Source organism: Oryza sativa, chromosome 2 (genome assembly GCF_034140825.1).
Source record: "Oryza sativa Japonica Group chromosome 2, ASM3414082v1".
Classification (NCBI taxonomy): Eukaryota; Viridiplantae; Streptophyta; class Magnoliopsida; order Poales; family Poaceae; genus Oryza; species Oryza sativa.
The window spans coordinates 31775345-31844098 of NC_089036.1; the positions used below are offsets into that span (position 1 = coordinate 31775345).

At 46.4% G+C, this 68754-nt stretch overlaps 7 protein-coding genes, 2 long non-coding RNA genes, 1 other non-coding gene and 1 pseudogene across 16 annotated transcripts in view; 6 read left to right on the plus strand and 5 right to left on the minus strand.

Annotated features, from left to right (window-relative positions):
- The window catches only part of LOC9268747 (uncharacterized), a 7126-nt gene extending 6890 nt beyond the window's left edge, over positions 1–236 (minus strand). The window contains exon 1 of one of the 2 annotated variants that reach the window (XR_003240530.2): positions 55–236. This is a non-coding gene — a long non-coding RNA (uncharacterized lncRNA). The remainder of the gene's footprint in view (positions 1–54) is intronic. The other variant, XR_003240531.2, reaches the window with a different exon arrangement.
- A 213-nt stretch (positions 237–449) lies between these two features.
- LOC4330715 (putative NAC domain-containing protein 94) lies at positions 450–3367 on the plus strand. The gene is made up of 3 exons (XM_026022900.2): positions 450–1041; positions 1767–2071; positions 2390–3367. The coding sequence occupies exons 1-3, from the start codon at positions 855–857 to the stop codon at positions 3056–3058; spliced, it is 1161 nt and encodes a 386-aa protein (XP_025878685.1). The 5' UTR covers positions 450–854; the 3' UTR covers positions 3059–3367.
- On the minus strand, positions 2753–3921 carry LOC136355431 (uncharacterized). Its single transcript, XR_010739683.1, has 3 exons — positions 3440–3921; positions 3244–3326; positions 2753–2950 (listed from the first exon to the last, which is right to left on the minus strand). It is a non-coding gene; the product is annotated as an uncharacterized lncRNA (long non-coding RNA).
- Positions 3922–4615: 694 nt separating this feature from the next.
- Positions 4616–6478, plus strand: LOC4330716 (probable galacturonosyltransferase 9). The gene is made up of 2 exons (XM_015767952.3): positions 4616–5889; positions 5987–6478. Exons 1-2 carry the CDS (start codon positions 4687–4689, stop codon positions 6263–6265), a joined length of 1482 nt encoding a protein of 493 aa, XP_015623438.1. The 5' UTR covers positions 4616–4686; the 3' UTR covers positions 6266–6478.
- Positions 6479–10556: 4078 nt separating this feature from the next.
- Positions 10557–18788, plus strand: LOC4330717 (uncharacterized). Its single transcript, XM_015770050.3, has 5 exons — positions 10557–10675; positions 11231–11832; positions 15536–15652; positions 15762–16204; positions 18229–18788. The coding sequence occupies exons 2-5, from the start codon at positions 11233–11235 to the stop codon at positions 18533–18535; spliced, it is 1467 nt and encodes a 488-aa protein (XP_015625536.1). The 5' UTR covers positions 10557–10675; positions 11231–11232; the 3' UTR covers positions 18536–18788.
- A 735-nt stretch (positions 18789–19523) lies between these two features.
- On the plus strand, positions 19524–21683 carry LOC4330718 (sphinganine C4-monooxygenase 1). The gene is made up of 2 exons (XM_015770052.2): positions 19524–20008; positions 20820–21683. Exons 1-2 carry the CDS (start codon positions 19778–19780, stop codon positions 21384–21386), a joined length of 798 nt encoding a protein of 265 aa, XP_015625538.1. The 5' UTR covers positions 19524–19777; the 3' UTR covers positions 21387–21683.
- A 1644-nt stretch (positions 21684–23327) lies between these two features.
- Positions 23328–27679, plus strand: LOC4330719 (probable hexosyltransferase MUCI70). Of its 3 annotated transcripts, none has more exons than XM_066307495.1 (9): positions 23328–23599; positions 24100–24193; positions 24300–24352; positions 24958–25313; positions 25581–25792; positions 26159–26415; positions 26500–26678; positions 26888–27146; positions 27255–27679. In XM_066307495.1, the coding sequence occupies exons 1-8, from the start codon at positions 23431–23433 to the stop codon at positions 26966–26968; spliced, it is 1401 nt and encodes a 466-aa protein (XP_066163592.1). In that variant the 5' UTR covers positions 23328–23430; the 3' UTR covers positions 26969–27146; positions 27255–27679. The 3 variants fall into 3 exon arrangements, with proteins under 3 accessions (XP_066163592.1, XP_025878687.1, XP_015623474.1); XM_026022902.2 differs by having other exon boundaries at positions 26994–27146; XM_015767988.3 differs by having other exon boundaries at positions 26994–27679.
- A 619-nt stretch (positions 27680–28298) lies between these two features.
- On the minus strand, positions 28299–29741 carry LOC107278672 (uncharacterized). Of its 4 annotated transcripts, none has more exons than XM_066307496.1 (4): positions 29526–29741; positions 29269–29371; positions 29103–29184; positions 28299–28981 (listed from the first exon to the last, which is right to left on the minus strand). In XM_066307496.1, exon 4 carries the CDS (start codon positions 28952–28954, stop codon positions 28388–28390), a length of 567 nt encoding a protein of 188 aa, XP_066163593.1. In that variant the 5' UTR covers positions 28955–28981; positions 29103–29184; positions 29269–29371; positions 29526–29741; the 3' UTR covers positions 28299–28387. The 4 variants fall into 4 exon arrangements, with proteins under 4 accessions (XP_066163593.1, XP_066163594.1, XP_015626688.1 ...); XM_066307497.1 differs by having other exon boundaries at positions 29596–29729; XM_015771202.3 differs by having other exon boundaries at positions 29269–29558.
- Positions 29742–29772: 31 nt separating this feature from the next.
- LOC4330720 (cullin-3A) lies at positions 29773–32772 on the minus strand. The gene is made up of 2 exons (XM_015771200.3): positions 32413–32772; positions 29773–31911 (listed from the first exon to the last, which is right to left on the minus strand). The coding sequence occupies exons 1-2, from the start codon at positions 32580–32582 to the stop codon at positions 29871–29873; spliced, it is 2211 nt and encodes a 736-aa protein (XP_015626686.1). The 5' UTR covers positions 32583–32772; the 3' UTR covers positions 29773–29870.
- A 3343-nt stretch (positions 32773–36115) lies between these two features.
- On the plus strand, positions 36116–36187 carry TRNAM-CAU (transfer RNA methionine (anticodon CAU)). The gene has a single exon. It is a non-coding gene; the product is annotated as a tRNA-Met (tRNA).
- Positions 36188–47872: 11685 nt separating this feature from the next.
- LOC136355291 (uncharacterized) lies at positions 47873–48451 on the minus strand (annotated as a pseudogene).
- Positions 48452–68754: the final 20303 nt, after the last annotated feature.

A 68754-nucleotide genomic window follows, 5' to 3' on the forward strand; every position in this document is an offset into this window, starting at 1 on the left:
TGTCAGAGAGAATTAGGCTCTTAGTGTTCCAATATAATACTGTACTGTACTTACTTGGAATTTGGAAGTCTCTGATGTCTTGGGAATTGTTCCACATAGTTCACTATGGACAACCCAAGGAAACAACTACAAAAAAATAATTATCCAAATATCTAAGGAGTCAGATTATTCTCTCAAAGGTCTAATTATAAGAAATGAGGCATATGTGAGAACTCTATTAGATTAGATGCTAAGCTATATAAGCAATGATGCATAAGTACAGTTCAGTTAACTTAGTGTAATAAGAGAGATTGCTAATCCCAAAATTACTGCTGAAGTTGTACAGCTCATCGAGATCCTCGTCATGGAGTAAAGACCAAAGAGACCCTGCATGAGTTCAACAACAGGTGAGGGTTTTAAAATTCTGCTATAAGAACTGTACCTGAGTGCAGGCAAAGGTGCGAACGACAAGCCAAATAAAAACCCTACAAAGGGAGCAACCAAGCGAGGAGGGTTAGCTGAAGTCTGAAACTTAAGGTCGAGCTTCTTCTTTCTAACAGCACGTGATAGCTGTCTCATAGTTTTCTTGCAAGTTTCAGTTCAGATTAAGAATATAGCTCGCTCTTTTGTTGATAAGAAAGCACGTACTGCTAAGAGCTAGCTTTGTTCAGGTCTGGAGGAAGCTACAGTTATATGTAATCTTATGTATAATTGTTCCTTTTCTATCTTCAGTAACCAGCAGAAACCAAAATCTTTTAGGTATAGCCATTAGGGTTTGTTAGCTCGTAAGGTCTTGATAACCAGAAGTAGGTGAGAGTGAGCACCGTTTGAGCTAGCTAGTTACCATCCACCAGTAGTTTCTGTACTGTGTTGATATGGACGAGATGAGGAGTAGTGACATAGAGAAGCAAGATGAAGTCATGCTACCTGGCTTCAGGTTTCATCCAACGGATGAAGAGCTCGTCAGATTCTACCTTAGAAGGAAAATCCAGCAGAAGTCTCTTCCCATTGAGCTCATCAGGCAGCTGGACATCTACAAGTATGATCCATGGGATCTCCCAAGTAAGATTTGTTACTTCCATTTTCATTCTTTTTTCCGTTCTCTGCACAGATAAATAAAGAACTATGAAGCCTTTCTCTTTCAAGATAACACTAATTATATGTTTCCTATTTTTACTTTATGACTTTCATGGTGCATGTTCCATCATGTTTCCTATTTTTACTTTATGACTTTCATGGTGCATGTTCCATCATGCTGAGACTTCGTATCTTAGTAGTAATAGTTTTTTCTTCTTTTTGCCACCATGTTGAAGTCGAACTCTAAACTTTTTGCATGCATCTTTATTTAGTTGTCTCTGAGGTTTTGATAAGGAAATAAGAAAAGTAACTACCTAAGAGTTTTCAACCTGCCTCTTAAGCGCTACTACTATAATGTCCATTCATCACGAAGCCCATGCAGTTTTAGGGTTAAGCCTCATAAAACATTTAGAGCAAGATTTGCAAGTCTACCAAGCTATTAATGTCATGATGTATTCTGAGATTTGGCTTTCAGTAGTGTTAATGTGGTATAATTGATTTACAAGTATCACAGTTGGGCTCTCAAGACTAAAAAGGCATGCGGATAGTAAATAGATTATTTTTCATGTGATGCATATGCCTTTTATCAGTCAGACCAGTTAGCCTAGCTGACTAGCTCACGTTTTGTTTTAAGTCAGTGTTACACAATAGACACCATTTAACTTATTTCTAGTCATATTTACTTAACAAATCCTTTTTTCACCGTGAAGAGTTAGCAAGTACTGGAGAGAAGGAATGGTATTTCTACTGCCCAAGGGATAGGAAGTACCGGAACAGCACAAGGCCAAACAGGGTGACTGGAGCAGGTTTCTGGAAGGCCACTGGAACCGATAGGCCAATCTACTCCTCCGATGGATCAAAGTGCATAGGCTTGAAGAAGTCCCTTGTCTTCTACAAGGGCAGAGCAGCTAAAGGCGTCAAAACTGACTGGATGATGCACGAGTTCCGGCTGCCATCGCTCACTGACCCTTCATTGCCACAGAAGAAGCCACTCGAGAAGATCATTCCACCAAATGTAAGCAACTGGCATGCTGCAACATTTGAAAACAAAAAACTTCAAACCTTAACACATATGCTACAAAAGTAGCTTAGGCATAGCTACCAAAACTGGCACTAAGGTAGATGATCTGAGCAATACATGTCTGCCCATAATTACAATGGGAAAACTTGCAATATAAACTGCAAAAGGCCTAGCATATGTAGTGCTTTCCGAGCTAATTCAGTATGACACCAACAATTTCATATACCATTTCCTTGTGAAGATAAGTTGAATGCACTTTTTACCTGAAAACACTGCCCTAATCTTATTCTTCTTTTTTCTTATCATGAGCAGGATTCCTGGGCAATCTGCAGGATTTTCAAGAAAACCAATTCCACGGCACAAAGAGCGCTCTCACACTCATGGGTATCTCCTCCCTTGTCCAGCACAAATGAAGCCTACACTGCCCCTGTCTCGCAGACCACACAGAGAAGTCAGCATACCTCAGATAACACATCATCAGTAATGACCGATGCCATCTCCTCCACCATCCAGTTCACCGGAAGTAGCTACTTGCCTTCAACAGTTCCTTCATGCCACAACCCACTCAGCATGATTGACAGCAACAGCAGGCCAGATGCATCTGTACCTCTACCCTCACCGGTTGCAGAGCATCAGACCATGGGTATCCTCTCAGCAATCCCACTTGATATTACAGCTGGGATTGACATTGCATCCATGGTTTTCAATGCATCATCCTTCACACTCCCAAACATGGATAGAATGACTGCAAACATAGAGTTTGGCCAACCACAGAAGTGCAACAGCAGCAGCAGCATGACCAACAGATGTGTGGTCGACATGCCTGATGTTGCTAACAATATCAACAGCGGTCCACGGTCCATCAACTTCAACCTGCAAGGAACACTTTCTGATGACTGGAGAATGACCTTGCCATGGGAATCACTCCCTTGCACGACAGAAGTCTCAACAAATTTCCAGTCAACCAAGTGCTATACTTAGGTTTCTAGTAATGTAGGTTTGGTTTTAGAATGCGGTAGTGAAGATTAGCATCTACCTCTGTCTGCTAGTATTACTGTTAGCATGAAGAGGTATTCGAATTTCGTTCTGTTAACAGTGAAGCTAACAGAATTAGGAAGCAATATGCTACTAGTCCACAATGTAGGATGCATCATGGAACTAATTACCTCCTTATGCAGTGCAAGAGTGGTTGTCGTCCGTCTCATGTGTAATCGTAGCTCGGTTCCAATTTTGTCCATAGTTGCATGTACTGCAAAATGCGTAGGGTATTAGCAAATACTCCCCTGATCAGCTGATTGTCTTCATTTCTTCGTTTTTCCTAGTTCTGAACATTGACAGTTGTTGCCTTTTTGGTTCACATACCTTGCGCACATAACACCTCATAAATCGAAGAATCGATAGCAGACGCAACAAGAGGGATCCTCGCTGCAGTGATGGTGAGGTCCCCGTGCACTCCGCCCCCGTCGGACTTGAATTCTGAATTAGTTGGAATCCCGTACAGATTGGGTCACTTACAAATCCTCGAGGTGTGGATCGTGCTCGCGATCGACTGAAGCGGCGTGCGGCGAGCCGCCCGTCCGTGGCGAAGTCCCGCTGGGCATTCCGCCGAACGGGTGGCGCGCACCGCCACCAAGCGGCACTCCCCCGGCGGCGGTCGCCGTCTTGTGGCCGGATATTAGCCCGCTACTGTTCCTTCACGCCCAACGGCTGGCCTGCCACCGCCGGCTGCGAGTTCACGGCGCCTCGCCGACATCGAAACCGCGATCTCCATGGAGCCCTCAGCCCTCTCGTTTCCGTTTTGGCGAGGCGGCAGGAGAGAGAGTAGAGAGAGACTCATCAGGACTGACGTTTCGTCGCTTCGACAGTTCGACCTATAATCGGCCCGGATAAAAATCTATTCCTGTCCAGTTATTAGTGGACCAAATGGGTTGACCTTTGTCTCAAACTAGGCCCAGTTTGGTTAGAATACTGGGCCTGTCGTGATGGTTGGGCCTAAATCCGAATAGGTTATCTGCATCCAGATTGACAGTCCGCTCGTTCACACTGTCAAGATATCGGCAACTCCAACAATATTGTTAGGCAAATCATCGACATGCCACCACTAGCCATGATAGTGCGACCAAACCAAAACCAATATTTTAACCTTTTTTTCCTTAGTTGCGACACACAAAAAAAAAAGTCAATGCACCCTCGCAACACCCACTGACATCGGGCTAGGATAACCCAACAATCACATTGTCAAAACAGAAGACGGTATTCTGCATTCTGCACTAACATGGTTGGCCGTCGTCATCCGGCGCCTTACTGGTCATCACCAACTCACTGCTCCTCTCAGTGTGCCACTACCGGACACACTGACCATTAACCCACTTCAAATCCGATCGCACAAGGAGGTTGGGAGAAAAGCCCCACATGTCAGTGACACGGCCAGCCTCTCACGTCAAACCGTTGAAACCCCAAATGTACAGTCTATGAGTCACTGGCAGAAGGGCCCACGAGAACCTAACTAAACCCACCTCGCCGGCGTTAGAAAGCGTTGCGCGCCCTTTTCCTCCGCATTTCGCCTCGGGATTGCTCGACGGCGAGCGATTCCGACTTCACGCGCTCCCATGGCAGGCGGCGGCGGCGGCGGCAGAGCTTCCGCGCAGCGGCGGGCGGCGCTCGCGGCGCTGATCACGCTCCTCTTGCTTGCGTCCCTCGCTTTCCTCCTGTCGGCGACGGGCACCGCCTCCGCCCCGAACTCCGCACCCTTCCGGCTGGCCGCCATTCGCCGCCACGCCGAGGACCACGCCGCCGTTCTCGCCGCCTACGCGGCCCAGGCGCGGAAACTCAGCGCGGCCTCCGCCTCCCAGACGGAGTCTTTCTTGTCTATCTCCGGGCATCTCAGCTCGCTCTCGTCCCGCATCTCCCTGTCCACCGTCGCGCTCTTGGAGAAGGAGACGCGCGGGCAAATCAAGCGCGCCCGCTCCCTGGCAGGCGCCGCCAAGGAGGCGTTCGACACGCAGTCCAAGATCCAGAAGCTCTCCGACACCGTCTTCGCCGTCGACCAGCAGCTCCTCCGCGCCCGCCGCGCGGGCCTCCTCAACTCCCGCATCGCCGCCGGCTCCACGCCCAAGTCGCTCCACTGCCTCGTCATGCGCCTCCTCGAGGCACGCCTCGCCAACGCCTCCGCCATCCCCGACGACCCGCCCGTCCCGCCCCCTCAGTTCACCGACCCGGCGCTGTACCACTACGCCATCTTCTCCGACAACGTGCTCGCCGTGTCCGTCGTGGTGGCCTCCGCGGCGCGCGCAGCCGCCGAGCCGGCGCGCCACGTCTTCCACGTGGTCACCGCGCCCATGTACCTCCCGGCCTTCCGCGTCTGGTTCGCGCGCCGGCCGCCGCCGCTCGGCACGCACGTGCAGCTCCTCGCCGTCTCGGACTTCCCGTTCCTGAACGCCTCCGCCTCCCCGGTCATCAGGCAGATCGAGGACGGCAACAGGGACGTGCCGCTGCTCGACTACCTCCGGTTCTACCTCCCGGAGATGTTCCCGGCGCTGCGGCGGGTGGTGCTCCTGGAGGACGACGTGGTGGTGCAGAGGGACCTGGCCGGGCTGTGGCGCGTCGACCTCGGCGGCAAGGTGAACGCCGCGCTGGAGACCTGCTTCGGAGGGTTCCGCCGATACGGCAAGCACATCAACTTCTCCGACCCCGCCGTGCAGGAGCGGTTCAACCCGCGCGCGTGCGCCTGGTCCTACGGCCTCAACGTGTTCGATCTCCAGGCTTGGCGCCGGGACCAATGCACCCAGCGATTCCACCAGCTCATGGAAATGGTAAGCTAGCTCACCGCGATCCCTCTCGATACGGCTGAAAATGCAATTCGCTTTCGGTTTTTTTGAGCTTGATGTTGCTCGTGTTCGTGCCATGCAGAACGAGAACGGCACGCTGTGGGATCCAGCGTCCGTTCTGCCGGCGGGGCTCATGACGTTCTACGGCAACACGAGGCCGCTGGACAAGTCGTGGCACGTGATGGGACTCGGGTACAACCCGCACATCAGGCCGGAGGACATCAAGGGAGCCGCGGTGATACACTTCAACGGGAACATGAAGCCGTGGCTCGACGTCGCCTTCAACCAGTACAAGCATCTCTGGACCAAGTACGTCGACACCGAGATGGAGTTCCTGACATTGTGCAACTTCGGACTCTGATCTTTGCTACGATTTCAATGGTAATGATCAGATGTAGGTTCAGTCGTTTCTGCCTGCCGCTGTTGTTGCAACTTGCAAAAGCAGACGAGTTAATGGCTCTGCTCCGCTAACTGTATTGTGTTTGTCCCCCTTGTCATTTAGGCTGTCTGAACTGAAGAAATCTCTCATGTATTATGGTACTAGTAGATGATATCCCGTTCATTACCGTGGGCATTTTGATTTTGTAGGTATTACCTAAAACTTTCTAACATTGCTCATATTCATACTTAGCAACCATATATGCAGAGAATAACGGAAATCAAATTAGAATAATGGTTGTGCTAAAAAAATAGAATAATGGCGTTATATTTTTACAAGACTGCACAAATTACTTCCACCCGGCGTCACCGTTCACCACCCTGCACAGTCTTGTTGTGCACCCACTTGGCAATATATTTTGGGGCATTTGCAAATTTGCCACCGGTTTTTTGAATATTGCAAGGATACCACTCGAATGACAGTTCTAGTGGCATTTTTGCAATTTTCTAGTGGCAGTTTTGCAATAACGATTCAAAGTAGTGGTAAATTTGCAATTGCCCCATATATTTTTGAAAAAATTACGAATTACCCCTCTGAAATAGGGCTGTCAAAAAAGCTCGAGGCTCGCCGAGTAGCTCGAGCTTGGCTCGTCCTAGGCTCGATTTGAGCTCGGCTCAAGCTCCAAACAAGCCGAACCCGAGCCTGAGCAAAAGCTCGCGAGCTTTACCCAGCCGAGCTCGAGCTTCTACCGAGTCTAGGTGAGCTTGACTGTATATAATTTATATTACATGTTTACCTTATTAATATAATAAACTAATAGATAAATATATATTAGTATCTATTTATACAGTAAATTAGCATGTGTTAGCACAATATATTTATTTTAATCATTTTCTACTCTTTTATTAGTGTGATTAGCTAGAAAATAATTATACTTATCAAGAGATTATCATTAAAATATATATTATACTACTTATAGCCGAGCTCGAGCTCGAACTGAGCTTGCCTAAAAGCTCGAAGTTGCAATAGGCTCGGCTTGAGCTCGAGCTTGGGCAGACGAGTTCACTCGAGTTTGGCTCGTTGACAGCTATACTCTGAACTATTGAGGTCGTTCGAATTACACCCCTAAACTGCAATATCGGATATTACAAACCCTAAACTCTTAAATCCGAACGAATCACCCCCCCTTAACTCAATTCGGAGTGGTTTTTGGTCTATATGGCATACATGGCAGCCTAGTCAGAAAAAAAAACGAAAAAAAACACAGTGGGGCCCAGTTGTTAGTGCATCTTCATTTCCTCTCCTTCCTGGCAGCTCAATCCCAACAGGCATGGCTCCGGTGATGTGGGCCATACGGTGGCAGGAAGAGGAGGCGATGCGGCGGGGCGCTTGCAGAGGCCAATGGCATGGAGGCGGAGGCGAGGAGGTTGGGATCCAAGACCAGCAGGCTACGTCGATTCGTGGTAGCGCAGAGGCGGCGATGGAGACGAGCTATGCGACGGGGCTCGACGTGCCGATTGCGTCAAATCCAGGCGTGTCGGAGCATGAAGCAGCACATCCTCCTTTGGCAAACGAGAAAGAGAGGAGGAAGAGTCAGAGCGGGAGGACTTTGGAGCTAGCGGTCGGGGGCGGAGCTCAAGCCTCAGGGAAACGGCCTCGAGATCGACGTTCCATAGCTTCGCCGACGTCGTCTAGGCTCGTCGGCGCCAGCCACCGCAGAGGAGCTTCGCCTCCAAGCCGCTGGCATCTACAGGCGCCCCGCCGCGTCGCCCTGTCTCCCCGCCACCGTATTTCCCCTACCATGGCCGTCTCCACCGCCGCACCTTCGCCTTCGACCGCGTCGCCCCCGCCGCCGGTCGTGCCGTCCTCGCCTCCGCCTCGATGCCGTCGGCATCTGTGCACGTTGCTGCTGCCCCTCTCGATCTTTCTCACGCTTTGTTAGCCGCGCCTAGAGGAACACAAGATTTTGGTGTCGCTGCTGCTACGTACTACCGCCGCTTGCCATCTTCGGCCTCCACCGACGGGCACCTCATCCTTGGGCTCCACCGCTGGCGCGCGGCTCGTCCTCGGCCTCCGCAACATGGCGCGCCGCTCATCCTCGGCCTCCCGCCGCTCGCCTCAGTGCGCCAGATACGGGGAGAGAGGGGAAGCGGCGAAGAGGAGGGGGGAAGAAGGGGAATTAGGCTGACAAGTGGGTCCCACCATGTTTATTTGTTTTGGCTAACAAATGGGTCCCATATATTTCTTATGTTTTGATTGACTAGACTGCCAGTCTACCATGTATCCGGTTTGTAAATTTTAGGGTTAAAAATAATCGGTATTAGAGTTCAGGGTTAAAAATCGGATGCGAGGGGTAATTTGTAATTTTTCCAAAAATTTTAGCAATAATATGGGCAAAAATTCCTGTTGGGCCTGGGCGTTGCGCGTTCACCACCGTCGGAAGCCCGAAAAACTCTTGCTAAGTGGTCCATGCAGCCCACCTGTGTCAGGTATAGAAGAAAGGAATAAGTTCATCTAAGGTCTCTTAAATTGTCAACGAATCCGATTTTCGCCCTTCAACCACAAAACCAGATACAATTGGTCCCTCAACTATCAAAACCGGTGCATATTAGGTCCCTCGGCGGTTTCGATGGCGGTTTTGGCTGACGTGGCGCCTACGTGGCTAATTTTGACTCGGTCTTGATCTGACGTGGCACTGATGTGGCGCTTACGTGGCAATTCGATCCGAAAAATAATAAACCCCGTGGGACCCACATGTCAGTTTCACACACAATAATAATAATAATGGTGGGACCCACGCGGACCCCACATGTCAGTCTAATTAACCCCTCCTCTTCTGCTTCCTCTCTCTCCTCCTCCCCCTCTTCGTCTCTCTCTTGCGCTGGGTCATTCTGATTCTCCTCTTCCCCATCTTCTCTGTCTTCATCTCTCTCCCCTCTCCTCTCTCTCTTCTCTTCGGTTCACGGGCGGTGGGGAGAGGACGGTGTCCGGCTAAGAGAAGGGGCGCGGCGCGGCGGCTGGTGGGAGGGAAACTAGTGGAGAGAAGGGAACCAGCCCGGCGGCGGAGGCAGTGCCGCCGCGGCCGTGGCTGCGGACGACGTCGACGTCGACCTCGGCATCTCGGCGGCGGGATGAACGTGTCCCGCCGACCGGCCGACACACGCGCGCATCCTCGGAGGCGGCCGTCCACGTGGGCGGGTGAGGGGGCCACCTCGCCGGCGGGAGAGGGGAGAGGCGGCCGGCTGCAAAGACGACCCCAGTGATGATGACGACCGTGCGGCGCGCGGCGGAGGCCGATCCCGTGAGCAGGAAGCTCTTCGTCCACGGCCTTGGCTGGGGCACCAGAGCCGACGACCTCCGCTCCGCGTTTATGTGCCTAATCATACAAAGGTAGAAGCAATAGCGACTAGTACTACCTGACTGGAGTATATTTTGCTTCGTCATCATCATTTGCTTGTGTTATGACGAGGTTGATGAATGAATGAATGATCATTGTTTTGGGCAAGAAAACACCGTTCCGGCCGGATTGACGAGGAACCCATATCGATCCGCTCGCCGTGGCCCATGGAAACCCAACAGGAGATGGCGGCGCTACCTTCCGCTGCCGGCGACTACTAATGGTGGGTGATGCTCGAGCACATTGACGAACTCGAGGTCGACGACGAGGACTCCAACTACAACTCCTGCTCCGCCGCTGCCGACGACACCGCCAATCCCGTGAGTCCATGATGACTTCGCTCACCTCCGACGGCCACGTCGTAAGAGTCTACTTCCACCTCGAAGCGCCCCCGGCGATGTCACACCTATGCCCCTAGCGGTCACTCTTATCCATTTCCGCCGCCGTCGTCGCCGGCCGCATCCCCTAGCGCAAGAGAGAGATGAAGAGAGGAGAGAGAGGAAGCAGAAAAGGAGGGGTGAGTTAGACTGACATGTGGGGCAGCGTGGGTTCCACCATTATTATTAATTTTTTTATGTGAAACTGATATGTGGGTCCCACGGGGTTTATTATTTTCCCGGGTCAAATTGCCACGTAAGCGCCACGTCATACCACGTCAGATCAAGACCGAGTCAAAATTAGCCACGCAGGCGCCACGTCAGCCAAAACCGCCATCGAAACCGCCGAGGGACCTAATATGCACCGGTTTTGATAGTTAAGGGACCCGTTGTATCTGGTTTTGCGGTTGAAGGACGAAAATCGGATTCGTTGATAAGTTAAGGGACCTTTGATGAATTTATTCCTAGAAGAAATCCGCCTCCTTGTAGCCACCGCTCCGTCGGTCAGTTGAACCGGTCTCCTCGAGCGCTCGGAGGAGCGGCAGGCGGGCGCCTCTCGATCTCCCCCCTCGCGAGTCCGGAGTCCGGACGGGGAGGCGCACAACTCCAGGAATCCAGGTGCTCCCTCCGTCCCTCCCCTTCTCCTCTGGTAGGCGCCGCGCAACTGCTCCACTCGTGTAGCGTAGTCGCCTCGCTGCTAGGACCGCCGCATCGGGGCCCGGGACGGCGGAAATCAGGCACCGACGACGTGGAAAACTTCGGTGACTGGTCTGTCACAGTCTCGGGGTCGTCCCTGTTGCCACTGAATCCGATCTTATTAGTCGTCCCCGTTGCCGCTGAATCCGATCTTATTAGTCGTCCCCGTCGCCGCTGAATCCGATTTATAATAAGAGTATAATAGATTGGGGACATCTCTCGTAAGTCCCAACGCTAATATCATCGCGACGCGCGGTCGTACGAGTGGTCGTCTCTTACTTTTTCAGGTAATAAAAAGCGCAGGCACCCCTCCCCTTATCCAGGTCCGGATTTGGGTTTCCCTCAAGTTTTTTCCGTTGTTCAATTGGATCGAATTAAACGATTTATGCCCGTACAGGGTTTGGTTTGAGTAGAATCATCTGTGGTGGTATATTGGTATTCTATATACTTTTTTTTTGATTTGGCTGTTTCGATCAGCCATGGTGAAGACGTCGGCCAACCCGAATGCCAAGGGCAAGGCCGCAGCTTCGTCCTCTGGTCTTCCGTCACCCAAGACCACGCCCAGAGGGGTGAGGCCTAAGGCGTTTAAGAAGAAGGCCAAGGCCGATCCAGAGATGCAGAAGGTGGCAGCTGCGGAAGCCGCCGCCACTGCTGAGACTGCATCGGCACCCCCTCTGAAGCCGGCTGAGGTCAGCCCAGCGGCAGCGGTGGCCAAGGAGAATGGAGGACAGAGGATGAGCAGAAAGGAAAAGACAAAGATGAAAGAGGGGGACCAGATGAAGGAGGATAAGAAGGGGAGAATAAAGGGGAAGGAAAAGAAGGACGATAAAGCGAGGGAGAGGAAGGGTGAAGCTGGGTTTATATTCATGTGCAGTGCTAAGACAAAGCCGGAGTGCTTCCAGAATGGTGTGTTTGGCTTGCCTAAGGGGAAGATCGATGTGGTGGAGAAGATCCAGCCAGGGGCAAAACTGTTCCTCTATGACTTCGACCTGAAGCTGCTCTATGGGATATACAAGGCCAAGACAAAGGGAGGGTTAGATCTTGTGCGAGGCGCGTTCCATGGAAAATTCCCTGCACAGGTAACTCTTTAGTCTGTGTGTTCCTTTCCTATGTTTTATGTTCCTTTCCTATGCTTTAGGTTCCCTGCACAGGTAACTCTTTAGACTTATTGTCAGTGCGTTCCTTTCCTATGCTTTAGGTTCCCTGCACAGGTAACTCTTTAGACTTATTGTCTGTGTGTTCCTTTCCTATGCTTTAGGGTATTGGGAGGACCTGGTCTGCTATTAGAGCAATACAACTGTCTTGATTATCCAGGCAATATAATTAAAATTTAAAACAACAAATCAGAACTAGAAACATTTCCTCAGGCTTAGGGGTGTGCAATGTCTAATAACGAATAATAATTTCAGGTCAGAACTGATTATTGATGTTTGACTCTTGTTTTGTTGTTCTGATTGGTGTTAATAATTGGAAATTTAACCCTAATGGAACGGTAAATGATTGCCAAGGTATTTTTTCTAGCATGACATTGTGGCTATTTAAATGGTCAAATAAGTTCTATGTTTTCAAAAAAAGGGACAATGATCATCGGTCATCATTAACTTAAATCCCCATTTGTACACATGTTTTTCTAACCTTTTTAACATAATTCGTTAGCCCATATGTTATTCGTTCAGATTGGTCTATCATTTTTGTAAGCAAGTGTCATGCAACTGGCACTAAAATACAAACAGCTCAGGATAAACTAGTCAACTTTTGTCATGAGTTGATTTATTCTTAATACTTGTTGACAACTTGAGAAACATGATTGCTCATTTTTATGGGGGAGTGCAACAGTTATGCCTATAAGTTAAGCTTTAACACCAGTTTGGAATATAGAATGTGGCCACATCCTATTGTTATGTTTTTGTAAGACACTAAAATTTGAGAAAATTTTGCATGTGGCAGCGGCTGTGTCATTTTCTTTTTTGCATGCCATCTTCAAAACTATATTTTTGTGCTTCCACCCAAAATAGCTTATGTTCTTATCCATGACACTGGTGACTTGTTGGATCCAGCCAACAACTAACTCTGAAAATTGGTATCTTTGTTATATGCTTATTCGACTATTCAATTCTTAAGCACTACTGGACCAACTAGGCATTGTCTACATGGAAATCATCCCACACTTGAAACATAAAAACTGCAATGACCCACAATGTTCCTAACAACGGTAGTGACAACGTGTTTTTGCCATTGCTACCCTTGTTCATGTCCATATGACCACATGGGCAGGGTCACTTGGTAGGGAACATGCAATGGGCAATGGCAAGGTTATTTGTACTAGTTTTTCTTTTCTTTTTGGTGGGGATCTACAGCTAGGTCTTACAGGAAAGAATCGACATATTGTCCACAAACAAAGTTAGGTGGCAACAGGAATGCTCTACAAGGTCGATGATGACTAACAAGCTATGAGGAGGCTAAAGGGGATAGTGCATGGTTAAGCCTAGAGAGGCCTGTGATGCTCTGGCTTTAAGGCTCAAGGTGATCGGTCAGTGATCTTGGTCTCCCATAAAGTGGTTAATGGAACATGGCTATTAGGCTGAGTTGAAGGTGATGATTGCGCTCAAACTAGCTAGGAACACGTAATGGGCGCACGCCTCGCCCTAGTGGTGAGGTTGTTATATGCATTTGTAAATAGTTAATCTGTATAGGCGGTGGTGTCGGAGATGAGAAATTGGTGCATCATCATTAGGTAAGTAAATGCTGATGCGAGTTGAACGTGATGATTGCGCTCAAACTAGCTAGGAACACGTAATGGGCGCATGCCTTGCCCTAGTGGTGAGGTTGTTATATGCATTTGTAAATAGTTAATCTGGACAGGTGCTGGTGTCGGAGATGAGAAATTGGTGCATCATCATTAGGTAAGTAAATGCTGATGCATCAAAGGCTCAGGTTGGGAAGAAGAGAGATTTGGTTGTGCTAAATGTAGGACCACATGGGAATGTAGGGAATGTAGGGCATTTTGTTTTTTCCCCTAACTCTTTCATGCTCACCTTCTCAATCTAATTCTCTAGTGGTATAGGAGGTCCAATCTCCTTTGTTTCGACGGCACAAAAAAATTGGATTATATAATGGCATATGCAAAGATTTACAAAGTTTTAATGGCGTATGTAAAACTCTCTTAAAATTATTATTTGGCGTGCTAGCTTTTAATTTCATATACACATACATTTTATTTTCGACAAATTGTACGGTCTGATCAAATTAAAGAAAATATAGGAAGATGTAGTAAGTACTATTGAAGAACAATGCAATTTAGTTTTTTAAAAATCGTCAATAACTTACTGCCAAGCAATGATGTTGAGCCTTACCTATCCGAACTTCGAAAAATTTCGACATAACTTTCAAGTTTAGCCATTCCATTTTATTAAGTCCTTCACATATCGTAATGCCTATAATGTTGATACCTCTTGGCTCATTGATATCTCCATCTACTTTTCTTTTTCCCTCTTATCCTCGTATTTTATTATTTTACAATTATTGTTGTAGCTAGCCTTTAAAGGCATGTTTATTTTATATTTTAGTCTAAAAATGACTTAACCTAGAATTGTCTCTGCACTATTTGTGTATGGTTGTGATACATCAACCTGAACTTTGAGAACTTATTTTAATTCCTTACTAGGCATTGTTTGAAGTTCTAATTATGTTAGTTGAAGAGTAAGCGACGAAGTTTGTTTATTGAGTTAACTCATTCCCTACTTCATAATGCTAGAAAGGACTATCTTAATCGAGTTCATTTCCTACCAAACTAATCTCTCAATTGAGTTTATTTTCTCAAAATTTGATCAAATTTCTCCTTGGGTTAAATAGAAACTAACTAGTTAATTGCCTTAGTTGTAAGTTCCAAACCTTAATTTTACCAACAATTAGTTTGGTAATTTTTCTCCAACCTTCAGGAGCATAAACTATATGTAGTATTATAACCATTTGGGCCTTTTGATTTATAATAAACATCTTAGTATGTCCATACAGTCCTAGAAAGAAACTCTTTTAATATGTTTGTAATGATATTCTTTGCAAGAAATTCCATGTAAGGAGTACGTATGGATGATACATATGAGAATCGGGGAACCAAGTTAAGTTGCACACGAACTTCGGGTTATCCTGATTCAATATAGTGGTGTTTTTTGTGTTTTACTAGAGCGCATCCATGAATATATTATTATTTTCTAAAGTGGTTGCTAAATATTATGTACCTTTTGCTTTACAATCTACATTAGAGTTCTCTATGTAATTCTACCATGAAGTTCTTCATTTCTTATATCAATCTACATCAATATAATAATATGGCCTACCAGAGTGGTAGGTCATTCTCCCTTTTTCAACTATTTGTGGGAATTACTATATTTTAGGTAATATAGAGTCTTTCTTTAACAATCATACTAATATATTTTTCATCGATGATAGACACTACTCCCTCCGTCCCAAAATATAAGCATTTTTAGTATAGTGATAAGTTAAACATTTTCAACTTACTATTAATAGCAAAAAAATAAAAAAAAGATCAAACATGTAAAAATGATGTTACTAGATTTATTATTAAACAAACTATCATAATATGCAACTTTTTTTTATTTAAAACATCTTACTTTTATAGATATTGTTGGTCAAAGTAGCATCTCGGAGACTGTGTCAGAGTCAAAAAAAATCTTATATTTTGGGACGGAGGGAGTAGATAAAATCGGATAATGTTTAAGGGTGACACTATTGTAGTCCAACTAACTTGTGTACGTGATATAGGTCAAATTTAAGGTTGACAAAGATTGCCTTCCTCTTCCGGAGAGTAGTTTCAAGCATGCCATTAAGGAGAACTACAATTCAAAGGGAAAGTTCACCCAGGAACTCAGCCTTAAACAAGTGAGTTGTGGAGATTCTTCTATGTAGTTTTAAAAGAGTGCCAAAAGAAAATTAAATTGTAAACATCAAGTTGTGTGCTGATGTCATAAGCTATGGTGCTATCTTGTAGGTTCATAGGTTGTTAGAACTATTCAAGCCTATTAGCTTGCCTCAATCATCTATTCAATATGTTAAAGAAAGGCATCGACGATTGGATGTCTTTGAGGGTCGCCTACCACACTATGTTGAAGGAAGGAGACTGCCACGACATGTCGAGGAAATGCATCATTTACGACATGTTGAAGAAAGGAGATTGCCATATGACCATGAAGAAAGAAGATTACCGTATGACCATGAAGAAAGAAGACGACCACGATATGTTGAAGATATTCGTCATCCACAATTTCTTAAAGAAAGACATGCTATAACCGACTCTCTGCATGATCCATTTCGATCTCGGCATGTGACTCATTTACCAGAGCTTCAACATGCTCCTCCCACATACTATCATCATGTTGCTCATACTTTTGACGAACGGTACCATCAACCTCAAGTTGATATCGTGTATGAACGGTGAGTGCTTTAGGCCCTGTTTGTTTCAGCTTAAGATTATTGTAATCTAGATTATTAAATCAGATTACTTTAAGCTGGATTATAATAAGCTAACATAAAATAAGCTACGAGTTGTTTGTTTCTCTGGATTATTAGAGGCATCTAAGGGTAGTGGGTCTTTAGCCACTCAATAATCTGGAAAAAGCTTCTCTAGAGGAGATTATTGGATTATAGTAATCTGGCTTATATATTATAATAATCTAGCATAATAATCTACTTGTTTGTTTCAGCTTACTCCTAATAATCCAGATTATAATAATCCTAAGCTGAATCAAGCAGGGCCTTAGTCATCTCTTGAATTTTCTAAGCTAAGTGCTAATTGATTTTTTGGCAAACTTGGTTAAATAAATCTCACTCATTATTGAAAACAATCTATATGATGAGTTGACTCCGCGTCCTTTCTTGTTAGCTTGAGCTTTTTGGATGAATAGGCTATATATGCAACTTAATTTGATATTAGGGCCAACACGTCTTAAAGTTATTCCAAGTAAGCACAGTAAGTTACAAAGTGCAACTTACTTCTACTCCACTCAATGCATGCGTGGATCCTACATATGAGGGTGTATGTTGAAAGTATATTGGATTGCTCACCTTTCCTCATCAAATTAAGCTTTGTAGGCTAGTGCATGCAACTTATACTTGGGTCCAATCCTAGTTTTGGGTGATTCTTAATATTTCTTAATTGAATTGTGAGTAGAAATCTAAAAGTTTCTTAATATATTTTGTTCACTATGCGATTGTGCTTTGTGTTAGTTGACACAAGATGACACTATGGCAGATTTGCTATTTTAGTACTCTAGCTTTCTAGTTGGTTTATTAGCAAACTATCTAAATTTGCTCCTCACCATCTTCATGATTTGTTGGCCTCTATGCTAGAGATCTGTAAACTATATAATGATGCCAGTTATGTCTTGTAACTTGAAAAACAAGCTCAATTTCCGCACAATTACACATGGACTAGATTAAAATTTATTTGGAATGTACACTGTATTTTGTATACAACTATATTGATTAATCTACACAATTGTAATTTGGACCAACCATGGTTGAGAAAATAGATATTTCTCTTTTTCCTCGATTAATATAGTAATTTCCATGCCAACAGGAAAAATGTGGTGGCTCCTTTTAGCTTCCGCTTAGCAACATAATTGAGAAATATTTTAGGTTTTTCCAAACATTCAAATTATAATTGCGTCAGTCAAACAACTTTTTTATTACCTAAATTCGTTGACATGAGAGTGAATGGAGGTGTAAAACTAATTTGGATAATTTAGAGAGATTGTTGATGCAGTCATTGAATTTTGGGACTTTCCAGCTCGATAAAAAAGTATAGAGGCGTTGAACTAATAGTAACCGTGTAGATAGGAGATTCAATACTGCAACTCAGATTCACTTCGCAATTCACACGGAACTTTCTACCCTTGTTCTACTTGCACTCTCCACATGTTTTGAAGGCACATCAATACTTTTAGCTAACTGAAAAAACAAATTATTGCAAGTTTAGCAATCAACTAAGTAGTTTTTTTTTCAAGTTTCAATTCCAAGGTACCACAGGATGGCAAGTTTATGGATCTCAGTTTTCTACTGCTGGAATTCATTGTCTCAAAACCTGTCCATGTTTAATTCTAGAATTTTCAGCAATTAGCTCATTAGCTGTACAAGACAATATCTATAAAAGGAAGGAAGAATTGACTGTGGTGTATTATCTTAAGGAGGCTGAGGAAAGTTGTTGCCTAATGAGTAGGGTCTTACTATTGACATATAAGGGAGCATAGCTTTATCTGTCAGAGTGCTGATGATTGTTTTAGTGATGTGCTAGAAAATTGTGCCTTCCTGTTATAGCTAACTTTGTCGTGCTAATTTTGGCTGCTAATTTTGGCTTCTAATAGCGTTCGTTGAGTTAGTTTTCTTTGAAGTTATTTACTTATTTGTAAGTCTTTTGATCTGTTTTAAGTTTAATGAATTTGTAACCTTTTGAATTTCAGTTCTGCCCCCAGAGCTATAGTTGAGGCTACTGACAGGGAGGCCTTCCTCGCAAGAGATTACAGAGTGCCAGAAGAGATTGTCGCACGCTCGGATCATGTGGATGAGCTCTACCGTTCTTATAGACTTGCCACTCGTGCAATGGATCTCCATCAGGGTCCGTCCTATGTGACAGCTGCCTATGAGAACCCAGGACCTGCCTACAGTGAAAGCATCCATCAGATGCCTGTTTCTTCTACAAGGCCTAACGTGCCTGGTGCGCCGGTCTCCTCCCTGTATTCCTTTGCTGGTGCACCAGCATATCGATGATCACCCCAGTGGCCCAGTGCACTGAAATTGGCCCCAGACAACCTTATTGTCAGTTGGTGATGGTGTAGGTACTGGCATCCTGGTACTATACTCCTGCTCTCTTGAAAGTCAGGCTACAAGTTAATCGTACTTGTTGCTGCAGAGTATCGATTCCTTTTTATCCCAATTGTAACATAGATTCCTTTATACTGGATCATGGGTTTTATTTCATCAGATTTAATGAACAAAATAAAATGTGCGGTATTTAGCTGTCTGCCTAGTATTTAGTTTGTGTCGTGAAAGGGAATTCATTATCGTCCTGCCCTTTCATTTTTTATATGTGGTACGTCTTGTCTTAGCTAAATGATCCTGAGATCGTTCTTCAGTTGTTTGGCTCTAACCTGGTCTGCTAAAGTGGTTATGCGAAGGAATCCAGGATTCGCTCACTTCGCTTAGAAACATTCTGTTTCGATTGATTTTGCCTCCTGAAGCGTTGTCTAGCTTTTCATGTCTTGCGTAGGCAAAGAGAAACTTTAGAATCGACATGTGTTTACTGGTGTTCCAAGCCAGGTCTTGGAAAATACGAGATGGTGTGGATTGAGCTCTGTATACGTCCCTTCAAGATTAGCATCAGTAATTCATGCGCTTAGTGGCACCAGTAAATTTATTATAAACTATTTTAAAAAATGTACAGTAATTCATGCGCTTACTGGCACCAGTAAATTTATTATAAACTATTTTAAAAAATGTACAGTAATTCATGCGCTTACTGGCACCAGTAAATTTATTATAAACTATTTTAAAAAATGCAATCAAACCATAGATCACACAGTCCAAATCAGAGAAGAAAAATTAGCCAAGTTATGTTTAGCTGTTCTTTTCAACTCGTACGAAATTTCCTTAGATTTTTTGCACGAGAAGTAGAAACAGGCACATGTGCCCGGTTCGTCGCACGAACCCGGACCACACGCTCCCCTTTGCAACCAACGCCCGTCCCCCTCCCCTCCCCACCTTCTCCTCCCTCGTCTCCTCTCCTCGTTCGGACCGACGGCGACGGCCGCCTAAATTATCCATACCTCCCCTCCGCCGTGGCCACCAGCCACCTCCACGAATCCAATTCCAACATCTCCTCCTCCTCCTCCGCCGCCGCCGGGGGGATCCGCGCTGCGCCGTGGTAAGCCCATCTCTCTCCCGGCCTTCCCGGCTCGACGTTCGTTGTGGGGGGCGTGTTTTGCGCCCGAGGATTGGTGGGTTGGCGGGGGGATGGGGATTGGGGCGTCGGACGAGCTGCTGGGCACGTTCGTGCCGATCGCCGTGTACTGGCTCTACTCGGGGCTGTACCTCGCGCTGGACGGCGTGGAGCGGCTGGACGTGTACCGGCTGCACCCCAGGGAGGAGGAGGCCGCCAAGAACGTCGTCTCCAGGGGCACCGTCGTCAGGGGCGTCCTCGTCCAGCAGGCCTTCCAGGTCGCCGTCTCGCTCACCCTCTTCGCGGTAATCCTCCTCGCCGCCGGTTATCTCTTCCAGCATGCGGGCACCCGAGTTATTGGTTGGATGAATTGTTTCATTTTTTAGCTTTGTGGTAATCTGATGCGAAACATGCAGAATCGCTTTTTTTTTATTATTATTTTCCTTCAGAAGTGCAGAAGCAGAGATGCAAATACTTGGGGTGAATTTTGAAGTAAAATAGGCAAATTGTTGTACATGCGTCTTGATTAGATTGTTTTGGAGAACAATGAAGTAAAAATTGCTTCACACGCATTTCGATTAGATTGTTTTGGCCCACCATCACCGTGTAGCACTCAATAAATCAATCTTTAAACCTCAGCATCTGTGCTAACATGCGGAGGATAGGAGCTAATCGCATCATGTATTAAGTTTTGGTCTGTAGGTGTGTTGTTTGGTAGGATAGCTTTGGTGCTACTTAAAATACATTTTTTGTATTCACTTCGTATGGAAGGAAGCTGCACATAACTAAAAGAAGAAGTCATTTGAATATAATGAGTAGGGAGCAAAGTTATGATACTTGTGTTGATTTTGCTTCTGCGTTGCTTATCAAGAAAATCCGTGCTTTGTTGCTTTCTGACTAAGTAGAAAAATATATTTATGAGATGGCAGCTGCTCTATGCTGATTGAAGTATATCAAAATGGTGTCCATGGAAAATAAACTGATATGCATGAATGTCCAGTTGTACGAATGCTTATGTGTCTTGAACCAATATTGTATCTTGACATTTCTTTTGGAGTTTACCTAATAGCTTTACTTGTATGGTTCTCAAACTGTTGAACTTCTATCGAACTGCAGGTTATTGGTGATGAAAGTGATATTGAACAGAAGCAACCTTCTGCCCTTGTGATATTGCTGCAATTTGCCATTGCAATGTTCGTTATGGATACATGGCAGTACTTCATGCACAGATACATGCACATCAACAAGTTCCTATATAAACATATCCACTCCAAGCACCACACTCTTGTAGTCCCTTATTCCTTTGGAGCTCTTTACAACCATCCTCTTGAGGGTCTTATTTTGGACACCATTGGTGGTGCTCTCTCATTCCTCGTCTCTGGTATGACACCACGGACATCCATATTCTTTTTCTCGTTCGCAACCATCAAGACAGTGGATGATCATTGTGGTCTGTGGCTTCCTGGTAACATCCTCCATGCGCTGTTCAACAACAACAGCGCTTATCATGACATTCATCATCAGCTCTATGGAAACAAGTACAACTTTTCACAACCATTTTTTGTCATTTGGGACAAGATACTTGGAACTTACATGCCTTACTCTATCGAGCACAGAAAAGGAGGAGGGTTTGAGTCACGGCCAGTTAAACTCAACATAGCAGAGCAGACCAAGACTGATTAGTGTATTCTCGGTCCACTACTCTCGGCTCTGTGGTACCCTGATCTTCTAACTACACTGTTGGTGTGAAATTATCACCTTGTTCGTATAGTGATGTTTTTCTTGTTCTCTATATTCTTCTTCTGTTACCTTTTGGGAGGGGTTCTCCTTGTACCAAGGTATAGTGAGTAAATTAGTGTACTATATCAAAGAATACTAAAGCACTAAGATCCACTTGGATCTGTTTCCTGGAGATTGGCTGCATGTATTGAGCTTACATGCATGCCAATGTTAACAAGAGAAGATGATATTTACACTGTATGCAGCTATGCAGTAAGCCAGTAACTTTTGTGGTGCATTCGATCGTTCCTTTGCCGTAGTGCACAGATGCAGTATTATCTGTGTCACTGGTTTGCCTTGAGTATTCTTTTGTACTACTAGTTTATTCACTGGCTTACAATCAGAATGCTAGATTAGTAAACTACCCAGATGAACCGCGTTGTTTTCACAGTACTGCTTCTAAGCCCTTGTTTAGTTTTCAACTTTTTTCTTCATATTTCCAACTTTTACATCACATCAAAACTTTCCTACACATAAACTTTCAACTTTTTTCTTCAAACTTTTAATTTTAGTCAAACTTTTAATTTTGGCGTGGAACTAAACACACCCTAACTCAAGTTTTTATATACGAAATCTTTCGTGCAAGGCAGCTCACACACTTGTAATTCCACTTGTAGTATCACGAAAAGTAGTTGCGAAAACTGTAGCAATGTTGACACAATCAAGTTCAAAATTTGATCCACACATTAGGGAAAAAAAGAGTAATCAGTTGTCAATAGTCAATACCAAAACTTTTAGTACTACTGGTATCTAAGGCTGTGTTCTTTTGGAAGGGCTGGGAACCCCTCCCCTCCACATGGAAAACGGAGCGATAGATTATCACATGATTAATTAGGTATTAGCTATTTAGCTGTAAAAAAACTTGAAAAATAAATTAATATGATTTTTTTAAAGCAACTTTACTATATAAATTTTTTACAAAACACGTACCGTTTAGCAGTTTGAAAAACGTGCACGCGAAAAATGAGGGAGAAGAGTTGGGAACATAAGGGAATACATACTTCAGCATGCTTTATCCCTGTAGATCCCTTTTCCAAAATTGTTCAGCATGCAACACTTAGGCAGCGTTCGTTTGGAGGACATTGAGGGAGAAAGCACCTCGTTTTCCGCACGCACGCTTTCCAAACTACTAAACGGTGCGTTTTTTGTAAAAATTTTCTATAGAAAAGTTGCTTTAAAAATTCATATTAATCCATTTTTAAAATTTAAAATAATTAATACTCAATTAATCATGAGCTAATGGCTCACCTCGTTTTGTGTATCTTCTCAATCTCCTCAATCCCCTTCTTCTCAAACACACCCTTAGGAGTCAGGACCATTGGCGAAGGGCAACGATCTATACAACACTTTGAGGCCCTTTTGAAACGCAGGCAGGAATGGTAAAACATTAAAAATAAAAAAAACACATGATTTTGATAGAATACATATACAAAACAAAAACAAAAGATTAAAACACATGGAAAACACATAGGAATGACCATTTCGATACGTCGGAGTAAAAAAAAAATGTCAACAGATAGAATGCAAAAGAAATGCATGAATAAGATGAAATATAAACTCAAAAAGGAAAATACAAGTTGGAGCACTTGCTAACTATCCTCTAAAATTTACATGTATTTAGCCATTACCAGAGAATTCTATATGATTTAAAAAGCTCTAAACCTTTGTTTCAAAATGCCAAATAGAAAAGTTTCTTACAAATTGGAATTCTACGAAATTCCCGCGAAATTTATTTCACAAAGGAGGCCTTAACCAGATGACAATATTTGTTTCTTTCTTCTTTTTTTTTTTGGGTAAAGGTTTGCACTACACTCTACACGTCTACACGTGACGAGGCCAATGGCTATCTGAATTTTACCGGAAGAGAGCAAAGCAAGAGAAGAGAGGGCACCACCAGAAGGGGGGAAAACCGCCACCTCTACGCGTCGCCGGAGAGCGCGCCGGTGGCATGCCGGAGCGCCGCCTACCAATATCCACTCCGGCGGCGGCCGGACCCCGCCGTCACCCCCGACGGCAGCGGCGTCACTGCCGCCTACTCGTCCTCCCGGCCTTCGCCCTCGCGCTTGTCTCCCTCGCCTACCTCTCCTTCTCTTCCCACCCCAATCTCCCCTTCCATGGTAAGCTGCGCAAATCACCCTGCTAGAGATCCGTAGTTTTAGGGCAAGAACTATCGTTTTGCTTGCAATGTAGTAATTGAAAAGCGGGGTGATAGTGGGTTTGTGTCGTAACACTAGAATGTTTTCTCCTCATCGTTTTCAATAATTCGTGGGATTGGGTGGAATAGGCCGAGAAGCATTCTCACCTGAAGTGTGTAGGAAGTTAAGCGTGGCAGAAATGAAAAATCCAAAAATATGTTTTTCTGTTGTCATCATGTCAAATTTAAGCATGTGACACATTTGCATTATAAGATAGGTTTGGGAGTGAACTTTTGATTTGTTAGGGGAAGGAGAAGCGGTGTAATGTTTGTATGCAACAGTACTAGAAAAGGGAATGGACTGTGACGACAATTATGTAGGCCCTTAGGAAACTCACCAACTTTAAATGACGACAAACAGATTCTTTCGTCGATAATGTTCTCATACTTCTCTGGAATGAAGTTTGATGCTATGCTCTACAGCAAAACATCATGATATGGCTAGTATAAAGGATGTTAAGGAGAGAATGGATCAAAGACAAACTCTCGATGCTAAGGTTAAGGCAAATTTGTCTATGTGAGTTCGTCATTTTTTTTCATATGTAAATAATATCTATCTGTGTGTATTTACATTCCTTTGGCTACCATGGAACAACAGTCATAGGATTAACTTCTCATGTCAGGACTAAAGTTGAGTCGGAACCCTTCAAAAGACGAAAGAAATCTCGCAAGCATTGTAAGAGATCTTCTCTACTATATTCTCTACATATTGAGTTTCCTAAAATATGGTACTTTTTAATCAAATACAATAAAACATATCTTATCCAACTTTATCCTAGATGCACTTTGTTCTAAACAGACTAGATAGCATATCTTTTGTTCTCTTGTATCTGCCAAATGCCTAGCCAGCGGCAAGTTGGTTGTAGTAGTACTACCTAATGGATCAGAATATCTACTACTTTGATTAATGTTTCTTGTTACTCCTGGGTTATGACATGTTGAGTATATTCTATAAAAAATGTAAAAAAATATGTATTACTGTAATATATTTTATGAAAATATGATAGTATCATTTTTCACATACCAATTCAAATAGTTTTTTATATATTGGTAGTCAAAATTAGACAAGGTTGACCACACATTTTCTTTATATTTCTGAACAGATGTATAGTACAAGTTAGCATCAGTTCTGGTTCTTACGACTCATATAAGAGATTTTCTAGTCAATTCTACTCATATGCTAAATGCAGACATGAATGCTGTTCTTTTTTGTTTATTAAATTTGCTATTGCTTTCTTCCATCGTGCATACTGCTTTAATTTATCAAATGAATTTTTGCAGATGTACCATGTCAAATTGAGTTTTTGCCATCAGTTGATGATCTAGTGGAGCCTGGTATCTACAACAACTTTACAGGGTTTTCTTTGAACTATATCTCGAAGGAGAATGTATCATCTAGTAATGGTATTTTTGAACCATTGTTTGGTGGACACCAGAGCCTTCAGGAACGAGAAGAGACATACTACGCAAGAAACCAAACCCTCCACTGTGGTTTTGTGCAAGGACCAGAGGATTACCCTAATACTGGATTTGATCTGGATGAAAATGACAAGATTTATATGGCTTCCTGCCGTGTTGTTGTTTCATCATGCATTTTTGGAAGCTCTGATTACTTAAGGAGACCAACTAAGAGCAAGGTAATTTTTTTTTAGGTGCATGGCATACTTGTATACATGTATTATAGCAAGTACCTTATCTGAGAGTACCTAATTTGCGAGTAATGGGTTCTTTTGGAGTTTTATCTCCCTCATGCTAGTACATTAATTACTATCTTTGGCTCCTTTTAAATCTCTCTGTATTTTTTTTAACTTCCATGACTATTGTATGTTTTGCTGATATTTTATAAGTTCAACAATAGGCAGGGTTAGACTGTACTTAAACATTACCGGTTTGAACTCCCACAGATTGGTCCATACTCTAAGAAGAATGTATGCTTCGTCATGTTCCTGGATGAGCTAACACTGGGAACTCTGTCCTCTGAAGGAACTGGCCCTGATGAAACTGGATTCATTGGCCTGTGGAGAATTGTTGTAGTTGAAAAATTACCGTACAAAGATATGCGGAGAGCAGGAAAGGTGCCAAAATTTCTGGCTCACAGACTCTTCCCCTTTGCAATGTAAGTTTTTGTTTGTGCAATATGTATCTTGCCTAGTTTCATGGAGAATATGTTTGGTGTTAGTGATGTAGGATTTGTTTAGGTGCATGAGGAATTTATTAATTGGCTAAAGCTAAATTGTCCTATTTGCAGTTGAACATTTCTATAATAAAAGACATGTTATAAATTCTAAATCAACAATAGTTACTGTTTACTTACCATGTAACAAGTTGATAAAAAGCATCCTAAGTTCCTAAGTCCTAACTACTCCCTATGCTGTTTAGGATTTTTGTGAATTCTTTCAACTGTTTCCTACATATCAATCTCCTATATATCCATGATCCGTGTTTCCTCTACTTGGTTAACAAAAGATTTGTACTTCATTAGGTACTCTATTTGGTTGGATAGTAAACTGCGCCTTAATGCTGATCCAATGCTTATCGTTGAGTATTTCTTATGGAGAAATAAAGCAGAATATGCCATTTCAGTGCACTATGATCGTACTTGTGTCTCGGAGGAAGTGCTTCAAAACAAGCGACTGAACAAGTACAACCACACTGCTATTGATGAGCAATTTTACTTTTACCAATCTGATGGTCTTGTGAAGTTCAATGAATCTGGCAGAGAGCCTGTTCTTCCAAGTTGTTCGTATCATTACCTTATGATCTGATAAATTACCCAGTATGAATATTTCTTCAGTATTGATCTTTTACATCACAATTGTGCAGATGTGCCTGAAGGATCTTTCATTGTACGTGCCCATACACCAATGTCTAATCTGTTTTCATGCCTTTGGTTTAATGAGGTTAACCGGTTCACCTCACGAGATCAGTTGAGTTTTGCATATACTTACCTGAAGCTAAGGAGAATGAACACTGGAAAACCTTTTCACCTCAATATGTTTAAGGTAATAAAATTTCTGGTAAAGCATTTCTTTTCCTTGCTGAATTTCTGCTGCTGTGGTTTGAATTAGTTTGTAATGACAAAACATAGGAGTCCATGCATTTACACTTTTATGTCCCAACATGAAACTCCATAAAAATCTCTTTATTTTTTTATGAACAATTTTAAAGAATAGTTTAATCACCGTTTAATAAGATGTACATCAATAAGCAGGATTGTGAACGAAGAGCGATAACTAAACTGTTCCATCACCGAGCTAACGAGACTGCAGATCCACCTCCAGCTAATCCTTGATTTAAGATTCACTTACCAATATCAGGGAAATGCCTTCATTTGGGTGTTACTTCTGCTACTCAAGCCGCTGCTGCTACTACCACTAGTAGTGCATCGCTCTCTACTAGTAGGGCATTGCTCAGGAGTTCTTCATTTGTTCAGTATGTCCTATCCCAAGCTGCTGGTCCTTCATTGCCAGGTGAAGGGAGTATTCTTGATCAGGGTTCCCTACTGCTGGCCAGACTGGTTTACCCAATCTACCACTTCAGCTCACGCAGAGCATGTCGGCTTCTTCTTTCTCGTTTAGCTTGCAGGGGCATCGTGGGCTCTCTTCTTTAGAGTCATATTTGTGGGGGCTTTATGGATTTGATAGTGCACGTCTGGGCATTGCCGACGATGCAGCAATTTGGTGGGGAGCTCCCAAATCAACAGCAGCAGACAGATGGCTCTTACCAGCAGCCTCTTCCTCGAGCTCTCAGAAGATAATGCTCTCTCTTTTTTTTTGGAGGAAGTTAAGGCATAGACCATGTGTCGTTTGTTTTTGCTTCTGTCGATCTCTGGTCTGTAATTGCTAAGCTGAAACGACTTCATAGTTCTTACATATACTCCATTTTCTAGTACTAGTTCTAAACCTGGGCACCATGCATGCCTTTTTCCTTATGCGGAGTTTAAAGCACAATTTAAAGTTGTTCAACCGAGTTGAGCACAATTTGTTCCGCCCGAAAGGGATTACCCCTCCCCTCTTCCTTGTTCGGTTTGAAGGGGCTTGAAGGAGATTAGAGGGGTTTGAGGGGGAATAATTTCACACCACAATGTAAAATAAATCCCTTCCTCTTTAGGATTAATCGAACATAGCCTTATGCAGTTATGCCGAGTTGAGCGCAATTTGTTCAGCCCGGACAGGAGTTGATTACCCCACACGTGCTGCGGACGTACTTTTATACGTACATATACAGCGGTTCAAATGAATCAGGAGACTCAAATGATCAAATCAGAGCAGCCTACCTAGCAGATGGGAGTCTCAGAAACAAAGCCAAGTAAGTTATCGTAGTAGTACATATAGAGTTACGGGATAGAATCTATGTGACTTTAGAAAGTTATAGAAATTTTTTTTTTTGGAATACGTAAAAAGATTGTACACTTTTATATTAAGAGGAATAAAATCTATACGGGTGGCCAAACAAAGAAGAAAGGGAGGGATCGGGGAGAAAAAGAAGGAAAAAAGAAAGAAAAGGAAAAAGGAAACCAAGAACTTGAGCATATTCTCGCGTTGATAATGTGACGACCTAGCGATGAAAGTTATAGTAGTTTATCTTTTGTAAGAGGAATATGATGGTTTGTCAAGGCTGAATAACGAAGATGTAGATCACTTCCATTTTGTCTTCAAAGAAAGAAACACACATTGTCTTCATTTTATCCAGATAGAACAACATCTACACGCTACGCACGAATAATTCTTCTTAAATAACAACAAAGTTTAACTACACATGCATATACATAAGCAAACAGTAGTACTGCACGGGTCATGGGCGCCTGCGCCTTAAGCTGCTGCTGCTTCAATGCGAGAGGCCGCTTCTGCTTGTTGAGACGCCGCTCATCTCGCTCTCGCTCGCGTCTCTGCAGCCGCTTCTGCTTCTTCATCCAAGCAGGCGTGTGGCGGCTGAAAAGCCTCCGCACGCCGGCCTCCGCGGCCTCCAACTCCTCCCGCCGCGGCGTGCACTGGTACCACGCGAACACGCCGTGCTGCTGGCACACCCGCCTCAGCCTCGAGAGCCCCCAGCCGATCTTGACGAACTTGAAGTAGCGGGTCCTCCTGATGTACGCCATGTACCCCTGGTCTCGATGCGACCACACGCCGAATCGGTTCTGGACGATCATGTTGCTCGCGTGGGCGTACGTGTACAAGTGCCGCTTCATCGCGAACGCGCGTCTCCCTTCGGGCACTCCTGAGCGGCAGTAGTTGCCCTCGACCTCGGCTTCTAATTGTGCCTGGGTCGGCGGCTCCATGTCTCGATTGCCGCTCTCGAAACGATCCTGATGCAAACGAGATTATAACTAGCTAGGAGTAATTAATTAACCAACGAGACAAAGTTGTATTCAGATACGTAGACAAAGGTAACACTATTACGTTGTTAACTTTGATTCGGTCACGTACAAGTTGAGAACCGCAGAACGCTCGTATTTAAACGGGGACAACCGGACATATATGGTGGCGGATGAGTCTCATTCCGCGCTCTCTGCATAATTTATAATTAATTAATACATATTCACAACAATGGCACATAATTAGTACTAAATGGAGTCTGGATTGAGTGACTAACATAGAGCAGTTCAAGTTGGCACACAACATTTTCTGCGAGACTTGCTGCAAAGTGCAAACTCCAGGGGGTGAGAGTGAGACCATCTGTTATTGTAGCGAGCCAGCTGCATGACAGGGGCAAGAGAAAACATATTCGTATAAAAATATACTACTACCTTCGTTTCATAATATAAGTCGTTCTAGCATTTTCCACATTTCTATTGATGTTAATGAATCTAGAACATCAATATGAATGTGGGAAATAATAGAATGACTTACATTGTGAAATTATCAATACTAGATTTTGGGATCGACGGCAAAGATAATTGTCTGCCAATGTGACGATTACTGTCTCATGCAAGATCAGGAAGCAGCCGGCCGGGAATCATCTTCATGTTGGCTGTGAATTTGACGATCCATCTCCATTATATTAAGATAGCAGCAACTCGTAACATGACATCAGTATTAGCTGGAAAACTCTGAACACCAGCTTGCCTACGGGAAACGAGAAGTAGCTATGATTCAGTGGACAAAGTGGAACGAATAAAACTGAACTCAAACGTCATGGAAACCGTTTTACATGAATACAAGCCATTTGCTCATCAATAATCACATAATGACCTTCTATGCAAGATAGCGATATAACTTCCTATCTGCTTTGTCCCTCTCTAAGAATTCACGCTCAATTAGAGATTCTATGCGTTTCTTTATGACAACAGGATTCGGCATGAATCGGGCTTGCAATTGCTTGGTAACCTCAGCTACAATGCTGTTATGATCCAAGACCCTCCTGGATTTCATAATCCTGACGATAGCAGCCTCAATTTGAGGTTTCCTGTCCTCCTCAACCCGTTGACGAGTCTCTTGTTTCTCTGGCTCAGATTCCTTTTGCGCCACTACTGTCCCAATCTTGACCTTAACAAGCTTGCTTGTGAACTTGTCGTTGAAGTAGAATGTGTCATCCTCCGATATATCTTTGCTCATGGGTTCCTTGCGGAGAACATTCTTCCCCTTGACACAAGCAAGAGATTGAAGGCATCTCTTTAGATCCGAGGCAGGTATCGCAGTATCTTGTTCGATGTCTTTGTAGGTTAACCCATCGGTAGAATTAAACAGCATGAGAACACACATCTGATAAGTGGATACATTTAGTTCATGCTTCTGACCTTTCCCAAATGTGGCTTTTATGTCAGCTGTTCCCATGTTTGTTTGCCATGTCAATCTCCGGCCACTGTGAGTTCCAAGGTAGTATGTCCGGAACTTATCACATATTGCAAGGATTTCAGTTGGAAGGTTGCAGGGAGGGCAGGGCTGTGTTGGCCAAGAACCAGTTGTAAGAATGTGGACATCAAGTGTTGGGCCATCGCCAAGTTCCTCAGACTTCTTGGCATAAAAGTCTATCATAGTGTCCTGAGAGGTCTTCATGTCAGTGAACATGCCCTCTAATTTGGAAGTGAACTGGTACCCACATTCTGTCTTGAGTTTAACTATCATACTCCTCTCAGCATCATCAGAAACAGTTTTGCCAGACAATAGTCTTTTCGCCAAATGCTGCTTGTAGTACTTCTCAAATACATCCTTCTCCTGGAGGTACCGAAACAGCATCATGACTTTGTCCAGAATAACCTCCACATCCTCTTCTGTGGCTCCTTTCAATCCTTTCCGAAGTTTATCATCAACATACAACGATATGAATTCAGGTGACCTGTTGTTTAAGTTGATGAAGTACTCAAAGGATGAATTTAGAGCATTCTGGAAAGTTTTGTCATTGCCAAAAGCAACGTTGATGATCTTATCATGCTTGTCCTTCTCATTTAACAAGCGCTGAACAAATTCCACTGGGTCTTTCAACCTCTCAGGATCTGTCACTAACTGCTTCCCTGTTTCCCTTAGGTATGAAGTCATCACATCTCTGATTGTCGATAGCCCATCAAAAACCCTTCGGAATAAGTTGTACATCCTAGCCAAGTCGTCATATTTGTCATCTACAAGCATATTTACAAGGCCTGAGTTTTCCATATGAACCAATCTATGCATGTGATTGGCAATCATTTCTTTCTCAACCACACTAGTTATCTTTGCCTCAGTGCCAGAATCCAAGTAGTGTGAGACACGTTCCATTTCCTCATTGAGACGTCTCTCGGACTTCTTAAGATAGTTCCCACAGTCACAGCACTCAATGAACTCCTGAGACTCTCCACTGTAGAAGCTAGCTGTAACATCCAAAAACGGCTTCTCAAAGTCATCTTGATATACAGCAGCACCAAGATCCATTAACATTTTCGTTATGCTCCTCATCAGGCCTCTGTTAATCATTTCACCCATTCTCTCCCTGTGAATAAGATCCAGAAGGGTATCAAGCAGCCGACTATGAATCATGGGAGAGTGAATTATGTGATCCCTCCACAAATTCAAACCAAGCTCATGAACAGGTGTTCTACGGGATTGCGGGACATATGTTCGATCCATGTACATTAGAATATCTCGGATCATCTGCAATGCCTTATTGTGATCCATCCACTTGGCATTCAGCTCCTCCAGAAACAAACCACCCTGTGCAGCCTCTATTGATTTTGATATTTCCTTCAAGCGCCATGTCATAGTTCTCTCCAGGCCATCATATAGCTTCTCACCATACTTGTGGAGCACCATGTTGTAGGCACTCCTGCACAGATGAAAGGAAATATTGCAAATTACAATCAAGTGAGGTTCAGAATAGTTATTTATCACCAAGTTGCTGTGACGACCAAAGAGGCCGACAAGCATGGCTTCCAACAACTAAGTCAATACTACAGATGACTAGATGGAGTAACCCATCAATATCCAACACCTAACATCCGCCCAATCTCCCTAATACTGATCGTTGACTATAAAAATTCTGTATTTTAACGAAAATTTGTAGGATCACAAATACTAAAAGAGAATTCTCTCGAAAGAAATCACTTTCAACCATCAACATATGCGACAGGAATGTTCGGCTAGTAATCATAATCATTAATCATCTCAAGAGGAGCAAACTTATTAGAATTGGCACACTGAAATTTTCTAATTAACCACATGTTAGGGCCGGGGCGGTAGGATCTAGGTCGCCAAGCGGGAAACGCGACGGCGACGGCAGGAGGCGGGAGGATCATGGGAGTGCGGGGCCTCGGGGGGTTGTACCAACCTGTAGAGCTCCTCGAAGGAGAGGCCACTGGCGTTGTGGTTGTAGATCTCGTGGATGGCGTGCTCCAGGACCTTCCATGTCCGCTCCGCGTACTTGGGGTCGAGCTCCACGCGGTGCTTGAACAGCTCGATCTTGAAGTTGCGTTTCTTCGGCGGCCCGCCCCCGCTCATCGCCGCCGCCGGTGAGGTCCCGCTCCGCCGGCGGCTAGGGTTTTAGGCCGAGGTGGGGTGGGGGAACGTGGACAGAGAGGGGGAGGGCGCAGCGGCGGACAGAAGAGAAAGGCTTCAGTTCCTCTTCTTCCCTGCAGTGCTGGCGTCGCCTGCTTTTTTTTTTTCTCTCTCTCTAATTACGAAGGCGTTTGCCTGCTTTTCGCTCAGGGAGCAAACTAATAATTGTGTTGCCACAAACCAAATACCCCTTTAACAACACTAACCAATAAATAATAGTAGATATTTCTTGATGTTTTGAATAACAAAATATATCTTTGACTTTTTTTACTATAATATATGTAATAAATAAATACCCTACCCTCTAAGAGCACCTCTGGAAAACTGAACGACATATCTACCTTACCCCCTATGAGCACATACAGAAAATTGGGAAGTTGCTTTAAAAATCATATTAATCCATTTTCCAGGATTTTTAAGCTATTACTTAATTTTCCCTACCCTCTATAAGCTCCTTCGGAAAATAGCACCTCGTTATCAACAGTTACGTCACATATCTACCCTACCCCCTATAAGCACTTCCGGAAGATTGGGACATATCTACCCTACCCCCTATGAGCACCTCTAAAAGATTGTGCTAGCACCTCGCTGTCAACAGAGGTATGTCGCATATCTACCCTACCCCCTATAAACACTTCCGGAAGATTGGGTTGTCACTTCACTATCGACAGGTACGTCGCCTATCACTAAAAGAATAATTAGCCGTAAATGCAAGCACCTGTGTCAATCTTGAATTTGAACCTGGGTGAGTTGGTTCCACCACAAGGAACCTAACCAGTTGAGCCACGCTCATTTCACTATTATTTAATTAATCATGCGGTAATCCATTACTTCATTTTACGTGTGTGAAGGGTTAATTTCCAACACATTGAAGAACACAACCTAAATATACAATATATCTCGGAAATGATATATCATGTTCGCCACATAGAATAAAAAATATTAAGCCGTTAGATCGTGATGAAACCAAACCATAATGATATAGAGCGATGGCAATATAGTTGTATAAAGATGCAATTGTATACACAAATATAAACATAAGTTTGTACATTAAATCTAATCCTAGATTCAAATATCGATCTATTCTATACAAAATATAATTGCATATATGGACATATGCGCAAAGAGTATTATCACAAATCCAATATTTAACTAGCTATTTTGTATGGGGAAGTCCTCTACTTTATTATGTAATATTTGTATGATATGAATGTATCCTATATATACAAGTTTTCACGTGCACACACCATTCACACTAGTTGATAAATGTCACTAAAAGTTCTTAGAAAAAAACTATACATATATTTTCAGTAATATTATATCTATATATATTTCTTTGAATCTATATATGGGGCAATTTCATTCTTACCCCTACTTTCATGTTTAATATTGGTTTTGCCTCTATTTTTTAGGGTTTTTGTTTTGGCCCCTATTTTTTTAAAACGAAATTAAGCTTTACCCCTATTTTTGATGGACATGTTAACGGCGTTAAATCTTTGACGAAAAGACATCCTACCCTCACTGTGCTGATTTTCCCCTATTTTGTTCATTAGTTCTGTTTGCATCTTGCAATTTTCGTAAACCAATTTGTTTCAAAATTTGATATACAAATGTGATAAATATAGACAAATATTGAAAAAAAAGGACAAAATTTGGAAAAAAAAAAGGTCATATTCTACAAGTCGCCGCCTCCTGGCCGGGTCGACGGGCCACCGCCGCCGCCTCCTCCTCTCCGCCTCCTGGCCGGGCCAGTGGGCCACCGCCGCTGTCACCCCTAGCCGGGCCGCCGCCTCCTTTCCAAGCTGAGTCGCCACCGCCACCTCCTCCCCATGTTGAGCCGCCACCGTCGCCCCCTGGCCGAGCCATCACCGTCGCCTCCTCCCCAGCCGAGTTGCCACCACCGCATCCTCCCAGCGTCGAGCCGCCGCCACTGGCGGGAGGGGCTGCGCCTGGCCCGCTCGCCGCTGCTGCTTGGCCGCCGGCCGCTCACCGCCGCGTCGCCCTCTCCCCGCCGCCTGGCACGCTCGCCTCCTGCTCGCGCCGGGAGGAGCTGCGCCTAGCCGACGCATGCTCTTCGCCGCCGCCGCCACCACCCGCTCGCCGCCGCCGGCTAGGTCTCAGTTTGACCATGTGCAGCGAGAGGTGAGGAGAGGAGAGATTAGTTTTAACTCTTTCACAGGGGTAAAAGAGTAAATAACTAATTCAAAAAATCTTTATTTCCTTTATTTCTCATTTTTATTGCCATAAACCTGGTCCCACTAACTTCCATCCAAACCAGGGGTAAACGCCTCTTTCGGTTAAAAAAGTGGAGGTAAAAACGAAAACTCTAAAGAGTAGGCAAAATCAATATTAGAGGTCAAAGTGGGGGAAAAATGAAATTGTCCCATATATTTTCAATAATATTATATCTATATATAAAAAATATGACATGTTTATACTCATAAAACTATCAAAGTTTTTTTTTTCTTGATACGGGTTGAATTTGAGGCTAACACTCTACAGATAAGCATAATACTATAATACTATTGAAAGTACCAAATTTTCGCTGATATTTGTAGTTGGTATGATATCTTCCTTCGTGTAGTGCTTGTAATTAATTAATAACTATAAAACTATGTATAGAATCTACTTACATTTTTCATTACTTTCTTATCCTGTTAGTTATATTCAGAAATTCGGAATTAACAAATATAAAGTTATAGGTTGTGGATTCTAATTTTTTTTCTTCATAAAATAATTCTAAAAATTGGAAAAATAAGTATAAAGCTGCACTTTTGCCATAATAACGCGATTCTAGCATTGAAACTTTATTTTTTTAAAAAAAATGCAATTCTAAAAAAAAATTCCCTCTAACTACCTTTCATTCATTTTTGTTCATCGTACCTAACAACCCTCCCGCAGTCCCGCTATCAATCACCCTCATTTATGAGGGACATATAGATTATTTTTACCCTGCTGATTTATTATCTTTTGAATGCTATAATTGTATTTTCTTTAGGGTGGAGGAAGTAGCTTTTAAAACAAAAGCCTCACATTATCACATCCACCTTATCCAAACACCAGGAAAGGGATGTAGAATCGTTTCTCTCGACATGATTCTTGCATATTTTTCTTTTTGAGCTTTTCCGGAGAATCTTGTCTCGCTGTTGCAGCTTGCAGAGGTACAGCACGGCATTTCCCATGATAAGGATTAGGTACTAAAAGTACCGGTAAGAAAGAAGGATTAGGTAAGCTCGATTATTGTGTGGCTAGTAGCATGATTGCACATGTAGAAAGGTTTTTTATGTAAAACCGTATAAAATTCCGACTTAGTGATTGCTGATTTCTCACAAGTCGATGGTCCCTGCCCAATCTGCTGCCTTGTCCGCACGATTACTCATCAGTTCACAGCATCTCTAGACTCTAGGCCTCCTTTGGAGTTGTAGACATAAGAGACCAAGTATTATTTATATATTTATTCTTAATCCAATCACCAAATCAGAGTGGCGCAGCGGAAGCGTGGTGGGCCCATAACCCACAGGTCCCAGGATCGAAACCTGGCTCTGATACTTTTCCTTTTTTTTCTGTCTTGAGCGAATTTTAAGGGACCGGCCGGCTACAAGATTGGGTTTTCGGCCCAAAACGTAAGGCCAACCACAGCTCGTATGGCCCAACATTCTTACCAGCGTTGAACATCATCGATCGATCCACTGCTTTGCCAACGGTTGTAAGAAGACCCTGTTACTTTCTGCCGCTCTGGTCGATCACATTCACACACCCACAAGGCCAAATGAGACCATACCATACTGCACCGAATCGATCGGCACAAGCCTTCACGTGACGGAGCCACAGTCGCCTTAGCCACAGAGCCAGCGAGCGAGCTAGCGCCATAGATGCATCGGTCCATAGCTTAATTAAATTTCGCGCGCATGCACAAGTCCTCGATCGATCAGTTAGCTGGACCGATATGATGCGATCGAACCATCGATCTGGGGCACACACGCACGCAGACAGATCGATCCATGAGACGAGACGAGACGAGACGCGACGCGCGCGCGCGGTCCGCGGTGGCGGGGGCGCGTACTGCCTCACTGTTCATCCGACGCGGATCGGTAGCTAGCTCGCTGCTTAGCTCCAAAAGGCGGCCTACCCCTTTTGGCCTGTAAAGAGCAGCGTACGTACCCCGCGCGCCACCGCTTGCTGTTTGCATATGTGCATGCAGAGAGCTAGCAACACTAGTACGAAACTACGAATTATTGCCACTGCATGCTGCGACATCTTCTGGCTAATTTAAACAGCTGCGTGCAAATGTAGGAGTATATATATAGATCGATCACTGCATATTAGCATATACTGTATAGATCGGGATCCGGGATTACTATAGTTAGTACGCTTTCTGCCTGCGCATGCATGCATGGATATATCTACAAATTAATTTGAATACAACCTTAATGACGACGTACGTGGTACGTACCTGCCCTGCAGCCGTTACGGCGATGAAGTCGATCGATCTGTATATTAATTTGCACTGTCAGCCAGCGCTCTGACGAGATGATACTATCCAGCTAGAGCTAGCTAGACATGCATGCAGCTAGCTCTGCCGATCGTATCACCCCCATCTATGGCCTGTGCAGTGCCTCCATTTAACTCGCCCAACATCGCATGTTTGCCATTGCAGCGCTACCGCTCCATGTCTGACACACACGACTAGTACTCTGGAGTATCTAAAAGTGTAGTAGTAGTAGTACATAACTAGTGCAAATCTGCAATACCGCAACTCCCACGAGAGATATGCCAATAATTGGGATGCATAATGATAACCACGTCAGAGATTTCGCAAGTGCGAACAACTGCATACGAGTGATCGTGTGCCTGCGCTATTCTCAGAGTCTCAGTCTTTAATTATCGACCTGACCATCTTAATGCATTAATTGAGCGTTTTTAAGATCGACCGGAGCACGTACATATGCTAGTATTATCGCCTTTCCGCGGGTGCCTTTAGGGCTTGTTCATTATTTTGTACTCCCTTCCCTTCCTTCCAGTATATAGTAATCTTAGATCGAACGAGACTCATCCTAAAGCTATAAATCTAAATATTGGGCGTGTCCAAAGAGATTACCTTAAAAAAAACTATCACAAGTTTTTTTTAAAAAAAAAACTTTCAAATTTAACTATAGTATATAATTTCACTAAAACTACACTATAACAATAATAATAACTTGACTATAACAATAATAATAACTTGTATATATGTATTAAAATAATATATGCAACTTTATATCTAATTTATATAGAGATAACAATGTAGTTATGTAACTATAGTGTAACTATAGTTTAACTACATGCAACTAGGATGTAACTTGAACAAATCTGTTATAAATATGCGATGGTGGGACTGGCTAGTGTCACTAGCTTATGAAAAGAGAGTTCAAATCCAATAGCAAAATATCTCAGCACAAATCTTAGCGCGGGATCGACGGCCAAACAAATTGAATGTTTTCAGTCCTGAAAAACCTGTCGACAACTAGCTAGCAGCCTAGCAGAAACGATGTCGAAATTTATAGTTCTAGAATGAGTCTCATCTCATTCTAGGTGTCTCATCTCATTCTAGGTTGCTATATATATTAGGATAGATGAAGTAGGTACTTCCCAACATAACCACCACATTATTAGATTACCAACTTTTATTAGATGTGTTCAGTTTACAGTTTTACTAAAATTTAGAAAAAAATCAAGAGTGAAAATTTCTACAATATCAAAGTTTTGTTAAATAGCATTCCTAAGTACACATTTAATTTGTTACATTACCAATATTTGACAGGGTTAACGTGGTGGCAACGAAACAAACAAGCCCTCAATACACGCATACATGCAGAGATCAGCCGGATTCGATATCACGATGATCAATACTGGCCGCGAGCGCCGCCGGCCCTTCGTCCATCCGGCCTCTGCCGGCGGCTAACCATTGAAGGGCAACTGCGTAGCTACCGGCGCGCGAGCCCGCAAAAGCTAGGCGACGGATGATAGCGATGGCGCGCATATTTTGCTGGCTTTACTATTGCTTCTCGGTAGGAGTATAGTACTCGCTGTTTATTCTCGCGATGTCCTTTGCCTGCACGCCCGGCCATTAGCATCTGCAATTCTGCAGCTGCTGTTTCCTCTTCCTTTACTACAGTTGCACGTACAGCTAGCGCTAGGTAGCTAGCTGTTGATTTTCGATCGGAAGGTTTCTTTCCCATTCCCATCGTATTGCCTCCTTTCCCAAAATATAAAAAAAGTTTAGAAGGTTCGACATGAATTAAGAAAGTTGAGGAAATTAAATAAGAAAATCTTGTAATTGATTGAGAAGATAATGTAGGTAGCTAGGGAATTTAAATAGTGAAAAAATATAATTGGTTGAGAAAATAAATGTAGATGAAAACATTGTTATATTTTAGAATGACATGGACTATTTTGTATTGAGATTCTCCAAAAATAACGGCCATAAAGAAAATGATACACTTACGTATTGAAGTTACCATGATTTAATCAACAAAGAACATGACATAGGTTTTCATCTAGGAATAATATCATTTGGGAGGGGGCGGGGTTGCAAGTGGACGCGATAAGTGTGGTACGTGATTCCGAGTCATGTAGGGATGTGCACTGAACGCTGAAAACGCCAGCCTCTATATAGCATACGTGATTTTTTTTAACGAAAATTAAATTTGAAAAAAAATAAGAGTCTGAATAAAACAACGAGCTCAATTTTTCTTAAAAAATATTAACCAAATTTCAAAACTTTAAATCAAAATTTAAAACTTCCACCTCAAATCTAACACTTTCAACTCAGCATTTAAAATCTCTACCTAAACTTTTGAAACTTACATCTCCAAATCTAAAACTTTCAACCCCTATTATTTTATTTTTATTATAAAATATCATGTTTCGTCTCCCTAGCGTAACTGCGTCTAATAGGCACCCTCACATGTCTTCATAGAGAGTAAATTACATAATACTGTTAACAAACCTCTAAATAAATCACTAGTTGTATAAATTCCTTGATTTCCACTTACAGTTCAAGTGCCTACATCTAACAAAAGGCCTATATAAATCATCAACTTTTACAAGTTGTCAGGTTACATAAAATGATTGGGCAATTTTTTTTTGTTGTTGTAAAATGAAAGAGAAAAATGGGTGCAGCGGTGGAGGCCTAGCATGCCACAACACGACCTCTAGATCCAGTCGTTGCCTCCCGACCAATTAATTCCATTGTGTCAGCTGCACCAGCGACAGAGCACCCCCCCAACTCAAGAATCACATGACCTAGAGGCGTAGCATCCGTCGAGGACTCCTCGACTATAGTGAACGACCTCCACAAAAGTCATTGCCGAAGCCGTGGTCTCCCTAACATCCGTCTGCTCCTCCTACTATTTCCTAGGGATGCATGAAGTGGAGCATCGTCCATCAGCCAACTCTGCAAAGGTGAACGCAACACAACAAACACACCGCAAACCACAGGACAAAGTAAGAGAGAGTGCGAAAGTGTAGAAATAAATAACAAGCGAGCTATCATCTTGTTGATGTAAAAACACGGCGGCCTGAGAGATCTTCTTAACTCCAGTGTAGGTCTAAGGCTAGCCTCGAGTGTCCCACTAGGCGTGCTAAAAGCGTGTTGAAACATGACGGCCTGGAAGATTTGCTTAACTCCAGTGCAGGTCCAAGGCTAGCCTCGAGTGTGTCAAGGGGGTGCCAGCTGATTTGATCTTACAATCAGCAAGAAAGACAAAAGCAGAGTTAGTCAGCCGATAGCCGATCGGCAGATGGGTTGATAGCATATCGTTGGTAGTCTTAGCTGATGCGCAGTCTGACCCGAAGATCAACTCGATTTCACACCAAATCCGCTTCGCTCTTCCCCCTTCTTTTTTGATTTTGATGTTAAAATTTGTTGCTAACACATCTGCACACAAAAAGCAAGTTTTCTTAAGAGTCCGTCTGTAAAAACAATACCTAATTCTTATCATTATCTATAAAAATGGCCAATATCTTGGAAAGTCATTTTTTAAGCAGTGTAAATAAGAGAAACACAAAAAAAAAAAAAGCATATCACGTATTGTTGAACTCGCCAGGAATGGATCCAAAAGATTTTACAGAACATGTCGTTCGGTAAAAACAATAGTAACTCTACTACGTATTCCAACAAGCACATACCAATGTCTTTCCTGATATATATACGTTAGTTTTTCTTGAAAGTTCCCATTAAACAGCATATTCCATAGAATTTCAAAGAAAATTGTGGGACCATGCATCCTTCGGTCCAAAGGAGTACTAAAAATTCTTTCAAATTTTTCTCTTACCAAACGAGATGGTTGGAAAAATTCCATTAAAAAAAAAGAGAGATGGATGGAAAAATGACGCGTTCCTACTCCCAAACTGGCCAGTGGGCTCTCCTCTTCCACATGAACAGGTGATGGGCCATGCATGGCACGCACGGACGCACCGTACCGCATCCTGCAATCCACGCACGATCCGGCCGCGGGCCGGCGCATGCAAAACAATCATGCGCTCTTTGACTCTCCCACCCCGGCAAACTGGCGAGCCGCCGCCAATCCGCCGCCGGCCGTCCAGTTGCATGCATGCATGCATGCGCACTCGCGACCGGCCAGTTCAGGTGGTTCAAAACTAGTAAGAGAGGAAGCAGATAGATCATCGTCATCATCTCAGCCCTGAACCTGTGGTCTTATTAATACTCCACTACTGCTCCATCATCTCATCATCTGCTTCGCACGCACTGGCGAATGAGCTAGCTAGCTAGCGAGCGAGCGAACAAGCCCAGCGGTGCCATGCATGCGACGCGAGCAGGAGCAGAGGCTCTGCAAGTGACTGCAACCCGCATGCATGCACGCTCACACAAGTTAATTGGACCAACTGGCCGGGAGAGCTGCGTATGCAGCTGGCTCCTGAAATCTAAAACTGGTAGTTGGATTTGGACCAATTGGGGACTTGGGGGCCAGAGAGGCGCATGTACTCGTGAAATCTCTTGGGCCCTCGTCCGCATGTACTACTCGCCTGTCCATACGTTTTAACGCTACGTACGCGATGGCAGTACAGACTGAGTACGTGCATATGATCTATCAGCATATGTATGTATCGGTCCTGTCATGCACTACGCTGCAGGTGGCGTTGTGGATATGTTAACTGCTGCTATTCCATATGCGCTGCATGCTGCTGCCAACGTACGGCTGCAGAGAGGTATATACCTATGGGGCCCACCGGCCGGGGACCCGTGAACTAGCTAACCAAACTTACTGTAAATTTTTTACCCGGTCGAGCCGTAGACCGTAGTCTACACACAGCTCACAGATAAACCGTAGTCTACACACAGCTCACAGAGAAGAGAGGCCTGCAGAGGCACAGAGCAAATGGCAAAGCAAAGATCATTGAGAGGGTGTTTGGGAGAGAGGGGCTTTCTAAAAAACATAAGTCCCTATATATTTTTGTGAGAGAGACTAAATTTTAGCCCCACTTTAGTTTCTCCAACCAAACACCACATGAGCCACAGGCAGCAGAGGAAGCAGAGGCCTCTACTACTACATCTGCATGCATGCCTGCGTGCAGATGTCACCGTCGACCTCTGCCCGTTTTGCCTCCCTGGTATTAGCAGCAGCGCAAGCCTGGCTGGCCGGCCCCTCTCTCGGATCGCAATTTGCAGCCCACAAATCCAAACCCCAGCCGTCTGATCGATCGATCGATCTAAGCGCCCTTTTCTTTCTCTCTCAATCAAAGACAAGGTGATCAGGAGTGGCCTATCCGTATTGCTCCTCGTGATCTGCTTTATGTGCGTGTCCGTGCCGCAGGTTTGCTGTTCCCCTTTGTGGTTAGCCCGCATGCATGCACGGACGACACGATCGAGCTGGTGCATGGCACGCACGACATCAGTCATCAACGGGCCAGCCTTGGAGCCAGTAGGGACACACGCCACAACAACACAAGATAGCAGTGGTATAACTATATACTGCTCGCGACACTATATTTCTAATTTTTTTTAACGGAAAGCAGCACTAGAGTGCCTTTTCATTGAATAGAGCAGGAGAAAATACAAACCCCTAGGGGTAAAAGGAAAACTGAGAGCCACTATAGCTGTACACTATACAGAGTGCGGGATTAACTCACGCAGCCGCTTAGCTCCTGCTAAAGCCCAAAGGCTCGCCTCCTCTTTGATTTTCATTAGTAGGAAGTTCGTTGCCACCTCTTTGTGATCAAAAATCCGCCGATTCCTCTCTTTCCAAATTTCCCAGACGACTAACAGAATGAGCGATCGAAGTCCTTTTTTCGGGACACTAGGCGTGTTTGCAATGTTCTCCCACCACTGTTTGACTGACTGGGCTTCCTCCCATTCCGTTGGGTCCATCTGCTGATAGCCCACCCATGCAGAGACGAGGTGCCAGATCCTCTTGATGTATCTACAAGTGGCAACGAGGTGCAATGCCGTCTCAGTCTCGCGGCGGCAAAGAGCGCAACAACCATTGTTCTGCCATCCCCTGGTCGCAAGCCGGTCTGAAGTCCAGACTCTGTTCTGAATGATGAGCCAAGCATGAAATTTGCATTTCCCTGGCGCCCAGGCTTTCTGTAACGCTCCGCCTTTCGCGAGTCGTTAAAAACTAATTCGGCAAAATCCTAATTGCGAAAATTTTCGTTCTTTGTGTGCGAGTCTAAGTCGTGCCGAGATCTCATATCAAATCCCGTTGTTCCCTCTCATCGAAATCAAAATCCTCCGCCTCAAATTTCCTCTTCCAATTCAAGTCTCCGAAATCTAAATCCGAAAGTCAATCCCTTCCTTTGAATCCTCGCCAAATACATTTCTAAATCCCAAAATGTCCAAACCCCCGTTTTGTTTCCTTCCTTGACTCCACCCTATGTTCCCGAGAACAAATACCCAAGTATTCCTTTTGAATCTTTCCCATGACTTCTCCTTGAATTCCCCTTGATACATCCCTAAACCCTCGAGTTCGAATATCAAATTTGAATTCGAATCCAAACCCTAAATCTCTCCAATTCTATCCAAATCAGCTTTCTCAGTAAAAGTCTACTTTACCTCCCTCGTGATGATTTGGGCCGAAACCTGCCGCTGGCCCATCTCTTCTCAGCTCTCTCCATCTCCACGTGCGCCGCACGTGACCACCGAGAGAGAGAGAGAGAGCGCTGTCTCTCTCTCCCTTCCCTCTCTCGGGCGTTCTCTCGCTCTCTCGTTCTCTTTCTCTCTCTCGCGCCGACGCCGCTTCCCGCCGTCGCCGCCCAAAACCCGCCACCGCCTTCACTCTCTCCCGCGCTCGCGCGTGGCCGACCGGCCGGTCGTTGCCGCCGTCAGCCCTGCCGCGCCTGCGCCGCGCAGCCGCCCGGTTGCCGCCGCGTTAAGCCCTGGCGTCGCCTGCGTCGTGCGCTGCCGCTCCGCCACTCCACGCCGCACCCATCCAAGAGTAGGAGAAGCAGCTGCTCTCCCTCTCCTCCCCCTGTCTCACACCCCTCTCCCTCCTCCTTTTCCCGTTTCGGCAAGGGTCAAGCCCTCCTTTCCCTCTTCCTTTTTCCTTTTGCCCGACCACCATCGGTGTCACCGCCTGCCACCGCCTGGGCCACGGGCGCGACCGCCAGCTCGCCGCCCCCACCTTGACCGCGCCAGCCTGCGCTCCAGCGGTTCGATTTCAGCCGCCCGATCCATCGCCTTCGCCGCTCCTTGCATCCTCGGCATCCGCCGCTCTTGCATCGCCTGTGACCGCCAGCCGAGCGCTCGACCGCTCTATGTCGGTTCCCCCTCCCAAACCGACATTCCTCCACTATAAAACCAAGCCACCCCAAACCCCTCCTCTCTCGTTTTCACTCGCCTCAGTCCTCACACCCACCGCGCCATTGCCGCCGAACCACCGTCGCCGCCTTGTTGCTGCTTGTCCCGCTCTCGCCGTTGCCGTCCGTTGCCGAGCACCGGAGGAGCCGGTGCGTGCGTGGACGCGTGACGAGGAGCTCCGGGCACCACCTCTCCCTCCCTTCTTCCCCGGCCGCGCCCTCTCGGTGCCGTGCCGCCTCGGCGTCGCGACCACCTCGCCGCGACACCGACCGCGCCGCCAACGCTGCCTCCTCTTCGTTGGTGAGCTCCCTACCATGATCCTCCTCCTGCCGCACGATGCGCCGCGCCCGCCGCCCCTCGGCATAGCTTGCCACAAGCTCTTGCTCTGTCCCGGAGGCCGCCTCTCATCGCCAGCCAATCTCGGTGCCGCTCCGTCCAATCCGACGCCGGAAACGGATTCCTTGAACCCCGGAGATGCTCCCACCCCTTTGAATCGAACCCTCATCGTCTCGTCGTGTTTTCCCCTTTTGATCTCCGGTGATTGCCGCCGCCGCAATCCACCGTCGTCGGCTCCTCTCGCGTCGATTCCTCTCGCCGCCATGCTCCCGGGGATCCCCTTGACCTCCCCCTGGCTGCCCCAAGGCCGTCGGCCTTCTCCCTTGTCTCCGCGCCGTGTCACCGCTTCCGCCGCCGCCTAACGCCGCCGTGCGTGAGCCGCCGGTGACCATCGGGTCCCGCGTCCCCGCGTGCGCATCGCGGTCGCGTACCGGTTCGGCTAAGCCCGAGCCCGCGCGCCCTTCGCTCTTCTCGCGCGCGGCCACGTCGGCGTGCCGGCGAGATTGGTCGCCGCCGCCAGCCGCTGTCGTTTTTCCCCCGGCTAATCCGCTCCGTTGAATCGATCCCCCTTGGCCTCCTCTCTCTTCTGGTGCTAACCCCCCAATCCACCTCGCCGCCGTTCGCCGGTTCACGTCGCTCATCGCCGGCCATCGGATCAGCGTGCCCGGCCTCCTCTCCCTTCCCCATCCGACGTGGCATCCACGTGGATGCCACCTCAGCCGCCCGGCCCCGCGGAGACCGGTCAAAGGTCTCCCGGTCCACTGATCCAACGCGCCGCCTTGCGTGCACCCCGCTCGCGTGAGCCGTGTCGCCGCCTTGTGGGTCCCACCTTGCGCCCGGCACGGTGGACCGCGTCCACCGGCTTGCGTCGCGTGGGCCGCGCCTCGTTCGGCCTTGGGCCGCCTCCCTCCCGTGCGCCGGCCCGCTCGCCTCGGCCGCGCCCGCGCATCTCTTCGGGCCGCGCCCCTTCGTTCGGCCCAAGTCCAATTAACATCCCTCCATCCTTTCTTTTTTTCAGGGATTTAATAAATCCTTTTTTCCTTTGTCCCATAAATCAATTCCTTATTCCAAAATTTCCATGAATCATTTCCCTTGGTCCCGCACGTCCGTGACTGTCAATAATATTCTTGAGAATATTATTTCTATAAATTCCATAAACCATTTCTCCTATTCTAGAAACTCCAATTAAACTTCCAAAATTCATATCTCCCGATCCGTAATTCCGATTGACCCCGTTCCACTTCCAGTATTCCCGTAAAATCGAGATCTATTTAATGGCACTATTATTTAGTCTAAATAGGATCCTTTTCTTGGTCTTTTGTTTAGGTTTTCGATTGTTTGTGTATAGTTGCGGTTACCGGATTTTCGTCGATCGCGGGTTTTCTCGAAGATTCGTGAAGCTTCGTGAAGACCTTGAGCAAGGCAAGTCACCCTTTGACCAATTGCCCCTATAATTGCAAAGTCATTATTATTTTGTTTGCAACATGCATTAGTAGAATCACACACTTAACTTGCTTGGCCTCGGTTTGCGTGCCAAACCGACGGACCTACCCAGTAGTCGCACTAATTTTCGTAGGTCGTAATACCCTGATTCCTTGTCGCTCCACCCTTGTGGTACCTCGGTATTCGTGCTCTTTGAGCGCGTATACCAAATATCCCACAAACACCATTGTTTGTCGAAAACTTGGGAAATGGGTTTGTGAAGCCTTCAAAACCCGACATGTGGTGTCGGTGTGTTTGAAAATAAAATGAATTGTGAAAACTCGCGATGCGGGGGTTGTGCCTATGTGGCACTGTCCCGTATTCGCATATAAGGACCGATTCCTGTGGGAAACTCATCGAACATAATCAAAGTGCAACCACAAGGTGGAATGGGACACCCTGGCTAAGTAACTAGTCGGTTCAGGGAAACCTCGCATGCCAATAGTTGGGAACGCCGGGGCGGGGTCGGACAAACCGGGTTCCTGGTAAGGCAAGGACGAGAAGCTTGCTCACTTACCGATCAAGGTGGTTGGAGTTTGATTTGTGAACGCCTAAAATGGCCTATGTTTATGTGAGGATTTGATCCTTCTATGTGGCATGAGGTAACCCTGGGTCGGCTTGGGAAAAGCTTTGTTGCGAACCTCCGATACCGACGGGTGTTCGGAATAAGTTCGTATCTTGTGGGTAAAGTGTACCCCTCTGCAGAGGTTAACTAACTGTTCGAACAGCCGTGCCCACGGTCATGGGCGGATATGAGGTGGTTCCCGTTGCGTAGATTTGTTTGCCTGTGCTTTGTGAAAAGTTGTTGTGGTGTGGGAATCGTAACCAGAATCAGCCTATGTGGCAGATGGATGACCTGAGTGGTCAGAAACGAATCTGTGTGATTCGGGATGTCTGTGGGCATCATAGACTAGGCTTCCCGAGTGGAGGCGGATTGCTTTGCTGCTGGGCAGCTGGACTCTGGGAGTCCGAGAAAATGAAAAAGGCTCTGGGAGCCGATTAATCAAGTGGAATGGCTCTGGGAGCCGAGAAGTAATGATCTGACCCGGGAGGTCGGTACATTACTAAATGAGCTGTTGAAAAACATCTCTTAAAGTCGAATCGAGACGCAAGTCTCTTTTCGGCCCAAACTTAGAAAGAAATAAATCACTTAGTGATTTCAAAATGATTTCAAACAAAAGATTTGCAAAACAACCTTGCCTCTCTTTCAAGCTTGCATTAAACACCTAAGTTCCCGTGACTTGCTGAGTACGAAAGTACTCACCCTTGCTCTATATAAATATTTATATATAGTTCCTCCGCCCTGAAGAGAAGATAAAGTGAAGTGAAGATTAGGGTTTCGTCCTGGTTCCCAGCCGTCGCCTGTGGTGTTGGGTGTTGGTCCGTTGGTTCCGCTGCTGCTGCTGCTGTTGGTGTTTTCTCGTCCGCGTCGTCGGTTGTATTCTCGGGTTGTTCTGAGCTGCAACCTAAGTTAAGGTAAATAAGTCCTCTATTTATTTTAAGGATTGCTATGATTCATATTTGTCACCGTGAGTACCAGCACTATGTCCTGGGACTGGTACCGAGATCGCGGTTTCGTAGGAAGCGGTTCGCACCGTTTCCCTACGACACGCTCCTGTCAGGTGCCGTTGTACGGCGGTATCAGATTGGGGTGTGACACTTTCCAAATCAAGGAATTGAAGATTGTACTCGGCGCCCCGCAGCACTGCGCATGGTAAGCCAAGGAGGCCGTGTAATGCCCATTGTTTGTGAACTTCCAATTAATCTGATCCTGTTCTCCAACGTCTAAGTGCACATTTCGGACCGCTTCCCACAGTGCGACTAGCTGTTCGACGAGGTCGACTGTGATAGATGATTGTGAATCAAGCTTCAAATCTTGCACTCAGGCGTCCTCCTCCTTTCCTTGCCGAAGGGATTTTCCTCTGTTTTTTGAGATCGCATAGACAAGCGGCATGAGGTCTTTGGGTCTTCGCCCACCAATCCACGCGGACTCCCAAAATCGCACCGTGTTTCTGTCCCCTATTGTTATGTTTGTTGAGGCGGCGAAGAGGTTCCTATCTATTTCATCACATGGCGTCTCCAGCCCCACCCAAGGTTTGGTCTGGTCCTTCCATTCATGCCACAGCCATCTCAACCTCAAGGCCCTCGTGAATTTGTCCAGATTTAGGACCCCCAATCCTCCTTGGCTGGTTGGCATGCACGTCTTTGTCCAATTGACCTTGCATTTCCCTCTGGTAATATCACCCGTGCCTGCCCAGAGGAAGTGGCGTCGCTGCTTGTCTAGCTGCTCGAGGGATTCCTTTGTGATTTTCAGAGCGGTCAGAAGGTAGATTGGTTGCGCCGTTAGCACAGATTTGACGAGCGTAGTTCTTCCAGCCGCTGCCATGTTTTTTCCTCTCCAGCTTGCTACCCTTCCGGAAATTTTGTTAAAGACAGGTTGCAAGTCCACCTTCCGCAGTCTTCCCAGAGCTAGGGGGAGGCCCAAGTACTTGATGGGGAAACTTGCCCTCACCACAGGGACGCCGTCAAGAACCTCATTCAACTCGATGCCGCCGCATCTGATGGCCGCCACTTGGGATTTCTGAAAATTGGTGACGAGCCCAGTTGCAGTGCCGAAGTGCTGCAGGATGTCCGTGAAGGCCGTAACATCGCCTCGGGTGGGATTAATGAAGATGATGGCGTCGTCTGCGTACATTGAGATCCTTAGCCTAGTTGTTCTCCCCCGAATTTTCGAGATTGCGCCGAGCTCTGTAGCCTTGAAAAGGATTCGCTGAAGGGGGTCAATCGCAAGTATGAAAAGGAGTGGCGATAGGGGGTTCCCCTGCCTAAGGCCTCTTCCGTGCTTGATCCGCTGCCCTGGCAAGCCGTTGAGAAGTACTTGGGAGGTGGAAGTTGATAGCAGAGCCCCCAACCAATCTATCCACTTTGTTGGGAAACCCCTTCGCTGCAGCAAGGCTAGCAGGTAATCCCAGCGAACTGAATCAAAGGCCTTAGTTATGTCTAACTTGAATAGCAGCATCGCCCGCCTCAATCGATGGTATCTTCTAGTCATGTTTCTCACGAAGAGGAAGTTGTCATGTATGCTTCTCCCTTTTATGAAGGCACTTTGGTTGATCGAAATCAAGCTGTGCATATGAGGCCTTAGTCGCAATGCAAGCATCTTGGAGAAGATCTTAGCGATACTATGGATTAGGCTGATTGGCCTGAAGTCTGAAACGCCCTCGGCCCCCTCTTTTTTTGGAATTAGGACGATGTTCGCAGAGTTGATCAGATTCAGGTGTGCACATCTGAGATTGTAAATGGAGTTGAAGACCAGAAAGACGTCCTCCTTTATGATTTCCCAGCAGACTTTAAAGAAAATCCCGGTGAAGCCGTCTGGCCCTGGAGCTTTGTCACTTGGCATTTTCTTGATTGCTTGATGTACTTCCTGTTCAGAGAAGGGCTCCCCTAGGGTGGCTAGGTCAATCGGTGAGATGTCAAGGGCATCCCAATTTAGCTTATTTGGTCTTGGCGCCGGCCGTCCCATTATGCTCGCAAAATGGTCATGGATCGTTGCTTCCTTCTCCTTATGTGTCACAGCGCAACCATTGTCTTTTTTCAGCCGATGAATGGTGTTCTTTCTTCTTCGCGCATTCATTTTGAGATGAAAAAACTTTGTGTTCGCATCTCCCTCACAGATATGTGTTACTCTGGAGGCCTGCTTTTTCCTTGCCCGCTCAATGGAAGCGAGGCCAAGGATCTTACGCTTGAGGGCTGCTCTTAGTCTTGTTTCCTGGGCAGAGAGGTCTCTATGTTCTTGTGCCACATCTAGTCTTTTAATGACGTCGAGCGCCATGTGAAACTGCAGTTTGGCCTCGGTGTAGATTCCTTTTGCCCATTCTCTAAGACAGGTCGCGGTGCGATGAAGCTTTTCATTTAGGCGGTGCATAGGCTCTGTGTGTGACGAAGGCTGACACCAGGCATCCTTGACCTTGTCTTTGAATCCTGGAATTCTTGTCCAGAAGTTCTCAAACTTGAAGGCTCTCGGCCTACGTGGACATTGGGGGTCGGAGAGGACTAGAGGGCAGTGGTCAGAAGGCCCTGTGGGTAGGGCGTGAAGGACATGGTTAGGGAAGGCCAAGTCCCAAGTCTCGTTGCAAAAGTAGCGATCTAACTTGACAAGTGTAGCCCTTCGTCGTTCGTTGCTCCAGGTGAACTTCCTATTTTGCAAGGGAATCTCATGCAGTTCACATCGATCGATTGTTGAGCGAAAGCGTCTCATGCGTGCAAGGTTGATGTTGCTGTTGTTTTTGTCCCTTGCTCGATAGATCATGTTAAAATCTCCAAGGATAAGCCATCCGTCCTCGGGGCCGGGCCTTATTCTTCTTATGTGCCGAAGGAAGGCGCTTTTGAGGTGGTGCCTTGTGGGCCCATAAACTCCGGTGAGCAGAAATGTGGCCCCTGTGAGTATGACCGTCACTTGCGCAGAAATCGAGAAGCGACTGACTCGGACCTCTTGGACGTCAAAGACTGCGCTATTCCATAAGAGGAGGATCCCCCCTCTCGTGCCTCTTGCCGGCTTAAAGGCAAATTTGTCGAGTTTGTAGCCTCCTAAAAAGCGGGCGAGACCATCGTCTATATTCTGTAGCTTTGTCTCTTGGAAGCATGCCAAGCTGCACTTCGTGTCTGCCATAAGCTCATGGATCGTGTTACAGCGCGCAGCCGAATTGAGCTCCCTCACGTTCTAGGAAATAATATCTAGGATTTGCATCATTTTAGTAAAATTGTTCTCCGTATTCGTGGCCCACGAAGGGGGTGGGCTGCTTGGTCTTGTGTAGGGGCGGCGGCCCAAACAGTCAGCAGGCGCTGGCCATGGCCATCCCAGCCGCTGGGCCTGCGCAGGAGGGCACATAGAGGCCCGGGAAATGCTAAGGAGGGGGCGGCCTGAGGCCCATCGGCCGGTTCAGGGAGAAACAAGCGGAGGGGGGTGGCTTGACGATCGGAGAGAGGCCCATTAGGCGGCCCACATCGTGTCTGGCCTGGTTCGCTGGAGAGGCCCAGGAAGCGGCTGGACTGGTTCGACAGGTTCACAGTGGCCCGAAGGTGTTCGACGTAATGTGCGGCCGAAAATTTGGCGGTGAAGTCCGCCGAAGCTAGCGCCGATGCAGGTAAAGACGATGCGTAGACAAGATGTTCACAGAAGACGCCACACTGCAGGGGAAATAAACGAGGTTCTTGACAACATAAATGAAGAGGTTCTTGCGAGGCCGCCGGCGATCCAGCTTGACACAGAGGGGATTGACACGGAGAGGATAGCTCGCAGGCCACCAGCACTCCATCCACCCAACAAAAGACGACGATACATGGAGAAAGGAAGGCTCCCATTCCAGGTCCGGTCAATACCAGGACACATTAGGCGGCGTTCTTCTCTACCTCATCGGCCACTTCCGCAACTCCTTCACCTACCAGAGATATCAGTGCCGCGTCCATGGCGTCCTGCTCGTCGTCGTCGATGCCAAATATCGCAGTGAGGGCGGCGATGATGTGGGGTGGCAGCAGCCCATTGAACATGGCGATGTATTGGGCAAGGACCTGCTCGATCGATGTGCCGCCTTCGTCGTTGAGGATCCCGAGCCTCTTGAAGAGAACTCGCTGGCACCGCTCCATCGTCGGCCTTGAAGTCTGCTTGGCAATGCGTTTGTTGCGCCGGGTGGCCTGACCGCATTTCCTTGGCTGGATCTTGAGCCGCCGTGTTAGCTGGATCGGATGCACGCACGGTGATCTTGGCGGCGACGCTGGTGGCGAGGCGAGGATTGCTCGCGGCGGTGATGCAAACAGGCATCGAGGATGCCCGTTGAGTTCGGCGATGCCGGGACCGCCACCTGAGAAGACTGGATGGGGGACGGAGTAGGTGGGAGCGGCGCCAGATGGCTGCCATTGCCATCCTTGTTGCCCCCTTCCGCCACCACCTCCCTCAGATCGTGCATGAGGCTGACTTGGCTTTCGAGAGGAAGCAGAGTCGGCGAAGCATGAGGTGGCGGTGAGGCGGCCTGCAAAGGCGACACGTCCCCCACTGGGCAGTCTATCGCTGCCGTCGCCGCCAGCTCGAGCCGCAACAGCGCTTCTTCAACTTGTTGGCATGTGGTCGCCGCAGTCGGCGGTGGCAGGTTCGACTTGATGCGCGCGAAGACGCTCTCCACCGGGATCGGCTTCCAGGCTGCATGCTGAACCAGGCTTCATTCCTTGGGTCCGCCGGGAGAGCGTGCTCCGGGAGTGGCGGCATCCCCGCCAGAGCCTTGTTCGCGATGAAGGAGAGCCGTTGTAGCTGGTCCACTGACGATGGCAATTGGGGCTCCTGCAGCGAGAAGGGGGAATTGTGCAGGGCGTGCAATAAGTGGAACTCACCTACCTCTGCTTGGAGCGCACTGCCGTGCAGAGCAAAGGCGTCCGTCGAGGAGAGCTGCTTGCTCGAGTCGTAGATAGTGTCAGCCGGTCTCCGTCTACCGCCGCCGTAGCGGCTAGAGCCCCCCTGTCCCGCCGCCGCAGGGAGCGCGTGCGCTCGCGGCGGTAGTCATTGTCGCTTGCCCGCTGCTCGCCACAGTCGTGGCCAAGATCGCAGTCTCGGTTGTCGCGATCATCGTCCCGATCAATGCGGCGCCAGGGTCGCGGGTGGTCGTTGCTGGACCCCCGTCGCCTGCCTCGCCCGCCCCGGTCACGGTCCTTGCGATCGTCGCCTCGACCGCGGTCATCGTCCCGGTCACGTTCCTCACGATCTTCGTCCTGGTCGTCATCAAAGTCATCACGGTCGTCGTCGTCGCGAGGGCGCCCGCCCCGCGCCGCGCGCCCACGGCGAGTGTGGCCGTCCCTGGTGCCGCGGCCGGACCGGCGGTCGTCGTGGTGATCGCGGCGATCGTCCTCGTGGCGATCGACTTCCCGCTCAGTGCCGCCGAGACGGTCGTGAACCGAGCGGGGCGGCGGTGGGTGATGCGGAAAATCCTCGAACACCCGTCCTGGGACCTGCTCGCCGTCGAGCACTCCCAGGCTCCAAGGCGGCAGCCGACGCTTGGTCGGCTGGAAGCTACCTTGCTCCTCCAGGTCAATTGTTGCCGCTGTGTAGTCGTGGATTTCTTCCAGATGGAAGAGGACCGGATGGCGCACCCCTCTCTGCCAGTGCTCCGGCGGGCTTTCCACCGCGAGCAGGGGTGCCAGCTTGGGATCTTTCGCCCTGTTGGTGAAGCTGAGCCACATCCTCTTCGGGATGGTGCTGGGGTTCGCCGTCCACGCCCAGAGGTCGATGGAGCGCGTGTTGCCGGACTCCACCGGATGGACAACGTCGGTCTCGATCTGCTCCAGTGCGCAGGTGCGGCCGATGATCCGCTCGGCGATGTCGGCAGCCCAGGCGTGCATGGGGACGCCGTCGAGGCACAGCCGAACGCGGAACATAAGCGCGACGCCGAGCGCACTCTGCAGGCTGCGCCACTTGATGAAATGAATCTCGATGCCGCGACGCTTGACGTACCCTTTGACCAGGGCCTCCTCACAATGGCGACGATGTTGGAACTTGATGAGGAAGGCCTGTGGATGGTAGAGCGAGACAGCCACCTCGCCCCGACGAAGCTGGAACTCATCTAGGAAGGCCTGCTCGACGTCGCGCGGTGTAGTGGTCGACGGCGCGTGGGCCGCCCAGGAGACAGCCGCAGTCTCGCTCCACTCGCGCAGCTCCTCGTCAATGGCGTAAGAGGTGGGGATGAAGCACGTGTCCTCCTCGGGGCGCGTGGCCGGGTCACCGAGCTGCGACATCTTGCTCTGGGTCGACCGGGGCGGTGGCGGCGGCAGCCGGGTGCGTTCTTGCTTGGGAAACTGTCACAGCCTGATTTTCGTTTTAGGATTTAGAAATTATCTAATAAATTATTAATAGAATTTATATTAAATGTTCATTAATTTACAAGTGAAGTTAAATGTGGGAAATAAAATTTCCTAAATATAAAGCTTGGATGGATTTAATTTTTATTAAATTCTCCATGATTAACTATACTCTCTGAAATTTTCTCGGATTTTTCGGAGCTCAATTCCTAAATGATACAAAGAACAGTTCAGTAATTATTTGATCATTAATGATCTAATTATAATTGTTAAGAGCTTTTCTTGTTTAAAAATCCTTAAATTATAAATTGTTGTTTAAAAGGAATTATTAGAAATGATCTTAAAAGCCTAAAAGAGAAGATCTAATTTTAATTTGCTAAATCTCAATATAAAATTTGGCTAGATAAAATTTTGTTAAATACTTCTCTTGAATCTTTAGTTCCTAGATTTTTCTGGGATTTATTTGAGCCAAGAAAGTATTTTTAATAAATGGAATTCCATTTCATGAATAATTTAAATAGAAAAATGTTTTTAAACCCCTCTTTTGGCTTTGGGCCGAAAGTCGGCCCAAAACCTTCCTCTCTCTCTCCCCGGCCCAGTCGGCCCAGTCAGCCAGCAGCCGTCTGCGCGCGCGCTCCCTTCCGCTGACAGGTGGAGCCCACCTGTCGGACCCGTCGTCAACCTCGCGCCGTCGCCCGGCCGAACCCTAGCCGAGCCGCGCCACCGTCTCCTTCCAAATCCGGCCGCCCCATTCCTTCTCCAGCCAAATCATTTGAGGGGAAATAATCTCCTCGATCTCCTCTTCCTTCTCTTTTAGAAACTTCGGCTAATTTCGTTTGGAAACCGACGGATTTGAGCTCGATTCGGATCGACTTTTCTCCCTCCAACCCTTGCTTTCCATCTCGCCGCCGATCGCCGTGGGCCTCCGTCACCGCTCGCTAGCCCCTTTATAAGCATCCCCGGGACCTCCTCTTTCCGCCGCCACCTTCGCCCTAGCTTGTCGCCTTCTCTAGCGCCGCCTCCGCGTTGCTCTCTGCGTCGCCGCCGCCGGCGGGTGTCTAGTCGGTCGCCGTCGTCGCTTCGGTCATCGCCGTCGATCGCTGTCTCCTTCATCAGCATCGTGAGGTCGTCGCTGTTTCCGTCCACCGCTTCGCCGCCGCCGAAGACCGTCGGAGCGCCGCTGACTCCGTCGCCCCGAAGCTCTCCACCGCCGCCGTCGGTCCAGCCGTGCCGTGCCGCTGTTGCAGCCGTTGTCTTCGGTCACCGTCGCCACCATCGGGATCGCGAGGAGGAGCAGCATCTTGTCCACCTCTCTGTTGCCGACGTTTCCCACCGAAGCACCGCCGTCACCGCCGACCCGAAGGCCGTCGCCGCCTCAGCCTCGCCGCCGTCGTCATCCGTCGTCGTCCGCCACCGTCCAAGCCACTGGTGAGTTCGCCGAGTCGAGCTCTACCCGTTGGTACCCTCCGTTTGCGCCGTCTCGCCGCCGTTCGCCGTCGAGCACGTGCTCCCGAGTCGCCGCCGGTGATGACGTCACCGCTGACGTCATCGTCGCCATGTCCCGTGAACCGCGGTAGATCAAGTTGATCTTGGCCGTTCGTTTTGGATAGGGTAGATCTCGGCCGTCCGTTCCGTAGACCGCCGCTGTGCACCCGGTCCACCGTGAGCCGAGCCCGCTGACGCAATAATCCTCTTTTCCTTTTCAAAAATAATTCTTTATTGCGTCATAATTCAATTAAAATCCATATAAATGTTTTAATCCGGTTTAATCTTTAAAAATTCATAACTAATTCATCTTAGCTCGGGTTTAGTTGGTTCAAGTCTCTAAAGTTGTATAAAATAAAGATCTACATATTAAAATTATCCATAAATAGAATTAAATTTATTTAATTCTTTTTAAATAGGCTTTAATTAGATTAAATCTTGTAAAATTCGTAATAAATTCATATGAAGTCAGAATGAGGCCGTTCAAGTCTCATAATACATCTAAAATTATGATCTACATGTTTTTTTACTTTATATTTATTGTTTATTTGGAGTTTCTTAGTGTTTTCCTTGTTTTGCGTGTTAGCTTGTCGTTTCCGTCGTTTCGAAGGTTTGTGAGAGCGCCGGAAGTGTTCAAGAAGATTAATTGAAGACCGATTATTGCAAGGCAAGTCACACAGATCCTAAACACAATCCTTTGAGCATGTTGATCCTATATTTAAATTCTCTATTTATTTCAACTGTGCATTTATTTTCGAATGTCACTGGGTGGTGTGAATCTATTCCTTTGTTATGGCCTGTTTGCATTGATTACTCTATTCCTTGATACCTTGGGATATTATAATTTGACTAGTTGAGCTTTATATATATTGGTTCAACTAGATGTTAGATATAATTGCTTTGCAATGCTTAGAAACATTAGCTCACTAATGGGATGAATCATATATACTACATTATTATTTATGGTTATATTTAATGGTAGCTCACGATGGCTAATCGTGTTATGATAATTAATTGGTAATTAAAATATGATTAATGGTGGGTTGTGAGCACATGGTTTTGAAGGTCGTGCTCATGGCAATTAAGGACCGGTTCGCGAGCTACTGTTGTGAAACATTAACCGTGCCAACCACAAGCCAGCGTGGGCAACGGCTTTACCTTTTGTATAGCATGGTTCATTGCGGAGCACCAGACTGAGAAGTGGCGGAGATAAGCCCACGGGGGTCGCTGGGGAGTCCATGCCTTGTTTTATAAGGGGGTGATTATGATCCAGGAATGGTGCACTGTGGTGAGTTGTGTTGTGCAGAGTGTATTGTCACAGCCTCTATTCGGGTACTTTCCAGTATCACGACGCATGGTAGACATGATGTTGAGGCTGTGTCTTGTGGGTACAGTGGTACACCTCTGGCCAGAGTAAAACTATTCGAATAGCCGTGCCTGCTGTTTTTCTTTTCTTTTGTAAGTATGTAACGTTATTATTATGATGGATTTGTATATTAAATTGTCAGTTTGTGTACCTCGGCTGATTCCTGGATGAGGATTTTATGCACAAATTAGTTCGGAAATTATTAGTGAATTTCCGGGCGTGACAGGAGCGCTGGCTGAGCTGTGGGGGAGGCGCGCTTGCAGGGTGAGAGGACTGGCGAACGCTCGCGTCGAGCGGAGGTGTGAGGTAAGCCGGAGCGGCGACGAAGCAGAGGCGGCGGGCGCGTGTCGGCAAGGTGGTGGCGAAGCAGCGGTGGTGGCGGCGTGCGAGTGCGAGCCCCGTAGTATGAGTGGAGCGTACGGGACACGTCGCGAAGACGAGCCGACGAGCGCGCACGACCCGCCGAGCCGCGGCGACGACAGTCGCGCACGCGGTGACCGGAGCGCTGACAGAGGAAGCAGCAGATTGGGTCCTGCACTGGGCTGCTCGGTGTCCACGAGAGAGGCAAATGAAACACCTTCCACTGGTCTGAGCCAAGAACTCTCGATGTGAGGCGGAGAGGTAGTCTCGGCTTGGCCGTACAGCGTCCCGTCAACTTGAAGACGGCCGAAGCGCATTGCTTGATTGAGGTGAGCGTTGTGGTAGGCAGACGCCGCTTGAATGCGCCTCGCGTCTCCGCGAGCTCCTCCGCTGCACCCGGATCCAGCCAGGATCTTGCAGTCCATGCCCATCATCCTGCTCGGCGATGCGACGTTGAGGTAGGCTAGCATCGTAGGGGGCGGCTCTCCGTGGTGAAGTGACCCGGCGAGTGGAGCGGTGGTTGTTCCGGACGGGAGAAGTAAATGGCGAGTTTAAGCCGGAGCTAGCTGAGGAACGCGCCCAAACAACCTGTTTTGAATTTGAAAAATGTGATGCCGCTCCTCTGACAACTTCTGCGAACGAGCGACGCAGGCCGGTGTGCGACGGATCTAGCGTCTCCAGGACCACCGAGATGGATCTTGCGCTGGTGCGGCCACCCCCGGCCAGCAGCCGCGGCGGCGGCGACGGAAGCAGGGACGTCGGAGGCGATGGCGGGGCCGGTGCTGGGAACGGCGACGGGGCACTGGGGGTGCGACGCGCCGTGGGCGAGGGCCACGATGCTGCGGAGACGGGGGCAGGCCGGCGGAGAAGGATGCGCGTGGGCGGCGTTGGCTGGAGCGCCGACGCCGTCGGCGGGGGCGGTGGCATGCTTACCTTACTCTGAATGACATTTTTTTTACTATATTTCTAATTAAAACCGTTTTATATTTGGGAGGCACACTGCGCGCGACCCAGTGTTGTCCATGCTATATGATTGTTCTCCGTGCCAACGTTTAAATGCAGGTAGGTTCATGTTTCAGGCCAATGTCTCACTGGTGGAGAAACCATCTTTCGTCGGTCGGCCGATTTCCACAATAGTCCCGGATGCAATAAAAACCGGGGCTAAAGATAATCTTTAGTCCCGGTTCAAAAGGGTAACGGGCATATTTGATCTTTAGTCCCGGTTTGTGTTACCAACCGGGACTAAAGATCATCTTTAGTCCCGGTTCGAATGCTGTCAGGGCCTGTCAGGCCCCCCCGGGATCTTTAGTCCCGGTTGGTAACACCAACCGGGACTAAAGATCGTAACTTTAGTCCCGGTTGGTAATACCAACCGGGACTAAAGATCCCGGTGATCTTTAGCCCCGGTTGGTGCTACCAACCGGGACTAAAGTCCCACCCCTATATATATGTCTTCTTCCTCCTCCAGCTGCCCGAGCAAGCTTCAAAATTTCTTCAAAAAAGAGGGGAGGTCATGCCAAAATTTCTATTGAATTTATTTTGGTGATTACATACAAATCGGAGGTGCCTAAAAGGTTTGCAACTTCATCCTCCAATGTTTTTTTTGTCATACTACATTTGCACCTATGTTTTGCACACTTTTTTTGTCTCCAAAATTTAGTTGTAAGTTGATGAGAGAGAAAATGTGTGTGGGGAAGAAAGAATATATAGAAATTTAGTTCATTTGCTAAACAAGGTTTTATAAAATAGTTGAGAAGGAAAACTCTAGTGAAAGTTAATCTTAAATAATAGAAAACAAACTAAAATGAAAATTAAAAGAAGTAAAACACATTAAAATTAGTTTAAAACTTTACAAATAGTTTTTAAGAATTATTTGGTGTAATAGTTTTGACTCATGTAGATGGATCGGCAATGGATGTACGCTGACCGGCGGTCCAAAGAGTTTATTGACGGCGTGCACTATTTTTTGAGAGTGGCCGAAGCTAACAGGCAAAGGGGTTTTATTTGTTGTCCATGCAATAAGTGTAAGAATCAGAAGGAGTATTCTGCATCCAGGACTATTCATTTCCACTTGTTTGAGTCGGGGTTCATGCCAAGCTATAATTGTTGGACATCCCACGGAGAGCAAGGTGTTGAAATGGAAGAAGATGAAGTGGAAGACGACAATATTCCGGACTTTGCTCAGTATGTTGGATTTGAAGGAAATCAAACGGGCGAGGAGGAAATAGCTGCTGATGGTAACGACGTTGCGGATGATCTTGGTCAGATGTTGCAGGACGCCAGGGAGGACTGCGAAAGTGAAAAGGAGGCCCATAAATTGGACAAGATGTTGGAGGACCACAGAACTTCACTGTACCCAGGTTGCGAGCAGGGGCACAAAAAGTTGGATACCACTCTGGAGTTGTTGCAATGGAAGGCAAAAAATGGGGTTAGTGACAAGGCATTTGGCGATTTATTGAAACTCGTCAAGAACATTCTTCCGGGGGGAAACAAATTGCCCGAGACAACGTACGAGGCTAAGAAGATAGTTTGCCCGTTAGGACTGGAAGTTCATAAGATTCACGCATGTCCGAACGATTGTATCCTATATCGCGGTGAGGAGTATGAGAACCTAGAAGCATGCCCTGTTTGCAAAGCACTACGATACAAGATTAGACGGGACGATCCAGGAGAAGTTGACGGGCAGCTAACAAAGAAGAGAATTCCTGCTAAGGTGATGTGGTATTTCCCTATAATACCACGGCTAAGGCGTTTGTTCAGGAACAAGGGGAATGCTAGAATGTTGCGATGGCACGCTGAAGAGCGTCAACAGGACGGGATGCTGAGACACCCCGCCGATGGTTCGCAATGGCGAAACATCGACAGAAAATTTAAAGAATTTGGAAAGGACGCACGAAACATACGGTTTGGTTTGAGTACGGATGGCATGAATCCTTTTGGAGAGATGAGCAGCGGCCATAGCACTTGGCTCGTTACGATGTGTATCTACAACCTCCCCCCCTGGCTATGCATGAAGAGGAAGTACATAATGATGCCGATTATTATTCAAGGCCCCAAGCAACCTGGTAACGACATCGACGTGTACCTAAGACCACTGGTAGAAGATCTTAAACAGTTGTGGAAGAAGGAAGGTGTCCCCGTGTGGGACGAGGACAAACAGGAGGAGTTTAACCTACGAGCGCTGCTGTTCGTAACCAACAACGATTGGCCTGCACTTAGCAACCTATCCGGACAGTCCAACAAGGGGTACAAGGCTTGCACTCACTGTATGGATGAAACAGAAAGTACGTATCTTAAGCACAGTAGGAAGGTTGTATACATGGGTCATCGTCGATTCCTTGCAGCAAACCACCCGGTACGGAAGAATGGCAAGCACTTCGAACATAAGGCCGACCACCGTACGAAGCCTAAACATCGCAACGGGAAAACAGTGTTTGCTATGGTTAAAGATCTAAAAGTAGTGTTCGGAAAGGGGCCTGGAAGCCAGCATATAGAGAGCGAAGATGGTCACGCGGCGATGTGGAAAAAGAACTCTATATTTTGGGAGTTACCATATTGGGAATTCTTGGACGTACGCCACGCAATCGACGTGATGCACCTCACTAAGAACCTTTGCGTAAACCTTCTTGGCTTCCTAGGTGTATACGGAAAGTCGAAAGATACACTGGAAGCACGTAATGATCTGAAGCATATGGAACAACGCGGCGACCTTCACCCGGAACCAAAGGAGAAAGGAAGCCATTACTTGAGTCCAGCCAGCTACACTCTTAGCAAGGCAGAGAAGGAAAGTATGTTTGAATGCTTGGAGAGCATAAAGGTACCGTCTGGATACTCCACGAATATCAAGCGAATAATAAGCACGAAGGAGAAGAAGTTCACAAACCTAAAGTCTCATGACTGTCACGTGTTGATGACACAACTGCTACCAGTTGTAATAAGGGGTATCCTTCCAGACAATGTCCGGGCAACAATAACAAAGCTATGTGCATTCATGAACGCAATTTCGCAGAAGGTCATCGATCCGGATAGATTAGAAGCCCTTCAGAATGAAGTGGTGCAATGTCTCGTCAGTTTTGAGTTGATATTTCCACCTTCATTTTTCAATATAATGACGCATCTACTTTGTCACCTTGTGAAAGAGATCCGTATTCTCGGGCCTATGTACCTACACAACATGTTTCCTTTCGAGAGGTACATGGGCGTTCTGAAGAAGTATGTTCGTAACCGTGCTCGTCCAGAGGCAAGCATCGCCAAGGGTTATGGAACAGAGGAGGTCATCGAATTTTGCATAGAATTTATCGAAGACCTTCGCCCAATCGGGGTACCTGAATCACGCCATGAAGGGAGACTACGGGGAAAGGGAACTCTCGGAAGGAAAGCAATAATGACGGTAGACAACAATTTATTCCGTAAAGCCCATTTCACTTTTCTGCAACACTCTTCATTGGTAGCTCCTTACATCGAGGAGCACTTGGCTCTAGTTCGCGCCAGGAACATCGGTAAGTCCGATGCATGGATTACACGGCATCACATTGATACTTTCCCCGCGTGGCTACGACAACATCTCATGGGTAACGAGTCGATCAACCAACAACTTGCCTTCCTGGCGAGGGAACCGTCTGGGTCGATCACGACATTCCAGGGATATGAGATCAATGGGTACACATTCTACACGAGAGCCCAAGACATGAAGAGCACGAACCAAAACAGCGCTGTTCGTGTCGATGCCATGGGACACGATGGAACAACTGCCACGTATTACGGTGCCATCGAGGACATATGGGAACTTGACTATGGTCCTCTCAAGGTTCCTCTGTTCCGGTGCCAATGGGTTAGGTTGACTGGTGGAGGCGTAATGATTGATGACAGTGGGATGACAACTGTTGACCTTAACAAGGTTGGATACTCGGACGAACCTTTTGTCCTTGCCAATGATGTAACGCAAGTCTTTTTCGTGAAGGACATGTCTAGCAAAGGAAAGAAGGGCAGAGGGCCTGATGAGCCTAAGCGTCAAGTGGTTCTCCCAGGCAAAAGAAAAATCGTCGGAGTTGAGGACAAGACTGACGAGGATTACGATCAGTTGGATGGGCAACCCCCTTTCACGGTGACGATTGACCCTAGCATCCTCCTATCAAATGAAGACACCCCTTACTCACGCAGCGATCACAAGGAGGGAACAATAGTGAGGAGAAAGTACGTGCGGTCAACCGTCACCGCCGATGTAATGTCGTAATTATTGTGTACACGATGTAAACTATTTTGGATGTATTGATTATCCATATAAATCAATTGATGTATGGCATATGTTAATTACGCACGATTATTAGAGGTTTCAACAAGTTTAAATCATGTATATGCTAGTTATATGTGATACTTACAATTTTTAAAAGTTTTAAATCACACAGGTGGCAATTTCATATGTATGTTAATTAGAGTTTTTAACATTTAATTTACTAGCATTCATATGCTAATTATAATTGACTAGAGGATTTTTAAAAGTTTTAAATCACGCAAGTGGCAATTTCATATGTTAATTAGAGTTTTTAACATTTAATTTACTATCATTCATATGCAAATTATAATTGACTGGAGAATTTTTAAAAGTATTAAATTTAATATATTTTTAAAACTATCATTCATATATTAGAGTTTTTCACAATTTAATTTACTGTCTTTCATATGCTACTTATATATGACTATTCGAATTTTTAAAAGGTTTAAATCATGCATGTGGCATTTACATATGTTAATTAGAGTTTTTAGCATTTAATTTAATATAATTCCTACGCTAAGTATATATGATGATTACAATTTTTATTAATTTTAAATCATGCAGTATGTACATACATATCTTAATTAGAGTTTTTACCAATATAATAATATCATTCATATATATGCTAAGTATATATATATTGGAATTTTTATTAATTATAAGTCATATATTTGCTTATTACAATTTATCCACTTAATTTATTACAGACAAAAATAATTTTTCGAAGTAATTGTCATTAATCTTTGTACTTTAAATAATGTTAATGCATTAACTTCTATTTTATAAACACATATGTAAGCGAAAATCATATGCAGTGCTATAATCTTTAGTCCCGGTTCTTAACCCTAACCGGGTTTAAAAAGAATTTCGAAATAGCGGGAAAAGATATTTACTCCCGGTTGGTAATACCAACCGGGACTAAAGATCATCTTTAGTCCCGGTTGTTCTCAACAACCGGGAGTAAATATCTTTTCTTTACTCCCGGTTGTTCTCAACAACCGGGACTAAAGATTTAGTCCCAGTTGTTCTCAACAACCGGGAGTAAAGATCTTTTCTTTACTCCCGGTTGTTCTCAACAACCGGGACTAAAGATATCTTTAGTCCCGGTTGTTCTCAACAACCGGGAATAAAGATCCGGGGGTATATATATTCCCGGTGCGCCCTCGTCTTCTTCACCAACACTTAGACGTTTTCAGCCGATCGATCTTTCTCGGCCTCTCTCCTTCGCCGCCACTGCCTAGGGCAAATCCCCGCACCGACGCCGCCGTATCTCGCCGTCGTCTCGAGCTCGTCGTCCTCGTCGCCGCCTCCGCCTCCTCCGCTGCCGCCGCATCTCTGGGGTGAGAGCCGCCGCCGCCAGATCTCCCTTCATGCATCTCGATCTCTCCGATATCGATCTCTCTCCGTCGCGCCGCCCGCCACGAGACGCCGCGCCACGACGACGACGCGCCACGACGACGACGCGCCACGCCGCCGCCTTCGCCGCCGCCGCATGCCAACGCCACGCCGCCGCCGCCGTCGCCACGCCGCCGCCGCCGTCGCCACGCCGCCGCCGCCTTCGCCGCCGCGCGCGCAATGCCGCCGCCGCCACGCCACGCCGCCGCCGCCTTCGCCGCCGCGCGCGCAATGCCGCCGCCGCCACGCCACCGCGCCAACCGCCGCCCCGATGCCGCCACACCGCCGTTAACGAACGAGAACGAGAACGATCGAACGAACGAGAGCGAGAACGAACACGTCAACGTACGTTGCCGCGAGAACGTGAACGAGAACGAGAACGATCGAACGAACGAGAGCGAGAACGAGAACGATCGATCGAAGACAAGCGAGAACGAGGGAACGAACGTGAATGAGAACAAGCGAACGAACGTGAATGAGAACGAGCGAATGAACGTGAACGAGCTAGGGAACGTGAACGAGCGAACGAACGAGGACGAACGTTAACGTGAAATGCAATATATATATATATATATATATATATATATATATATATATATATATATATATATATATGTTACTTCGCATTTATCCTAATACATCTTTTTGTATCTTGCAGAAAAGACGTGTTGTCGGAGTCGTCCGTCAAGCCTGAGTGGAAGAGCTAGCCCTAGAAGGAATTGGAGCAGGCAAGTGACGTAATAATATAAATGATTGTTATATTTGTAATGCAATTAATTAAGATTATTAGACCTGTAATTGGACTTATCATATAAGATTGTGTAGTGTTCTAATATTATTTGAGTTTTAATATAAGATTACTTTATTTGTAATTAGACTTAGTATGTAATTATTGACTACGGAATTGGTGCGACAAGTAGCAATTGACTATTGTAGTCTTAATTAGACTTAGCATATACGCACGAAACACTTAGCATAGATGACTATTTTAGTCTTAGCAAGTAATATTATTTGAGTTTTAATATAAGATTACTTTATTTGTAATTAGACTTAGTATGTAATTATTGACTACGGAATTGGTGCGACAAGTAGCAATTGACTATTGTAGACTTAATTAGACTTAGCATATACGCACGAAACACTTAGCATAGATGACTATTTTAGTCTTAGCATGTAATATTATTTGAGTTTTAATATAAGATTACTTTATTTGTAATTAGACTTAGTATGTAATTATTGACTACGGAATTGGTGCGACAAGTAGCAATTGACTATTGTAGTCTTAATTAGACTTAGCATATACGCACGAAACACTTAGCATAGATGACTATTTTAGTCTTAGCATGTAATATTATTTGAGTTTTAATATAAGATTACTTTATTTGTAATTAGACTTAGTATGTAATTATTGACTACGGAATTGGTGCGACAAGTAGCAATTGACTATTGTAGTCTTAATTAGACTTAGCATATACGCACGAAACACTTAGCATATACATGACTATTGTAGTCTTAGCATGTAATATTATTTGAGTTTTAATATAAGATTATTTTATTTGTAATTAGACTTAGTATATAATTATTTACTAGCTAGGGTTGTATAATATACGTCACCTAGACTTAGCTTATATGACGATTTGTAATTAGACTTAGCACGTAAGGTTGTGTAGGGTTCTAATGTACGACATTTACACTTAGCATACATGACTTAGATTGTTAAAACATAAATGTCTCGTGACTTAGCAGATGTTTCTTGTATCAACAGATGGCTGACCGCGATGAGGAACAGATATTGTACGATACAATCGCGGAGGGAAGCAGCCAGTACTGGAATGAAGAAGAGGGGAACGAGGATCCAAACCAGTACTTGAACGAGGAAGGAAACGTGGAGAGGGATGCGGAGGGGAACCAGCAGGGGCACGTGGAAAGGGATGTGGAGGGGAACCAGGAGGAGGAGGCTAGTGGTAGTCAACCCTCCGTTGGACAGAAGAGGGCACGCGGGCAACGAGGTGCAGCGAAGAAGCTTGAGGGTCGGCACATCATAACGGAAGTGCAAGAAGATGGACGTCCTAGTGCCCCGGCCGAAGCCGCCAAGAACTATGTACGTCACAGCGGTTGGGTTGTGCGGGATAACGTGCCTGTCAGTACGGTGTACTGGCGAAGAACAAGGGCACGCGGAGATCATGAGAGCTTTGTCCCAGATTCGGAGAAAGAGATGCTGTGGACCACAATGCTCGAGACATTCACCCTTCCTGCGGGTACAGAGGACAAAGTGAAAAGGTGGACTCTGAAGAAAATGGCAGAACAGTTTCAGAGCTTCAAGGGAGATCTGTACCAGAAGTATATACTGAAGGGGCAGACACCGAACTTCGACACATTCCCAAAGCTAAGGGATCACTGGGACGAGTTCGTTGCATATAAGACAGGTGAACAAGGGCAGGCGATGATGGAAAGAAACAAAGAAAATGCCGCCAAGAAGAAGTACCATCACCACTTGGGGTCAGGAGGCTATAGCGTCGCGATGCCGAAGTGGGAGGAGATGGAGGCTAGCTTGATTGAGAGGGGTATCGAACCGGCAACAGCCAATTGGCCGGAACGATCGAAGTTCTGGTACTATGCTCACGGTGGAACGCTCAACCCAGCTGATGGCTCACTGGTCTTCGGCGATCAGATACGAGAGGCTGCGCGACGACTAACAGATGCAGTGGAAGCCTCCTCTCAGGGCACGTTCCGACCAGACAGAGATAGGGACGAGCTGACACTCGCCCTTCAGACTCCAGAGCATCCAGGACGAACACGAGGGAAAGGGGTGATTCCTTGGAAGATTGGTTTCAAGGAGGACATCCACACGTACAGGAGTCGGATGAGGAGCAAGAGAGATACCGAGGCGAAGATTGCAGACCTAGAGTTCCGGGTATCGAGCTACGAACTCAACATGCAAGAGGAGGTGGCAAGGAAGGTTGATGAACGCATGGCCGCACATCGGTCCCATGATCCCCAGCCGACCATTCCTCCTGCAATGGTGAGCCCGTCAGGAAACCGTAGCAGCTGCGCCTCAACGGGGCAGGTAGGATCACAGAGCATGGACGCCATGCAAACACAGGACGAATCGACCTGTCCCGTTGATGACATCACTCAGCGGACACCATGTGAGTTGCATATTCCTTTCAAGAACTTATCAATAAAGGTAAGATTTAGCCATTCCGCTAGTTGCTGCTTATATATGTTGATTACTAATAAATAATCTCTCACAACATGAAGGTGGCGTCGGGCATGGCCATCCCAACGGACCCTTCAGGTACTTACCACTGCAGGCCGATTCCAGCAGGATACTCGAAGGTCGAAGTTGAGTTGGTCGAAGGCGCGTACGAGGACCTCGAGCTGGATTACCCTGGAGGAGACGGTGAGACGCATCTACGAGACACAAGCCATGCCATTATTCTATGGCGCAGGCGGTACATCATCCTCCCTGGGCGACAAGCGGCGTCTCGTGCACCATCTCCTCCGGCTCCGCCATCTCCTCCTCAGGATCCTGCACCGTCTCCTCCTCATGCTCCGCCAGCACCGTCTCCACCTCAGGCTCTAGCATCGACTCCTCCTCAGGATCCAGCATCGACTCCTCCTCAGGATCCTGCACCGACTCCTCCTCGTGCTCCTACACCTACTCCCCCGCAAGCTCCTCTTCCGGCACCTTCAAAGTCAAGGGCCCCCCCAGCTCCACCACCTGCCCACACAAGGGCAACGAAGAAGGCGAAAGTTGACGCCGCCAAGAACAAGGACCCGGGGTACGATTGCACCCAAGAGGAGCTTGACGCTTACGTTGCATCAGAAGTCAAGAGACAATTCAAGCCTCGAAGTCCAGAAGAGAAGATTCCTATAGACCCCAGTGTCAGGAACTTCTTCAGGGGTATGTCTGCATCTGTCAAGGAGGCCATCAAGCTATCGGACTATGAGCGAACGCTGAAGAAAGCATCTTCTGGAAAGTCCAAACCAGTCCCTCAGCTTGGAGAGCAACCAAACCAGGAGATCGAGCCGTTGGTGACCGGTAAAGAAATGACGATAGAACAATTTATTACTGACACCGGTCTAACTACGGATCAATTGCTAGGAGTCGCACCAATCGAAAAGGCGGAAGTGAAATACATGTACGAACTCGGTAAACCGCTTGTCAAGCCTGAGCTGCTGCAGTCCCTACCCACACAAATGTACAAGTTCCATCAGCTGTACATGGAGATGAGCGCCACCGGTAGAGAGATGATCGGAGCGAGGATCAGGGACACGGACTTCTTGCAAGGAGATGACATTCTCTGGATCAATTTCAGGGGAATCTACGAACTATACCAGCTGGACGCCCTCGACGTCTCTATTATGAGTTGCTGGATTTTGTAAGTATATCGTTCAGTTAGATTTCTTACTATACGTCTCCTTTAATTAATTAGGTCCTTGTATATAAGTAGACTATAGAAAATAATATACTCCCTTTTATCGTTGTAGAATGGAGATTCAAAGGGCCCGACGGCGGAGGGTTTTCGATACTGGATTCATCGACCCTCGGAAAGTAAACATCGCAATGCTCGACCAATATCCACAAGAAACAGAGGACAATCTCGTCCATCTCCTGAAGGCGCAGCATTACAAGACGTTCATACTGTTGCCATACAACACAGAGTTAGTTTAATTTTACTGTCTTCCTACATACCAAATTTCATTCCCGTACGAACTTGCTAAGTGTTTCATATGTAATGCATCCCACGCACATTGCAGATTCCACTGGGTGCTT

Excerpts from the sequence above, each read along its gene's own strand:
- LOC4330718 (XM_015770052.2), top strand. The coding sequence starts at position 19,778 with ATGGGGATTGGGGCGTCGGACGAGCTGCTGGGCACGTTCGTGCCGATC. Across the intron at positions 20,009-20,819 it reads TCTCGCTCACCCTCTTCGCG|GTTATTGGTGATGAAAGTGA; the intron begins GTAATCCTCCTC and ends ATCGAACTGCAG.
- LOC4330717 (XM_015770050.3), top strand. The coding sequence starts at position 11,233 with ATGGTGAAGACGTCGGCCAACCCGAATGCCAAGGGCAAGGCCGCAGCT. Across the intron at positions 15,653-15,761 it reads AGGAACTCAGCCTTAAACAA|GTTCATAGGTTGTTAGAACT; the intron begins GTGAGTTGTGGA and ends GCTATCTTGTAG. Across the intron at positions 16,205-18,228 it reads GTTGATATCGTGTATGAACG|TTCTGCCCCCAGAGCTATAG; the intron begins GTGAGTGCTTTA and ends TTTGAATTTCAG.
- LOC4330715 (XM_026022900.2), top strand. The coding sequence starts at position 855 with ATGGACGAGATGAGGAGTAGTGACATAGAGAAGCAAGATGAAGTCATG. Across the intron at positions 1,042-1,766 it reads TGATCCATGGGATCTCCCAA|AGTTAGCAAGTACTGGAGAG; the intron begins GTAAGATTTGTT and ends TTCACCGTGAAG. Across the intron at positions 2,072-2,389 it reads AGAAGATCATTCCACCAAAT|GATTCCTGGGCAATCTGCAG; the intron begins GTAAGCAACTGG and ends TATCATGAGCAG.
- LOC4330719 (XM_015767988.3), top strand. The coding sequence starts at position 23,431 with ATGCCGGAGCGCCGCCTACCAATATCCACTCCGGCGGCGGCCGGACCC. Across the intron at positions 24,353-24,957 it reads AAAGAAATCTCGCAAGCATT|ATGTACCATGTCAAATTGAG; the intron begins GTAAGAGATCTT and ends GAATTTTTGCAG. Across the intron at positions 26,679-26,993 it reads TTCACCTCAATATGTTTAAG|GGAAATGCCTTCATTTGGGT; the intron begins GTAATAAAATTT and ends TACCAATATCAG.
- LOC4330716 (XM_015767952.3), top strand. The coding sequence starts at position 4,687 with ATGGCAGGCGGCGGCGGCGGCGGCAGAGCTTCCGCGCAGCGGCGGGCG. Across the intron at positions 5,890-5,986 it reads TCCACCAGCTCATGGAAATG|AACGAGAACGGCACGCTGTG; the intron begins GTAAGCTAGCTC and ends CGTGCCATGCAG.
- LOC107278672 (XM_066307496.1), bottom strand. The coding sequence starts at position 28,954 with ATGGAGCCGCCGACCCAGGCACAATTAGAAGCCGAGGTCGAGGGCAAC.
- LOC4330720 (XM_015771200.3), bottom strand. The coding sequence starts at position 32,582 with ATGAGCGGGGGCGGGCCGCCGAAGAAACGCAACTTCAAGATCGAGCTG. Across the intron at positions 31,912-32,412 it reads TCCTTCGAGGAGCTCTACAG|GAGTGCCTACAACATGGTGC; the intron begins GTTGGTACAACC and ends TCATCTGTGCAG.